This window comes from Nicotiana sylvestris, chromosome 11 (genome assembly GCF_000393655.2).
Source record: "Nicotiana sylvestris chromosome 11, ASM39365v2, whole genome shotgun sequence".
In the NCBI taxonomy this organism is placed as follows: domain Eukaryota; kingdom Viridiplantae; phylum Streptophyta; class Magnoliopsida; order Solanales; family Solanaceae; genus Nicotiana; species Nicotiana sylvestris.
Genome location: NC_091067.1, coordinates 3,609,501 through 3,681,589, shown reverse-complemented (window position 1 = coordinate 3,681,589; position 72,089 = coordinate 3,609,501). Strand labels below are relative to the sequence as shown.

The 72,089-nt window shown below is 36.9% G+C and overlaps 5 protein-coding genes across 6 annotated transcripts; 2 read left to right on the top strand and 3 right to left on the bottom strand.

Annotated features, from left to right (window-relative positions):
* The first annotated feature begins 1,775 nt into the window (after window positions 1-1,775).
* LOC138880672 (uncharacterized) lies at window positions 1,776-2,627 on the top strand. The gene has a single exon (XM_070160844.1). The coding sequence runs from the start codon at window positions 1,776-1,778 to the stop codon at window positions 2,625-2,627; it is 852 nt and encodes a 283-aa protein (XP_070016945.1).
* Window positions 2,628-21,621: 18,994 nt separating this feature from the next.
* LOC104229692 (VAN3-binding protein) lies at window positions 21,622-24,771 on the top strand. Of its 2 annotated transcripts, none has more exons than XM_070162698.1 (8): window positions 21,622-21,883; window positions 22,053-22,121; window positions 22,206-22,274; window positions 22,516-22,873; window positions 23,029-23,193; window positions 23,385-23,434; window positions 24,186-24,243; window positions 24,374-24,771. In XM_070162698.1, the coding sequence occupies exons 1-8, from the start codon at window positions 21,704-21,706 to the stop codon at window positions 24,589-24,591; spliced, it is 1,167 nt and encodes a 388-aa protein (XP_070018799.1). In that variant the 5' UTR covers window positions 21,622-21,703; the 3' UTR covers window positions 24,592-24,771. The 2 variants fall into 2 exon arrangements, with proteins under 2 accessions (XP_070018799.1, XP_009780678.1); XM_009782376.2 differs by having other exon boundaries at window positions 21,623-21,883; window positions 22,050-22,121.
* A 1,039-nt stretch (window positions 24,772-25,810) lies between these two features.
* Window positions 25,811-29,917, bottom strand: LOC104229693 (mannosyltransferase APTG1). The gene is made up of 9 exons (XM_009782378.2): window positions 29,502-29,917; window positions 29,297-29,414; window positions 28,073-28,177; window positions 27,611-27,897; window positions 27,144-27,425; window positions 26,848-27,049; window positions 26,527-26,678; window positions 26,261-26,423; window positions 25,811-26,167 (listed from the first exon to the last, which is right to left on the bottom strand). The coding sequence occupies exons 1-9, from the start codon at window positions 29,714-29,716 to the stop codon at window positions 26,084-26,086; spliced, it is 1,608 nt and encodes a 535-aa protein (XP_009780680.1). The 5' UTR covers window positions 29,717-29,917; the 3' UTR covers window positions 25,811-26,083.
* Window positions 29,918-31,209: 1,292 nt separating this feature from the next.
* On the bottom strand, window positions 31,210-35,839 carry LOC104229694 (GCN5-related N-acetyltransferase 7, chloroplastic). The gene is made up of 5 exons (XM_009782379.2): window positions 35,462-35,839; window positions 34,256-34,411; window positions 33,001-33,096; window positions 32,768-32,888; window positions 31,210-31,853 (listed from the first exon to the last, which is right to left on the bottom strand). Exons 1-5 carry the CDS (start codon window positions 35,777-35,779, stop codon window positions 31,690-31,692), a joined length of 855 nt encoding a protein of 284 aa, XP_009780681.1. The 5' UTR covers window positions 35,780-35,839; the 3' UTR covers window positions 31,210-31,689.
* An 11,645-nt stretch (window positions 35,840-47,484) lies between these two features.
* On the bottom strand, window positions 47,485-53,749 carry LOC104229695 (probable E3 ubiquitin-protein ligase XBOS32). Its single transcript, XM_009782380.2, has 10 exons — window positions 52,523-53,749; window positions 52,344-52,403; window positions 51,972-52,043; window positions 51,650-51,825; window positions 51,397-51,557; window positions 50,200-50,258; window positions 50,055-50,101; window positions 48,858-48,998; window positions 48,622-48,713; window positions 47,485-48,273 (listed from the first exon to the last, which is right to left on the bottom strand). Exons 1-10 carry the CDS (start codon window positions 52,739-52,741, stop codon window positions 47,759-47,761), a joined length of 1,542 nt encoding a protein of 513 aa, XP_009780682.1. The 5' UTR covers window positions 52,742-53,749; the 3' UTR covers window positions 47,485-47,758.
* Window positions 53,750-72,089: the final 18,340 nt, after the last annotated feature.

The window sequence follows — 72,089 nt, the reverse complement described above, 5'->3', positions numbered from 1 at the left end:
TTATTATTTTTACTTTATTATTCATGCTTCATTGCTCTTAGCTCACCTCGAACCCCCCCCCCAAGAAAATCGAGCTCGAGGTCCTTATTCCTCTAGCAACACTAGTTTGGTTCATCAATTTTTTTTACTTAAACCTAATATTACTTGTATATTCATTAGTATTGGAATAAATCACATATCTTTAAAACCACAAATCATATTTAATTGTTACTTTCATTTTTCGTGGTAAACAGTTTGGCGCCCACCGTGGGGCTAAAGATAATAGTGATTATTTTAGTGCTAATTTTCTGCTAACACATATTATTTTTCACACTTTTTCTTGTCAAAGATTCTTTGATTTCAGGCTTAAACATGTCTAGCACACATAATGCACCTATTCACGAGAACAAAGGTCTTGGAGAAAACAACGGTATAGGGTTCGGTGTACCACCCATAAACCCTGAGGGAGTGCCAAATATGGAGCCAGTTGAAATCAGTTCGCATAACGCTCTAAACATGGATGCAGGCACAGACCCCGTAAGGAATGCACACGGGGAAGCCCGGCCCGACGGCCAAAGAACACGAGGAATGAAAGAAGGAGGAGTCAGCCTCCAAGTGATATTCGAAATGTTGCAAGCCCAGTAAGTCGCTATCGCTCAACTTTAAAGTCAAAATAGAACTCCAAACACAACCGTACCAATGAACACGCGGTGTGTTGAACCAGTGCTGGAGAGGCCCGATGAAAGTGGCTCGGGGACTAACCCCACAATTATGAAATGCTCGAAGAGTTCTCCAAAAGGATTGAGATCGGAGAAAAGAATATTGAAGAAAACGACAAAAAGGTGGAGACATATAATTCAAGGGTCGATCAAATACCGGGAGCACCTCCAATTTTGAAAGGACTAAACTCGAAGAAGTTCGTGCAAAAACTATTCCCCCAGAGTGCGGCTCTGTAGCCCATCCCGAAGAAGTTTCGGATGCCAGATATCCCGAAATATAACAAAACCACTAATCCCAACGAGCACATCACCACATACACTTGTGGCATAAAAGGGAATGATTTGGAAGACGAAGAGATTGAATCTGCTTTGCTAAAATAGCTTGGGGAAACTCTGTCTAAAGGTGCCATGATTTGGTACCATAACCTACCCCTGAACTCTATCGATTCGTTTGCCATGTTGGCAGACTTATTTGTGAAGGCACATGTCAGTTCCATAAAAGTTGCAACAAGGAAGTCTGATGTATTCAAAATAAAGTAAAGGGAGAACGAGATGATGAGGGAATTTTATCCCGTTTTCAATCAGAATGAATAGAGTGACCACCAGTTTCTGATGACTGGGTTGTACAAGCCTTCACCTAGGGTCTAAATGAACGAAGTTCAATAGCTTCGAAGCAGCTGAAGCAGAACTTGGTCGAGTATCCCGCTGTGACTTGGGCGGATGCGCATAATAGGTACCAATCAAAAATTAGGGTCAAGGATGACCAGTTAGGAGCCCCATCGGGCTTAGTTTATCCAAGTAGGTTACTAGAAAGGGAGTCGGGAAATGCAGACAGATGGTCAAGATCGAATAAGGAAAGACTCAGCCATACGTCGAGGATCGAAGGAACATTTCAAGGCATAACATACCTCGGAATGATCAAAGAATGGATTGAGGTCAAAGTTCCCGGGGACTCATGAGCAAAATCGGGTTTGATAAGCACTTAGGACCGGTAGAGGCACCCCGATTATCGGAATACAACTTCAGCATCGATGCCTCAGGAATCGTCTCAGCCATTGGCAAAATTAGAGAAACTAGATGGCCCAAGCCCATACAGATCGATCCTTCTCAGAGGAACCCCAACTTGATGTGCAAATATCACGGTACTCATGGGCACATGCCGAAGATTGCAGGCAGCTTAGAGAAGAGGTAGCCTGGTTGTTCAACGAAGGGCATCTTCGTGAATTTCTCAGCAATCGAGCCAAGAACCATTTTCGAGAAAGAGATACAAATAGGAAGAATGAACTGGAAGAGCCTCAGCATGTCATTCACATGATCATTTGTGGAGTTGACGTCCCACGAGGACCTATATTCAAACGTACCAAAGTTCTCATCACAAGGGAGAAACGGACTCGGGATTACGTGCCCAAGGATGCACTCACATTCAGCGAGGAAGACATTGAGACCTTATCTCAGCCTCACAACGATGCATTGGTAATTTCTATCCGTTTAAATAAAATTCAAGTTAAACGTGTTCTCGTGGATCCAGGTAGCTCGACAAATATAATCAGATCAAGGGTCGTGGAGCAGCTCGGGTTGCTCGACCAAATCATACCTGCCTCTCGAGTCTTGAATGGATTCAACATGGCAAGAGAAATGACAAAAGGGAAAATTATCCTCCCAGTCAACGTGGTCAGAACCATACAAGACACCAAGTTCTATGCCATCGAAGGAGATATAAGGTATAATGTTTTACTTGAAAGGCCGTGGATCCATAGCATGAGGGCAGTGTCATCTACCCTTCATCAAATAATGAAGTTCCCAACAAAGGATAGCGTTAAAATAGTATATGGAGAGCAATATGCAGCTAAGGAGATGTCTGCAGTACATGACCTGGCACCGGTATCGATACCATCGGAGGAGTCAAAGGACAAACAGACTGCCAAATAGCAATTACAGCGCATGCCCTCGGTTGATCCCGAGAGATAGGCGATCGACGAACAGGTGATCAATGATGAAGAAGAAGATTTCCTCCCCTCCCCCCCCCGGAGCCTTCGTTTCCCCTGAGGAATCGGATGCGACAAAGTCTACGGTCGAAGAACTCGAGTAGGCTATATTGACCGAGCATCTTCTGGAACGAAAGGTATACCTGGGGATGGGGTTAACCCCCGAACTCAGGAAAAAATTCATTCAATTTCTTATCGATAACATTGACTGCTTTGCCTGGTCCTACTTAGACATGACAAGGATCCCACCTGAGATAACTACCCATCGACTAAGTGTCGATCCCAGATTTAATCCGGTGAAGCAAAAGAGGAGACCTCAGTTTGAGGTAAAACATGCATTCATCAAAGAAAGTATCAAAACTTCTCAAAAAAGGATCCATTAGGGAAGTAAAATATCCCTAATGGCTAGCTAACGTAGTGGTAGTCCCTAAAAAGGGGAATAAACTTAGAATATGTGTAGACTACAAGGATTTAAACAAAGCATGCCCTAAATATCCCTTCCCACTGCCGATTGATCGATGCTACGGCTGGCCACGAGATCCTTACCTTTCTCGACGCCTACTTCGGGTACAATTAGATTCAAATAAACCTGGAAGACTGGGAAAAGACTTCGTTCGTGACGAAGTATGGTACATATTGCTATAATGTAATGCCCTTCGGGCTAAAGAATGCAGGAGCCACGTATCAGCATCTAGTTAATAAAATGTTCGAACATCAAATAGGCAAATCTATGGAAGTTTATATTGATGACATGCTAGTTAAGTCCCTGCATACAAAGGACCATTTGACTCATTTGCAGGTGATGTTCGATATCCTAAGAAAGTACAGCATGAAGCTCAACTCTGAGAAATGTGCTTACAGAGTCGGTTCGGGCAAGTTCTTGGGCTTCATGGTGTCAAACATAGGGATAGAGATCAACCCCGATAAAATCAAACCCATCGAGGAGATCACCGGGGTGAACAATTTGAAAGCCGTACAAATGAGGTCATCAGATCGAAGCCATCATTTCTTTTCCCTACTCAAGAAGACGAACAACTTCGTATGGACTCCAAAATGCTAACAAGCCTTGGAAGAATTAAAATGGTATCTTTCAAGCCCACCCCTACTTCATACTCTGAAGGAGGATGAAGCACTCTACTTGTATCTAGCCGTGTCCGATGTAGCGGTAAGTGGCGTGTTGGTTCGAGAAAAGCAAGGTATATAATTTCCTGTCTATTATGTGAGTCGGACACTAGGAGATGTTGAAACCAGGTACCCCCATTTGGAAAAGTTAACTCTTGCATTAATAAGCACATCTAGGAAATTAAAACCATATTTTCACTGTCATCCTATGTCTGTGCTGACTACATACCCACTTTGAAATGTCTTGCATAAACCCAAATTATCAGGCAGGTTGGCCAAATGGGCCATCGAACTTGGAGGATATGATATCGAATATCAACCTCGAACGGCAATCAAGTCTTAAATTTTGGCAGACTTTGTGGATGATTTCGAGCCTGCCCTCGTACCCGAAGTAGAGAAGGAACTTTTGTTAAGAACGAATACGTCATCGGGGATATGGACCCTTTTCACAGACGGTGCCTCGAATGTGAAAGGATCCGGGCTCGGCATCATTTTAAAATTGCCTACGGGCAGTGTCATCAGGCAGTCTATCAAAACTTTTAAATTGACTAACAATGAGGCCGAGTATGAGGCCATAATTACAAGTCTCAAACTAGCCAAGGGCCTTGGAGCAGAGGTCATCGAGGCAAAGTGTGACTCCTTTTTGGTAGTAAATAAAGTAAACGGGAGCTTCGAGGTTCGAGACGATCGAATATAGAGGTACTTATACAAACTTCAAGTGACATTGCACCGCTTCAAGGAATGGACACTGGAGCATGTACCTCGAGAGCAGAATATTGAGGCCGATGCACTTGCAAACTTGGGGTCATCGGTTGCAAAAGATGATATCGTCCCGGGGACTGTCGTCCAACTATCTAAGTCGGTGGTCGAAGAAGGCCATGCAAAGATTAATTCAACAAGTTTAATGTGGGTTTGGAGGAATAAGTACATCGACTACCTGAAGCATGGGAAGCTCCTCGCGGACCCAAAAGATTCAAGAACACTTCGAGCCAAAGCAGCTCGATTCTCACTCGATGAAAATGGAACGTTGTACAGAACAACCTTCGATGGACCATTGGCAGTGTGATTGGGACCCGGGGACACCGATTATGTATTACTAGAAATCCACGAGGGCACTTGTGGGAACCATTCTGGTGCAGACTCTCTGGTTCACAAGGTGATTAGAGCAGGGAATTATTGGGATAGCATGGAAAAGGATACCAAGGAGTTCGTTCGAAAATGTGATAAATGTCAAAGATTTGAACCGATGATCCATCAACCCGGTGAACAACTCCATTTGGTCCTATCCCCATGGCCATTCATGAAATAGGGGATGGACATCATATGCCCCCTACCGATGGCGCCATGTAAAGCTAGATTTATTTTGTTTATGACTGGCTACTTCTCAAAATGTGTTGAAGTTCAGGCCTTCGAGAAGGTAAGAGAAAAAGAAGTCATCGACTTCATATGGGACCACATCATATGTCGATTCGAGATACCCGCCGAAATAGCATGTGACAATGGGAAACAGTTCATCGGTAGCAAAGTAATAAAAGTCCTTGAGGACCACAAAATCAAAAGGATTCTGTCAGCACCTTACCACCCAAGTGCAAATGGTCAGGCCGAGTCCACAAACAAAACCATCATTTGAAACTTAAATAAAAGGTTAGATGATGCAAATGGGAAATAGAGAGAAGTATTGCCCGAGGTGCTATGGGCATATCGAACGATGTCAAAGTTGAACATGGGGATACGCCGTTTTGTTTGGTATACGGATCCGAAGCATTGATCCAAGTCGAAGTCGGGGAACCTAACATCAGGTTTCAGCATGCCACCGAGGGCTCAAATCACAAAGCTATGAATACTTCTCTCGAACTACTCGATGAAAAATGAGAGGCCGCGTTAATTCGAATGGCCGCGCAAAAATAAAGGATCGAAAGGTATTACAATAGAAGGACGAACCTTCGATATTTCAGAGTCGGGGACTTAGTCCTGAGAAAAGTCACTCTTAACACTCGAGACCCAAACGAAGGGAAACTAGGTCCCAAATTGTGAAGGAACGTACCATGTCCTCGAAGTCATAGGGAAAGGATCCTACAAACTTAGCACAATGTAAGGCGAGCAACTACCAAACAATTGGAATGTATCGTTGCTTAAGCGATATTACTGCTGAGGTATGACATTCTCCCCTTTTTCCATTTGTATTTAAAATTAACTCCTTACAGATGTTCAATTGGAGATATCGAGGCACCTTTCGGCTTGAAGACCTTGGGTTTTAAAGCATGCGTTGCACTCTTTTTCCCTTAGATCGGGTTTTATCCTAAATGGGTTTTACCGGCAAGGTTTTTAACAAGGCAACACCTATATGCTACCTAAGGAACATACAACAAGTATTCAAGGCTTCTTTTAAATAAACCTCGAATACTAGGGGGTGTCACCCTCGGAGGTTATACTTTTGATAAAGATAGTTCAAGCCTAAGAGGGCCTTGATAAGAGAACTTTGTAATAGGCCAAACGGCCAAATGAACCGTGTTCATATAGAATAGTCGTGCCCTGACGGCAAAACATGTACGCATGTATCAACTATTTAAAGAAGCATTCTGGTTATATCAAAAATACTTTGTATCTCAAAGAAGTTTGCTATCATACGAGCTCTACACTTGCAATCCTACAGAAAGTGTCTCAAGGGCCAAAGCACCCCGAAGTACCCGGGGACTGTCATTGACAGTCAATACATCTGGGTCATCGAAAATTTAGACTCATAAGACCTCAAAGAGGCACCCCCTCAAAACAAAGGCCAAGGCTAATATACTTGGGGACAAACTCTTAGAACAAGTTCAGAAAGTTTTTCAGGAAACAAGTTCAAGTGACAAACCCGAAGGCTACGGCCATACTAAAGACTACGGTCACATAAAGTCTACGGCAAAATAATGCGATTCGTAGACGTCCAACTTCCGCTATAAAATTAAAGGCCTTCAAACATTGAAAAACTGTTAAGTCAGGCTACCCTCGGCAAAAGAAAAATATAAGGGGCTTCGATAAATTCATCCCCCGAAAAATCTAAGGGCTTCGATAAATTCAGCCCTCGAATAATCCAAAGGCTTCGGTAATGCCAGCCTTCGGAAAAACCTTAAGAGGTATTCGATCATGCCTACACAAACGAAATGACTAATAAGGTTCTGATACGTCGAGCCTTCGAAAAACCCAACGGGTACAAAAACACATGCTAAGACATAACTAAAATTTCACTAAGTCTTTTAGCCGAAATGAGGAAAAATGTTTATAGCCGTTTTAGAGGCCGAACTGGCCCCACCTAAAGAGCCTAAGGGCCAATCTAAAAGAGCCTAAGGCCCAACCTAAAAGATCCTAAGGGCCAACCTAAAAGAGTCTAAGGTCCAACCTAAAAGACCTTAAGGGCTAATATTTAAAGAGCATTAAGGCCGAAGCACACCATGCTCGAAGACCTTACCCAGCTCAGACTCAAAAGTCCCGAGCTAAAACTTAGCTCGAAGATTGAATCTTAAGTGGTAACTTGTTATCGATCGTTGATCAAAATACAAAGATTTGAGGGTCTACTCTACCTCGAATTTGATTCAACGCTCAGAGGTTAGAGCATAAAAAATTTAACAAACGTTAAAGAAAAATTAAGGGCAAACGATCAAGGAAACTTCTTTTTATATATACAAAAATATATTACATGGGGGTCCTACAAAGCAAAAAATTACAAAAAGATAGAAAAAATTCTACCTACTCCAGAGGAGCATTTCCCCCCGGACCTGTTATTTCCCCGGGACCAGCCTCTTCCCGGGGGTAACTTCTTCGGCAGCCCCCTCCTCTTCATCATCTTCGGCATCATCATCGTCGGAGGAGGAAAGGACAAATTTGGCATCAGCCTCATCTGCCTTAGCTTGCTTTATCTTCTTAGAAAGATCAAAGCCCTTAGCATGAATCTCCTCGGGGGTCTCCCTTCGAGATCGGTGTCGGACATAGTCATTGCTTCTTTTTTCTCGATCGGAAGCCTCCCTCAACTCCATATGAGCATCGGCAGCATCTTTCAAATAGATGGCCACCGTCCTGTCAGCCTTGGCCTGTATTACACTGGCTTCGGCCCTGACTTCCACCACTTCGGCCTTGACATTCGCAAAACCAGCCTCGAGCTTAGATTTTTTTCCAACTCATTTTATTGAGCGTTTCGAAGTTGAACCTCGAGGGCCGATACCTTAGCGAACGCATCATTTTTAGCCACAACGAGGGCGTCCATCTTCGCTTTCCATTCATTTCACTCGGCTTGAATTTGATTAACCTCGCCCGGGAGTTGCCCGATCATATCTAGCTTCTGCTGCAGCTGATACATTGAAGTATTAGCTTCCAAAGATGGGAGAGGTAGCCAATATTTTTTCAGAACAGAGGTTACCTGCAACTCACTCCTGTATTCACAAGCTTTGGTCAGCTCCGATCGGAGATGTTTCAGTTCTTCCTCCTTTTTGTCAAGGAGCAGCCTAAGTGTTTTCTCCTCATTCAAAGACCTATGACGATGCTTCTCCTACGCCTTCGGGATCTGCTTGGCTTTGGGTGTCCTCTCTCGTCAAGGACCTCTTCCTCTTGTTATCCTCCTTAGGCTTTGGAGCTGAGGATCCTGCTTCCTCCTCGGAAGGGGGCGGCCTTATCTCAAAGAACTCACTAATACCTATGATAGAAGAATTAGGTCACATGAAGAAAGATATTCTTAATGAGAAAAGAAACATTATGGCACGTACTGTGATGTTTCGCTTCCCACTTGCCCTTCGACAAGTCCCACCATTTGCGTTTGTCGTATGATGAAGTAGCAGCTAGTTTGCAAACCTACTCCTCGAGGTCAAGGATCGCATTAGGCATCCACGAAACCACTGCAGAGAGGGGAAAGGAGTAATTATGCAAAGTTTAGCAAAATTTATGGAAAATAATTATAAGAATTCCACTCACGCTCGAAATTCCATTTCTCGGGGAACGGCAGGAACTTCTCGGGAATAATATCGACGGTCTTCACCCGGAAGAACCGGCTCATCCAACCTTGATGTTTGCCTTCGTCGTTACTGGCAAAGAAGGACTTGGTTGATCGCTTTTGGAGTTTGATTAAACCTAAAAAAAATTGAGGTTAATATAATCGGATGAGGTGGCCAAGGGTGAACTCGAGCCCGGCCTTTTCACTGAAGAACCTCACCATTATTACGATCCTCCAAAAAGACGCATGAATTTGGCCCAGGGTTACTTGATATCTTCGGCAGAATTCGAGCACGAGCGGGTCGAGGGGACCCAACGTAAAGGGGTCTGTATATACGCTTAGGAACCCCTTTACGTAAGTTGTGGTGTCCTCCCCTCGAGAAGGTATTTGCAGAATGACCTCTTCTCCCCATTTATACTCCCTCCTCACAGCATCGAGAATACTTTCGTCAATTGACCTTATGTACCTCGATGCATGCTCTCGACGGCCGGCAACGTCGGGAGGGTTCTCGACTATAAAGTCCCTTTTTAAGGAAAATTTGCCCAGTACGATCTCATGAAGAGTTGGCGGTTTACCACCGGCCGGACGGGAAGTAGAAGTAAAGTTCCCTTCTTTCTGAGGAACAAAATTGGAAGTTTTTGTCATCGGTGCCTTAGGAAAAGAGGGAACAAAATGAGTGAACCGGTGAGGTTTTGAGCCGATGCGACGGAGGAACTAGAGGTGAAAAGGAAAAATATAGAAGATAATAAGTGTTGCAGGGTGGAAAAGTCCTTAATGAGAAGAGAAAACAAGTATATATAGTGGAAGACGGCGATAGTTCGTTAGTAGTGATGGCCGACCGGCTCTGGCGTGCATTTATTGCTTTTGGGAAAAAAAGTCGACGGGACACTTCGATCATTTCAACGCTTATGTCATAAGAGTGGTGCCATTATAAGTGACTTAGGGAATCCAAATTGTTTCTTATCATTTCATTCTAAGAAACGCAGGGACTATCTGTATACAGTCAAAATCAAGGAGCCCGATTTCGAAGTCTTAAATTGGATCATGAGTCTGAGTCCGGGCAAGTCGAAGCGGGGGTCGGACCTCGCTGAAGGACACGCACCTCGAGGGAGTAGATCGGAGGCCTGGCACAACCTATATCGAGGGGCAGTACAACCTCGAAGCCACTCAAGAAAGAGCGAGAATTTCTCAAGAACACGTGAATCGGGGTAAAAATTAAAGGATAAGAACGAAATGGTACAGGTCCATACTAGGTTGTTATACACCTGTACCAATAGAATTCTTTACCACAATTAGAAAATGTACTATATTGGGGTTTTCTCCTCCTATATAAAGGGGACCCCAATCATTTGTAAGACACATTATTCACTGCAATAGAATATTCTACTCTTCTTTTCTTGTTTACCGAGCTCAACAAGTGTTCTTCAACTTTATTTTTTTACTTTATTATTCATACTTCATTGCTCTTAGCTCACCTCGAGGTCCTTATTGCTCTAGCAACACTGGTTTGATTCATCAATTTTTCTTACTTAAACCTAATATTACTTGTATATTCAGTAGTATTGGAATAAATCACATATCTTTAAAACCACAAATCATATTTAATTGTTACTTTTATTTTTCGAGGTAAATAGAAATCAAGGAATAATAAGATAATATTATATAAAGCTTTGAATCGATTTAGTGTAAGTTTGCCAGAAAAGTCGTATCTTTTACAATGATAACAAAGCTCACTATTTATAGCTGCATCTAGAGAACAAGGTCCTAGGATCATGTCCTTATTTAATGTCAATTATGAGGCCATTGAAGAAGGTATGACGGTGAGCATAAATTACAAATTCTCTGTAACGTGTAGAGCTCTAAATATTGTGGAATATTCTCCATTAAATGCTACCCGACGGAGGGTATTTAATGCATCTTTACGAGTGTTATTCTTTCCGGTGACAAACAGTACTATTGCCTTCAGTTTTAACTATCCCCCGCCTTAGACTCCATGTGTCACTCTCTTAAGCTGCCACTTAGCATAACATATTGTTGCCATTGAAACTTTCTTCATAGTATGTTTTCCCTTGCTGCCTCGTTAAAAACCTTGCTGGAAAAATCCAATTGGGAAAAAAACAGGATGAAAGAAAAAAGAATGCAGCACATACTTTCAGTAAATGCAAAGTTTGTCAGCAATAATATCTTTTGAAGTGTATCACATTCTAGTTGCTTGGCAATTTTTCTCCATCCTGATTCTCCAACTCGTATGAACCTTTCCCGGTGATAGCTGAAACCTGGTAAGGGCCTTCCCAGGTTGGACCTAGCTTTCCTGCGTTGAGTTCCCAGGTGTTTTGAGTTACTTTCCTTATAACCAAGTTTCCCACTTTAAAATAACGGAGGTTGGCTCTTTGATTATAATATCTCTCCATTCTCTTCTTCTGGTCTACCATTCTTATATGTGCCAAGTCTCTGCGTTCATCGAGTAACTCCAAGTAGCTTCGTTGTTCGTCTCTTCGCTTGCCTGGAAATATCTTAAGGTAGGCTCTCCTACTTCCACCGAGATTAAGGCTTCTGCTCCGTACACAAGGGAAAAAAGAGTTTCCCCCGTGCTCGATTTGGCCGTCTTTCGGTACGCCCATAACACTCCAGGTAGTTCCTCGAAGCATTTACTTTTAACCGTTTCTAACTTTTTCTTCTGATTTTGTATAATCATTTTGTTCGTTGATTCCACTTGACCATTTGCTCTTGGATGATATGGTGAATATGTGATTCTCTTTACTTTCAAATCTTCAAGGAACTTTGTGATCTTTGCGCCAATAAATTGTGGCCCATTATTGTATGTTATCTCTTTTGGTATTCCAAACCTATAGATTACGTTTACCCACAAGAAATCCACCATTTCACGCTCGTCGATCTTCTAATAAGGACTTATTTCAACCCACTTAGAAAAATAGCTAGTTAAAATTAAAAGAAACATTACCTTACCGGGGGCCCGCGACAGTAGTTTGACGATGTCCCTTCCTAACTTCATGAATGGGCATGGAGACAAAACTGAGTGTAGTGGTTTTGCTGGTTAATGTACCAGCGGTGTATAGCATTGGCACTTATCGCATTTTTGCATGAAAGCTTTGGCATCTTGTTTCATTTGGGGCCAGTAATATCCTGCCCTTACTGGTTTTAGCACTAAAGAATCTACGCCCGAATGGTTTCCGCATATTCCTTCGTGGACTTCTTGCATAACGTAATTAGCTTCGGACGCTCCCAAACATCAGGCCAGCAGGCCTTGGAAAGATTTCCTGTATAGTTGGCATCCTTTGAAGCTATACCGTGATGCCTTGGAATCTTCGGGCAACTTCCCGTGCTCGAGATAATCGACAATCTCATTCCTCCAGTCCCGGACCAAATTAGTCATATTTACCTCATAGTAGCTATCTGCATCCAGGGTCGAGTGTATGAGTTATACTACTATCCCAGAATCTGATCCCTTCATTTTCATTAATGAACCGAGGTTAAACAATGCATCCACTTCTGCATTTTCTTCCCTCGCGATATGAGTAATCGACCACTCCCAAAATTGAGCCAGCAGAGCATGGACCTTCACTACGTATGGTAGTATGCCCTCCTCTTTGGTTTTGAAGATCCCATAGACCTGATTTACCACCAGCTGGAAATCGCACTTGATTTTTATGACCTTGGAATCTAGTCCCCGGGCCAGTTCGAGTCCTGCAATCAAAGCCTCACACTCTGCTTCATTGTTAGTTAAAGGGATCGTTCTGATGACTTGCCTTAGGGTTTCTCTCGAAGGTGTGGTTAATACAATGTCGAGCCCGGACTCCTTTACATTGGAGTTAGAGGCTCCATTCGTAAATAAGGTCCAAACTATTGATGTCGATTCTGACATCATTACTACCTCTTTAGTTTCTATAGGTAGCAATCTCAGGCTGAAATCGGCCACAAAGTCGGCCAAAACTTGTGACTTAATAGCAGTCCTTGGTTTATATTCTATGTCACACTCACTCATTTCGACGGCCCATTCGGCCAATCTACACAAGAGTTTGGGTTTGTAAAGGATGTTCCGCAGGGGAAAGGTGGTCACCACAACTATCAGATGACATTGGAAGTAAGGCCTCGTCTTCCGAGCGATGATTATGAGAGCCAAGGCCAATTACCCGGAATAAGCATCGAGGAAACTCATTAACTCATGCCCGACCGTCGCATCAATCATCCGATCGATGTTTGTCAATGGGAACGAGTCTTTTGGGCACGCCTTATTCAAGTCCTTATAATCTACACACATGCGAAATTTATTGTTCTTCTTCGGAACTACTACTACAATAGCTAGCCAGTCTGGATACTTTACCTCTTGGATAGAACCGATCTCAAGTAGGTGAGTTACCTCTTCTTTAACAAATTTAGTCCTAGCCTCCGCAATAGGGTGTTTCTTTTGTCTTACCGAAGGGATGTTGGGATCCAAGCTTAGCTTGTGCATGGCCACTTCCGTTAGGATACTTGTCATGTCCGCATTCGACCATGCAAAACAACCGGCATTATATTTAAGAAATTCAATAAAGCCAGACTTGAGATCGGGGTGCAGTCTTGTCCCCAAGTGGAATTTCCTTTCTAAGAACTTTTCAAACAAAGAAACTTGCTCGAGCTCTTCCGCTATGAATTTTGTTTCAACCGTCTCTTCTGGTACATGGAAATATCTCGGCACCTAATAAAATTCTGGCGCTTCTTCCCCCTGGCTAACTTCATTTTATTCAGGAGCGGGCACCGGTTCCTGTAGTTGCTATGCCGCATGCTCCTTCTCTTTGCTATTGGAAACCGGGATCGCATTCATCTCTCTTGCCGCCGATTGGTTGCCCATTATCTGTTTGATTTCTTCGGGTGTTGGGAATTTCAGCAGTTGATGATACGTTAATGGTACGGCTCTCAACTCGTGCAACCATGGTCTTCCTAGGATGATATTATATCCCATATCACCATCCACCACTTTAAAAAGAGTCATCTTCATCACTCATTTGGCGTTCGTGAACAGTAAGATCTCTCCTCAGGTCGTCACGCTTGCGAGGTTGAATCCGGCGAGGAGTTTTATCGAATGAATGATGCTTCCAGTGAGTTTAGCGTGCTCCAATACCCTCCATTGTATGATACTGGCCGAACTCTCTGGATCCACTAAAACGTTTGATTTTAAAATCTAGTACATTTAAATAAATTACCAAGGTGTCGTTGTGCGATAGCAACAATCCGTCTGCGCCCTCCTCCGTGAAAGTGATATCATCTTCGGCAACTTCCGTAGTCTCTTGCTATGGTTTATTGATACATTTGTCTTTTTTGTGCCGAGGAGGTGACCTCGTTGATCTTGTTCCCCCCAAAGATCATGTTGATCACCGAGCGTAGGGGATCTTATCCTGCTTTCGAAGGTTTCGCATTATCACAGCTGCGACTGTAGTTTTTCTTGGCCCGTTCACATAAGGATTCTCTAATATGCCCATTCTTCAATAGTATCACCACCTCTTTCCGCAGATGTCGGCACTCCCCAATCCGGTGGTCATTTATCCCGTGGTATTCACACTAGAAGTTGGGATTTCTCTAGCTGGGATCGGATCTCATCGGCTTCGGGAACTGCGCTGCTTTGATGTTTCTCACAGATGATACCAACTCCACTATAGTGACATTGAAAATGTATTCTGATAGACTGGGTTAGGAAGGATCCCGCGTACCTGACGCTTCTTTGTCCTGCAAATATATGTTGTTCCGACCATGATCAGTTCTTATGTTGGTAACGAACCTGTCTGCTGACCGGAAGCCTCTACCACGTCCTTCAGTCTGTTCATAGGGCAAAAATTGCCCCCTCGAAGATCGTCTATCTGTGTCAAAATCGTCTTTTGATTTTTCTTTATTCTTCTCCCGTCCTTTTGCCGATGACGGGAAGCCAACCTGATTATCTTCGATCCTTAACTTTGGCTCGTACCGGTTTGGACATCCGCCCAAGTTGTCACTTGGAATTCAAGCAAGCTTTCCTTCAGTTTCCGGGAAGCGTCTGAACTTCTCTAATTCAGACCCTTGGTGAATTCTTTAGCCGCCCATTCATCCAGGACAACCGGGAGCAACATCCTCTCCTTTTAGAATCGGGTGACAAACTCCCGCAGCAACTCGGATTCTCCTTGTACAATTCTGAATATATCGGCCTTTCTGGCCTGCACCTTTCTGGCCCTGACATGAGCCTTAATAAAAGAGTCCGCGAGCATCTCAAAGGAATTTATGGAATGCTTTTAAATCGCTTCGGCACGTCGGGCATTTTAAATCGCTTCGGGATTAATTTTGGTGCCACACTTAGATTGTACTGTACCTGAGTATATTTCTTTGAGTCTGGTCCTTTCAGCACCGATGTTGCACCGGAATTTGGTCCATGCTGGCATTCACTTCCCTCATAAACCATAATAGTTCGCTCTTGAACGAACTGTTCTCGTTGTTGGGGCCGAATCCGCTCTCTCCAGCCCCATCGGAGCCAACCTCGCCCCTCAGGGTGTTGTTGTCGACCCTCTGTGTTGCTTGATTTGAAGGAGGACGGGAAGGAACTAGGCCTCGTCTATTCGCATTATTGGAAGCCCCCGATAATGCTGTCACGCCCCAAACCTGGGGAGGTGTGGCTGGCACCTGGTGCCATACTGGCCCGAGCGAACCACTATGTAACTCTTTCTTTTCTGTAATTATCATGGGCCAACATGGCCACAACTCGTAATGTACAATTGTAAGTGGGCAAATGTTATATCAATAAACTATCGTTCATAAAATATGAATACATATGGGACGTCAAGGCCTCTGACATACTATACATAATAACCCTGTGTCTACAAAGCCTCTAAGATTATTTGACATCAAATGGGATAGGGTACCGGCTGACCTATAAGTATGTAGTAAAATTCTGATACGATGACTCATAGACTCAGCTGCACTCCAAATGAGATGGAATCTAACTGATCCTTTTACTGAATGTCATTCTCATCTACTATGAGGGCTCGTCAAACTGATTGTCTACACTTTCGGGCATGAAACGCAGCGTCCCCAGGCAAAAGAGACGTCAGTACGAATAATGTACTGAGTATGTAAGGCATGAAATAAGTATATAAAGGATATAAAAGAAACATTGAGTAAAGGACTCAACCTGTATATCTGGATAGATTTGTAAATTATGAAATATTTTTAGTGTCATGCATATGCGTACGAGTGTCATGTAATACATAGGTATGCACGTATATATCATCATCAAGTTTTTTAGGGTATCCCATCATATCATTTCGGCCAATACGGCACCGGGTGCCAGCGACGCTTCCCCAGGTTTGGGGCGTGACAAATGCCTATTTTAACTCCATCATAACCCTATCCTACTGTATGAGCTAGCCTAGAATGATCGCTTGTTGCTCTTGTAGGCCCCTTACTGCATCAACAACATGCTCCTCTTCAGCATCATCGGGATTAGCCCCCCGAACATGTCGTGGGTACCGTCTGTCGTGGACCGGTGAGGCATAGTTCTCCTTATTGTGGGTGTCACTGACTGAATCCTCGTGATGAGGCTGGTCTCCTTGAGCCTCGAGATTGTGCGTGTTGTTAACACCATTGTCTGCCATTGTTTGTGATTTTTGCTAAGACAAATAATCAAAACACGTTAGTAAAAGAGGTAAGGATCAACTTAATTACACGATTGTCTAGGCCCCATGGTGGGCGCCAAACTATTTACCCGTAAAATGTTACAATTGAATTTATACGTAGTTTCTAGACAATTTGAATTAATTCGATCCTGAAATAATAAAATAATTGAAGAAATACGCTATACTTAGCCTTGAAGCGAATATAAAATCGCGAAAATAGTAATTCTGGGAGTAGAGCTTCGGGATACAACAGTAATGAAATCAAGGAATAAGAAGATAAAATTGTATAAAGCTTTGAATTGATTATAATTTAAGTTTGCCAGAAAAGTCGTGTCCCTTATAATGATAACAGAGCTCACTATTTATAGTTACACATAGGGAACAAGGTCCTAGGATCATGCCCTTCTTTAATGTCAATCATGAGGGTCATTGAAGAAGGTGTAACGGTGAGCATAAATGACAAATTCTCTGTAACGAGCAGCACACTAAATACTGTGGAATATTCTTCATTAAATGCTACCGGCGAAGGGTATTTATTGCATCTTTACAAGTATCATTCTTCCTGTGACAAACGTAACAATTGCCTTCGGTTTTAACTATCCTCCGCCTTAAGTTCCACGTGTAACTCTCTTAAGCATCCACTTAGTATAATATAATTTACCCTATACAGATGTCTTGACTAATCAAAAAAGCACTTCAACAAACAGATTTGATCTTAACCGATTCAATTACTGCGCGGTTAATGTCATTCTTCAAGCTTGATCTTTGTCGCAGCTCACAATTTAGTTCTCAAAATATAGTTCCGGTTTGATACCCAACTTAGGTTATCAAGACATATAACTGTTAATATGTTGTTAGACGTTCTATTATATATTAAAATTGATGAATTATCTAAATATTAAATTTAAACTCATTGTAGACATGAAATTCATTTATTAATGTGTATATTTGACCTAATGGGGTTTTGCTAATTAAGGCTTTACGTGCATCCTAATCTTGAATTCTATGATTAAAAGTTCATTCCATTAATACTATTTAGGATTTTTTACTTTATAACTACTCCATCTTTACAATTTTCCTTTTAAAAAAATATATTGAAATAATAACTAGAAGTAATCATTGAAGAAATTTATAGAAGCTTCTTCATATATAGAGATATCTTAAATCTTAATCTTTGCTTAGATTTAATCCTTGCTTTGTGACTTTGTGCTAATCGTACTTGAAAGTAATAATTCTTAAAGAAAAAGATTTCTTCTCTTAATCTTAATTAATCATCAAAATTTCTTGCTTATTTATGTACATTAGTAATGGAAGACAAAAAGATTGTCGATAAGAGGGAACATTCATGCATGGCTACAAACATGATTTATTTGTTCACTATGTGGACCTCTTAATCACATATATTAGCATTAGATAGCTAATGTATACTCTTTCTGTCACATGAGCTCTAATCATCACACTTTAAACCCAACAAATCCCAAATATTCTTTAAGCAATTCTAAATATCACACGATAAAAGGAAACCTAGAGCAACGATAAAGTTATTTCGGTATGATCTATATGTTAGTGGTTCGAACCGTGAAATCAACCGTTGATGTTTGCGTCAGGGTAGGTTGCACTCAGAGGCGGAGCCAGAATTTGAAGCTTGTGGTTTCGGGATTCTAGTTCGTTTATGTTACTGGGTTCGAAATTAACAATTTATACATATTCAATAAATTTTTTAACATAAATACAGGTTTTGGACCAAAGTTACTGGGTTCGGCCGAACCCGTAAGTGCTATGCTAGCTCTGCCCTTAGCTGCACTGCCCTAAATTACACCCCAATGTGGTCAGAGGCGGAGCTAAGATTTGGACCTTATGGGTTCGAGATTATAATTATTTTAAGTTATTGGGTTCCAAATTAATAATTTATAAATATTCATTATATTAAAATTTTAAAATACAAATACAAGATTTGAACAAAAACTATTGGGTTCTGCCGAACCCGCAACCAACACTGTGGCTCTGCCCCTGAATATGGTGTAACCCTTCATCGAACCTGCATCAACGTGGGATACTTTGTACATCGGATTGACCTTTACAGGATAAAAAAAAAACTTAAATCCATTATTTTGAAAAAGGCATAGTGTAACCCCATTACAATTTTAAAAGGAATGTATAAATCTTCTTTATGATCTAAAAAGCTAATCGTGTTCTTTAAAAGTCTTCTTCTTGAATAATCTATTGTAATAACATAAAGGTTGCCCAAACAATACACATATAATGTACAATTTTTAAGCCAAAGTTGGTCCTACGCACCCTTGGTTATAATGTTTTAGAACATGATTAATAGTAGCTCTCACTAATCCTACACACGAGGTGGGCGGCTACTACTTCTTTCATTTGAGGGATTAATAGAAAATAAACTTGTTTCAATCTGAAAAAAAAAGGATGGAGCAATATGAAAAGATTAAAATGTGGCTACGATCTTGTAAAGAAATTACTAGCTATAGATAAAGCAATGGTGGAAGTTAGGAATTTCGTTAAAGATGTTCGGGAATATTCGTATAGAGTTAAATTTAATATATACATAATATAAGTTTTCGACAAAATAATGTTTAATTGAATATCCTAGATCATTGTTGATGCACATTGGGCCGTTTGTTTTTCATTATTTTGTTGTTGCTATTGTCTGTTTATTACTTCGTTTTCACTATTTATGAGCCGAGGGTCTATCGGAAACAATCTCTCTATCTTTCTACGGTAAAGATAAGGTGTACATGCACATTATCCTCCTCAGACCCCATTTATAGAATTATGCTGGGTATGTGTTTTTGTAATAAAAAGGCAGACTTAGAATTCTAACTTGTTGGTTTCTACCTTTAGGTTAATACTACTGAAATCATTATACTTCTGAAATTATGAGTTCAAAATCTAATATATTTTTAAGTTTTCATAATTTTTCACATTTATACTTTTATATATATATATATATATATATATATATATATATATATATATATATATATATATATATATATATTGTGCCAAAAATAATAGGTTCGGTTGAACTCCTAGCTGACATGCTCCATACACCACTTATACCGAATGGTTAAACCTAGGGGTGTACAAATCGAACCAGAAAACCACACCAAACTGAAAAGTCAAATCAAACTGATTAAAAAATCTGATTAGGTTTGGTATTGAGTGAAAAAATTCGTACTATACCGACATATAGATATATAATTTTTATATATACTTTTAAGACTTTTCATAGAATTTTCTTTAAAAAATATTTAGAAATATTTGCTATTCTCTTAGATGTAATATTTGTTAAATATAAAGTGCTATATTTTTATTAACTTTAAATAATGGATTGTATGATCACTTTCTTATCAAGTGTTAGTGAAATGCGTCAATCTCTTTGTTCTTCCATATTCATATGTCAAGATCTATTAAATTTTTATATCTTTTTCGAATTTGAAGTGGTATTTCAATAATTTAAAATTAAATCAAACATATAATTATATAGGTATCATATTAATTTTTATGTTTAATTTATTAAATGTAGTTAACCTTGAAAGTGTACACCAACGAATTAGACGACTCAAAAAATAACTATCACTAAGAAAATTCTCCCATAAGAATATGTTAACAGATCATATGTTTGTCAATTATTTTAATGTTTACAAAATATATATTTACTTATAAAAAATTTAACAAAGTAAGATTAAAATAATATTCATGTAACAAAAAAATCAAAAAAATCAAAAAAACCAACAAAACTGAACTAATCCAAATTGATATAGCTGATTTCGTTTGGTTTTGATAAAAACTGAACTACCCCGGTCCTGTACACTCCTAGAATTTAAACCAAAAAAACATTCCTTAACATATAATTGCATTAACACAACATTCCAATAATGTAATTCCAGAATAGAAAAATGCAAATGTATTTTCCAGATTTTTTGCAGTAGGTAATAAAAGTGGCCCTAAGACAGCTCTTTCTTGTGATCCTGCTAGGTATTTTGCCATCTTGAAAGTTATTGATCTTAGCTTGAACTTATGGTACAAATTTAAAGTAATAAAAACATAAGGGGCCTAATGTTTATCTTTTGTACATTCATTATCCTAACAAGCTTTCATGCTTCTATAGTGGTTAGCATGTGTTGATCCTCAATGGAAAATTTAGGGCATTTTCAAAAGAACATCTATTGATTTGGAAAACACCTTTTGGGTCCCTTTTATTCTATAAATATGATTATATCAATTAAATATTAAGAGGGGTTAGCTTTTTATAATCTTTCTATCTGTTACATCTCATCGAGGCAATTCTTTAGCATTTCTTCAAATACTTGGGAGGCCTTTACTGAGAGGACACAAAGAAGTCGGGCGCATCCAGGAGTGTGGTCTAACGGTCAATTAAACGGGTGAAAAACTATGGGACAAAAAATGCTATATAGTTTCTTTCGTTCTGCCTAAGCTTTGGTATAATAACAAAAATTCGAGTGTAATCTCACAAGTGAGGTCTAGGGAGGGTAGTGTATACGCAGATCTTATGTTACCTTGTGAAGGTAGATAGGTTGTTTCCGAGAAACCCTCGACTCAGAAAAAGCATAGTCACAACATAATGAAAAGAAATACATCAATGGAGAAGCCATGTAAAATGTAGTAACAAAACAGTAACAGCATGATAATAAGACAACCGGTAGTAATAGAGATCTGTGTATAAGAAAATACGAGAGTAATGATGATACTACATATATGAAAAGATTGCTTAAGCTTTGGTAGAAAGAATTATTTGGTAACCTGTGTTGGTGGGAGACATCAGGTGCATAGTGGAATAGTTGAGATACGGCAAACTATCCCGAACACCATCATTATCAAAATAGAAAAGTACATAGCTTTTTTCCAAGAACAGCCTTTGTGGTCCGGCCCTTCTCCGGAACCCGCACATAACAAGAGCTTAGTGCACTGGGCGGCCCTTTTTTCATATTCACACATGCATTTTAGGAATTAGATACCAAAATAAACTTTTTAAAAAAAAATGTTATATTAAAGAAGAGGGTGGATTGTTGTTAAAGGGGGTAAGCAAGCAAAGCTAATGATTCATGAAGGCTGGCTTTGTATTCATAATAAAGCTATGAATTGACACTTTATAGATGTTATATGGACCCTATGATGATAACCAACAAAATAGCTCAGAATAAGATGTGATTTTGACACTTTTTAGCTTTCAATATCTGCCTATTTATATCTCTAACTGAATTTAGCATTCTATCAAACTCACCTTACAACTTTAGAACAACTTTCAATCTTAAAAAGATGGATCTTGATTCAAATCCAACAATTTCACAAGCACATCCTGAGACAATGGACTTCCTTTCGCGCGCTTGGTGCAGCTTTGCAGTTCAAGCTTTCCAGCCAGAGATGCAAGATCAAGCTCTCATTCTCCACGAAAGCTCGATCAAGAATTCAATCATTGACAACAAACCTCCTCTTCCGGTAAGTTAATAACTCGACAACAACAACAACAACAACAACAACAACAATAACAACAAACCCAGTGTAATCTAAGTTAACAACTCGCAAATCATGTTTAACATGACACAATTACTACAAAACATTGAGGTTCATAGTTAGCATTAATATATCATGCTGGTGATCACAGAAGATGGAGAAGAGTATGAAGATGGATGATACAGATAAGTCAATACCGCCATGGAAATCCAACGATGTCAAGGTAAGAAATAGAATACAAAATATGTGCATTATCACCTCAGATTCTTTCGAGAAGGCTCATGACATGCTTTCATTTGTTCGTTAGTCGTGGATATGGATGCAGCAAGCAATGCATCCAGAGTTGAATTACAACAGCTATTTCCAGAAAAAATGGGTAAGTGCAGAAACATTCAATTATCAAAAGCTTTTGGATTTAAGCAACATGCACTGCAAAAAAGCCGGAATTAGCAAAATACTCCGTCACTAATCTGTCGCTAAATCGCTCGTAGCTAACAGAATTTCTTGATAAATTGTCGATAATCCGTCGCTAAGCTATAGAATTTGTCCGTCGCTAATTCCTATTTTTAGTAGTGATGGTGAAAATAAACTAAGTGAGGAGAGCTTGTTTCATGCAGATGCCATGGAAAATAGGGCCATTAAAGAATGTGTCAATCAAGAAATGGATCAAAGAAATTAAGCAGAGAAGGAAAGAAGAGAAGAGACTACAGAAGGCTGAAGTACATGCAGCGATATCAGTGGCAGGTGTTGCAGCTGCCTTAGCCGCCATCGCTGCTGAAAACATGAACCGTGATGAATCAGGAGGTACCAAGGAGTCGGCTGTGGCGTCCGCAGCTGCATTGGTTGCAGCACAATGTGCAAAAGTGGCAGAAGCTATGGGTGCAAAGAGGGACCAACTTACCGGTGTCATTGGCTCAGCTATGAGTGGCACAAATGCTAGCGACATTCTGACCCTTACAGCTGCAGCTACGACCTGTAATGGCTTCTCTCCACCTCTTAAAATACATAGTGTGCATAAATATAATGTGCATACCAACTAAGCTGTTACAAAACCTAACGTACCAATATCTAAACATAAAAAAAATGCAACTAAAACTCGCCTTTTTCTACTTGCACCGCTACTGTCTCAGCACTCAGAGGAGCAGAAACACTCAAAGCAAGAGCTGGCTTCAAGAATATTATAAATGGAAGCACACCAGTTCTCCCAATTGATAGCAACGACTACAACTTTAACTATGAGAAGTGCATATCAATTCTCTCCAAGGGGGCAGAGCTCTATATCGAGAAATCAGATGGTATGTCTATTTCTCTATAATTAATATTTACCACAAATGCTGTCAGGAGTTTGAACAGAAAATTGTTGCAGATGAGCATTAAGAGAGGGATCAATATACCGTATTTCCAGATTCAGATGCAAGAGTTATTCTTTGAATATTTTGTTGGATAATCAACTGATGCTTCTTTTGTGTTTTGCTACATTGAACAGGAAGATCCAAGCTAAGGTCGGTGTCTATTATCTTAAATGGTGAAGCCAAGGTGTGAACATAACTGAAATCCTTATATCTCTTCAGCTGATATTCACTTGTTACCTACCTACAACATAAGTTTGCTCCAATAACATAGCAGCGTCTTAATATCAAGGAAAATGACAGCGATTTCGAAAGGCAAAACTAAAGCAGCATTCTCTTCTCTGTTTTATTTCAATGATAACCCAAAAAAAGGAAGAGTGAGGTCACAGACAACATCTCAATACCATGTGTTCCAATCTGAGTTGCTCGGCCTCGGGTATGGGTGTCAATATGGGTGCAGATCTAGAGGTCGGATCCTTTATGATCTAAATTTTAAAATTCGGGGGCACGGATCCAGGTAAGAATACGGATGTGGGGATTCGGCTAAAAACAGTTCAAACATCTAAAAATAGAGTTATAAAAATACGTCAAAATTATGAAACATCATGTGGAAAACTTACAAAGCATTCCGAAAAGGAGAAAATATTGATCAAGAGGAGGATTGAGAAGGAGATAAAATGTAAGAGATTGATATAGAAATTTCTCTATTCCATTTCTTTAATTTCACCCTAGCTTTTGTTTAGATTTCAGAAATCATTGTATCTGTAATTCTGTTCCAAATTTCTCCGTCGATTTTAGTCAAAATACGCAAAACTGGTTGACTAGATCCACTACGAATCCCACACCCACATCGTGTCGACATGGATGCGGCACCGAAAGTGAAGAGTCCGAGTAACTTAGGTTCCAATACAAACCTAAATTCCTTACTCATGTTACAGGTTATCCTAAGAACAACAAAGGCAACTATGTTGAAGGCCTTCTCAAGACAAAAGGAAAGTATGTCTTTGTATGCGATACTGTTTCTTCACCTCAGCATTTCTTGCACTTCTCGCATTATATATCTGAACGCAATGCTTTCTATTATGCTAATTTACAAATTTATGAACAACTGCACTTCCGATTGTAGGTGTTGTATTAGACCTACATGTCGAGCTGTATAAGGATTCTAACGGAGCAGAAACAGATAGTTGCTATCTTATTGTGCTAACAACAAACAGGGGAATCATCAAGCTCGACATGATGGATGATCACCAGCGATACAGAATGTGGTCAATGGCTATTAACCAAATGCTGACGCTCTCTACTTCATTTCCAAAATACGAGCTTCAATTTTACAAAAGCTAAACTTAATAAAGATTTATGGCATCAGCACATTCGTTGTACGAGTTTTGTTGTGTAATTATAGGTTATATAGCATTCTAGCTTCTAAGTTGTCTGATCTGTTAATAGCTACATATTCGGGTTTTGTTTTTGGACTAGTTACGTGTTGGTTAATTATATTATTTGCTTCATGTTTTTCTTCGACCATAATCTTTTTACTTGATGAATTAATTCTTCTGCTTCCAATTATGTACCTAAACTCCTAAAGCTCCCCAAGTAATAATGTGGAGAAGACATTTCAGTCTCATAAGCAACACCTAAAACTGCACCCTCTCTGGAAATACGGTCAAAAACAGATGTTCAAAGTCTAAGCTATGGCACTCTTTTTGATGAATCACAGTGCTGGTCTTTCATGTTCAACATCAATTAAAGAATATCTGACCAGAATGGAACCAATAATAGCGTGAGAGACATTATGTAGACAGCGACAACAACCACAAAAAAATCCAGTATAGTCCCACAAGTGGGGTCTGGGAAGGGTAGTGTGTACGCAGACCTTACCCCTATCTTGAAGTTAGAGAGATTGTTTTCGATAGATCCTCGGCTCAAGGGAAGATGAAAAGAAAGCAGTAGTAAATAGCAGTAACAACAACAAGATAATAAGAAAACGAAGCGAAAAGAACAGCATGTAGTAATTGAAATCTAACAATAATAGACTACAGGACAAACACAAATAGTACTGGTATGGGAAGATTCAGCAGACAACATTGGCTAAATAGGAAGCATCCTACCAAGGAAAAGACAAGTTTAATATGGTTCTTTATTCAGAACCGATTCTGAAGTGCATTGAAATCCTCGTGATGAGTTATCAAAATGTCACTTGTCTCTGTTGGAAATCGTTTTGAACGGAGTATGGAATAATAGAGGAGGGCAATACCAATGAACATGGTTGAAATAAGGCAATCAGTGGACAAACTAAGCAGAACGGAGAGAAAGTAATGTTTCCAGACTAAAGCTGAGTCCCATTTGCTGAAATAGAGAAAGAAAAGAACACGAACAAACTAAACCGAAGAGGAAGTTGTAGCCGCCATAGTTCACATGAACTGATGTACTCACATCTATGCATCGGACCACACATTAAAAACATCATATCTTGATGCATCATACACAGTCAGACATATGAATAGATATAGCCATATACGTACTAGTGGGAATTAAAAAGTGGACACTGAAGCAAGAAAAGTCACTGAGTCAAAAATAATGTTTTTTTTTCTTCTTTCCATATATTTCCTTTAGCTTTTCTTACAAAACTTAAGTAACCAAACCACGTCTACAAAATTTTCTAAGTTTCCGCTAAATAGCAGAAACTCAAGGCCATCCCTCCAGGAACAAAAGAAAAAAATAATGGAAATATAAACCAGAAGGCAAATGATACTAGAAACCATTTACACCTAGAATAGTTAGAGAAAATTTAAACACCAACTTGTAGATTCTATTTTGCTCATCAAGGACAGAATCACTGGCCTTTCAATGCATACACAGCAACAGATGCCTGAAGTTCTCGATCCACCTTGAAGTGCGCATGGAAAAACCTTTTTATCTGTCAATCAGACAATCACACAAAAATGCTTAAATGAAAGAAAAAAGAAAATATAAACTGTTTAGAAGCAGAATGAGATGAAAGAAAAGCAACCTCTTGGAAATTATGCAAAGCTAGAAAGTCCTTTAGTAGTTTTTCCTGTGAGTCAAATAGCACAATGTGACTAGGTATAGACCAATTCTTAGCAAATTCTGTTGCGAAACCAGCTGGATTCAGCAGGAACTGGTCAGACTCGTCTAGAGCTCCCTTCTCTTCACTGTAGAAACGATTGGCATAAAGAAAAGTTCAACTTCGGTTAACCAAAACAAAAGAGGATCACCAGAGATATCCAGAGTAAATTGGCAATCTAGAGTACATACCTTGGTGTGCAATCCAAGAAACGCATAGGAAGGTTACGGTGAAGAGTTGAGTAGTAAGGTGTCGCGTGGCAGGGCGTCAAGAAAAGGATACTTTTCACTGTCCCGTTGTTCGCCTCTACAGAGAGGTAGTTCATTGCATCCTCTGTCCCTCTCTGTTTAAGCAAGAGGTTACAGATATGAAAAAACAAAATCATGGAAATAGGAATTTTCTGATGCCATAGTGCAAACAAAAGAAAAAGAAACAAACTACAGACATTCAAGCTTAAAAGAAAATTCTTACTTTTGACGTAGGTGAGAAAAAATGTCGGAACTTTGGCATACCTGATGAACCATACTCATGTAAAATGCCATCGGAATATTGCTAACTACTAGGAACAGGATGGCCAGTTGCAATTTCCCTGAGCTCCTGTCGTGAGTGCTTGGAGATCTTTTACCTCGGCCATTAGACTTATCACGTTCTCCAATCGTTGCCAACCAGTATCCAGAGAACATCAAAGCTATTGGAAGCACAGGGAGGACAAACCTGTGTGTTGGACCGTTCAGAAAACGACAAACACTTATTCGATCAACTATGCCTATGACATTATCGAATGCAAAGATATAATTTGAACAAGTACCTGAACTCTTTGTGACCCAACAAGCTGTAAATTGCCAAACACCAAGCGACTAGACCAGCTAGCTTCCACTGCTCAGACTTGAAAATGCCAGCAAGTGAAAATGGTAAGAATGTGAAGATCATAACTGTAAAACCCTGAGTGAAGTACCAATGCCACACGTGAGTTCCATAATAGTCTCCGCCAGAAGAGAGAAAATTGAACTTCAGAAAGTTCAGAGGCACAAGGACCCAAGTGCCGTATATCCAGCGGTCTACCAGAAAAGTAAATCCCAGAATTAATGTCCTGATTCCATGTGTTAAAAGTGGTAACGGATTTTGTCAGTATGTAATTTTACAGTACAAAGAGCAATAGATCAACCGCAAACACAAATATTAATATTAATCATAAAGAACAAGTTGAAGTTTAAAAATAGATATTACATATTTTAATGATGGGATGACATAGTTCTTAGAAGAAATGACACTTACCCAATAGGAATCACCTCAAGAAAAACAAATTTCAGCTTCTCACGTGCAACATACAACTCTAGGACACCGATATAAATCCATGTAATGGCACTTGTAGGTCGGATTGCACATGCTAGTGCAGCTACAGCTAAAGCCCATTTTCTAGACTCCCGAGAAATTTTGCTAGCAGATGGTCTAATGCAAGGCCAGTAGTACAGGCTCACAACGGTAAGAACAGTCTCCAGACTATTGGATAAAGTACGCGTGATACAGAAAAACATGAACCAGTTTGTCAACTGGGCAAAAAGCTGCAGATCGTTAAGTACTTCAGTGTCAAAAATATTGGACCGAAGCATCAGCAAGTAAACTATGAAACACCTATAAAAGCAAGAGCATTTGTGGATCTTTGAGTTAAAAAAAAATACACAAGATAACAAAAAGCAGGATCAAGAAGATGATATGTGTTACAAACGAAAAGGATACCGAGAATTTCGCAACACGGTCACCAAATAACTCTTGAGACAGCTTAAACAAATAGAGGTCCCCAATAGCTGAAAATGTTGACTGCAGCAGTCGTGGACTCCTTATCTGAAAAGAAAGGAGATTTTGTTAAGCATTGCAGGAAGAACGTCTGACTCATATAAGCAATTATCAATCATCAAACAAAATGTGCAAAAAGCAAAGAGCTAAAATCGCCGATCAAAAAGCAGCATATACTATATCTTACTTTTAATTGCACCATCTTGCAATTCAAATAAGGGAAATGGGTACTCAGTTAACAGAGTTCAGCTGTCTACAAAATGTACTCTGGAGAATATTGACAAAGGTGGAGAGGAACTTAAATTCAGTGAAAGTGTCTAATGGCGTCTTTACGATAGTACAATATTACATAAAGTATAGAATAATGTACGGAAAATGTTTCCTTTTCAAGAGAGTAGAACAAAAAATTTGGATAACCTAAATAGAAAGTAGGACAAGTAGAACTGAACAGAGTAAACGGGCAGTCCGGTGCACTAAGCTCCCGCTATGCGCGCAGTGGCAAATCTAGAGGGTAATGTGTGGGTTCCCGGGAACCCAATAGCTTTTGCACAGTCCTTTTATATGTATTAAAAAATTCATTAAAATATCTATAAATATTTGATTGTAAACCCAATTGATAACTTGAGATCGTTATAGGAACCCATAAACTTCAAAGTCTAGATCCGCTAATGTGCGGGGTCCGGGAAAGGGCCGGACCACAAGGGTCTATTTCTGCAAGAGGCTGTTTCCACGGCTTGGACCGGTGACCTCCTGGTCACATGGCAGCAACTTTACCAGTTACGCCAAGGCTCCCTTCCAGGACTTGAAAAGAGTAAAATATCAATAACCAATCTCAACATCTCCATTGACACCCTAAAATTTCTAGTTTCATAAATGGGAGAGCTTCTGCACTATAGTATCAGCTTTGTTATCAATTCCACTCTACAAAATGAACTTATAAACTAAAGACATATAGAAAACAGTTAGAATTTGTAACTCTATGTGAGTGTGAGTGTGAGTGTGTGTGTCTATATCCATTTATTTTGTCATATTAAGAGCCAACCAAAAAAACAATAATAAAAGTTAATTCTTTCAGAGCTGAACAATAAAAATTCAATCTTTCAGATTTAATTCACAATAATAAACTCCATAAAATTAAAAGAACCCAAAAAATAGTAAAATAATTACCATGAACCAAGGTTTGTCAAGATGAAAAAAGGAAAGAACTTTATACAACACAGCAAATATTACTGGATGGAAATAACTCCTTATACCCTTTTCCCATTCCCACGTCAAATGTCCATATCTGCAAAAATTTCATCTAAAAAATGGTTAAAATTTAAATAAAAAATAAATTCAAGAAACACAAAGAATTGGGAAAAAGAACACAAACCCAAATGTGATTTGATGTGCAACTTCAAGGGCTTGCCAGTGTTCATCTGGATTGAAATATGTTTGAACCAATAAAGCATTTATAAATCTAAAACATAAACAGAGGGTAAAAACTTTTTTTAATAAAGGGTGTGTGAATTTGTTGTTTTTATAAGGTTTTGAAACATTGATGTTGGTAATATTGGGTGAAATATTGAGATTTTTTCTCTGTTTCATAGTGAAAATTGGGATCGTTGAATTTCAAGATTTTGTTAAAAGAGGAGGGAGATTTGGGCAGTTTATTAAAAAGAAGATTTTAATTGGATTTCTGGTGTCAGCTTAGAAGAAAAACAAGAGAATTTTTAGGTGCTATTTTTAAAAAGCTGTTATTTTTACAAACTCAATAGAGAAGGTGGAACTTTTGGGTGTGTTGCAGCCGATGGGCTACTATTCACTTAATGAGATCTACGTTCAAGCTCTAAGTATGAAAAATCTTTTGTAAGGAACGCTTCCCTCGAATGGAATCCTACGCGGTGCGAATTCGGATATAGTCGGGCTTTAGTGCGGGTGTCAGACATCGGGTGGGAAACCAAAAAGTTATACTCCAATATTTTTTTTTTCCTCTTCAACTTTATGTTATGCTTATTGGTTATTACCAGAATATTTTTTATAAAGTGGGAAATTTTAGTAAAATCATAGATTGTCTATGTGTTACCTGTAATCATCCATGTATTATATATGATTGCCTAAGTGATTTCCGGTTGATTGCTTTTTCGTTAATACTAGGATCGGTTTTACAAAGTGGGAGATTCTCGTGAAACCACAGATCACCTATGTGTTACCAAATAATCGTCCATGTATCATCTATATCGCTTAAGTAATCTCCGATTGATCGCTTATAAATTATTATTATTATTATTATTATTATTATTATTATTAGGTGGAAGATCCTCATGATTGTATAAATCGCCTATGTATTGCCTAAAAATCATCCATGTGTATTATCTACGGTTGATCGCTTGTTAGTTATTACCACGATCCTTTTTTTATAAAATGAAAAATCCTCTTAAAATAATAGATCGCCTATGTGTTACCTAAAAACTGCCAATATATTATCTATAATAGCCTAAGTGATCTCGGGTTGATCGCTGCTTATTAATTATTATCAAGATCTTTTCTTGTGAAATTATAGATCGCCCAAGTATTATTCATATTCGCCTAAATGATCTCTGGTTGATAACTTATTAGTTATTACTAGGATCGAATTTTTATAAAGTGGGAGATCCTTATGAAATCATAGATCGTCTATGTGTTATCTTGAAATTGCTCATGTATTATTTCTGATCGATTAAGTAATCTCTGGTTAATCTCTTATTAGTTATTATCAGAATCACTTTTTAAAGTGGGGGATTTTCGTAAAATTATATTTCACTTCATGTTACCCAAAAAGTACTCACGTATTATCATATATCGCATGTATGCTAAGTGCTCCTTTAATTATCTGACTCTTTTCACATGAGGTTGGTAAACTATAAGTTATATAACACAAGAAATGAATAAACAAAATACATGAAATTTTTGTAAGGTTAATTTGTTCTATAGAAAGTTATAGCTAGTTATAATAGATCATTTCTTCTCAAAGGACTTTGTTAGACACTGAAGAAATAGTTAGCTTCATTTTATCAAAAGGACCATTGCTTGAAACAATAAAATATGCAAGATGCTAAATCTATAGTCAATTTAGTTGTTGCATATTTATAGTATGTATACAGGAAACAAGTAAAACATCTTACATTTTCAATATGATATGTAAAAAGATGGACACAAATGATACATGGAGAAATTAAAAAAAGGATCGCCTGATGCAACTGGACCACAAGGGTTTATCGTACGCAGACTTACCCTGCATTTCTGCACGAGGGTGTTTCCAGCTCGAACCCGTGAAGAAATTACTTGCAATAAAATCTACAAGAAATGATACAATTATAGGTACTTTCTAACACATGGCACAATCCCCTTCCCCACAAACTCCTCTAGCTTTTGATTCTTTCGGACGTTTTTGGACGAGGGATTCCAAGCACATCGTAAGCTAAACTGTTGCTGACAGATAACCAACACACGATGAATAGGGAAGGTATAACAATGCTATAGAATGACCCGATATTGAGGGTAGAAATGAGAATTTTGTGTATATTCTACATGGAAAGACCTTAAGAGCTGGAGAGATCTGTCCACAAAAGAAGCCTTCGAGGTCGATCTAAGAACCTTGCTTGCCATGCAGGTTCTTCGTTCTCGTATACAAAGCCACATTTCATGTACAACTTCTTCGCCGGCTCATTGTCAATGGCAACATGGACGTATAAATCACTTATTCCTGAAAAAAGATCGCAGGCAAGTAATGTTTTTAATCAACTAAAGTAGATAATTTCACTATGTAATTAATAAAACAGCGATGGCATTTACTGTAATACGACAAAAGCATACTACTTTCGTGTGAATCTAAAGGAAAGAAAGAACCAACAACAACATTAGCATACCCAGTATAATCCCACACGGTAGAGTCTGCGAAGGGTAGTGTGTACGCAAACCTTACCCCTACCTTGTGCAGATAGAGAGGCTATTTCCAATAGATCCTCGGCTCAGTAAAGCATAAGCACAAAGGAAAGAAAGAAGCAATTAGAAGAATATGAGGGGTTTAGTTCTTCGCATTTAGTATTCAAGAAATAGTGCATGCAGCAAAATGCTGCACTATCTCTCTAGATAGACCTGTTAGGAGCTCAAAAACTGCTAGAGAAAACAATTTTTTCTTGCATAATAATATGACCATACAAACTCAGGTCCAATTAACAATAGCTAAGATCTGTTCATCAAAATTGAGCAAAAGGACAGCTTAGTGCACAAAGCATCCCGCGTTTACGAAGGATTCAGGGAAGGGCCGCACCCCAAGGGGGTGTGATATAGGCAGTCATCTAAGTATTAGTGGTTGATTCCACGGCTAGAACCCATAACCTATACGTCCCACGGAGATAACTTTACCATTGCTCCAAGGCTCCTCTTCCTCATCAAAATTGAGCACTTGCAGTCTTGCACTATCGGACACTTCATATTGGACCTTTTTTTTAAAGTTAATCCGCCTTGGGTGGAGAGGGGTTTGCCATTTACCCCTTCCATGTATATTAATAACCAAAAAATAAGACGTATAGTGCAAACAACATAATACTTTCCTCCTCAACACACACACACACATAAATGATAAAGCATAGTGATATTTAAAGCAAGAGTAAATACCCATGTCTTTAGCAACCATCTTTGCTTTAGAAATAAGAGCACAGCCCAGGCCATTTCTTTGCATTTCTTTAGCAACGCATACATTACTCACGTACCCCCTAGCAAAATCAGCTCCAATTCCCTGTTTGGATGCAGTAGAACGATAAGATAACTTATACAAAGAGTCCTTGCAAAGATCAACAAGTACTATAAATGCAGACAACACGACACATTTACGTACAATATGATGATACCTTTGGTTTCATTCCTGTGATTTCATCAGGAAGTCTGATGCACTGGTTAATATCCAGTGTCCCAACGACAACTAGTTCCACATTATCTTGAGAAAACTGCAAATAATGGAAACTTGAAAAAATTAAATAACAACGAATAAAGTACGATTGGACTCGACTCTTAATACAGATGCAGGCAACAATGTATGGTAGATTAGTACGCCTGTGAATCCAAAGATTTATTCCCAAGATTTAGTGAATAAGAACTGGAATGATCTAAGTGCGACATGATTGATGAACCTGAAAACTAAAATGACGAAGAGTGAGGTAATAATATCCAGACCTTAAGATAGACGAGTCCTACTAATATCTGGTTATCTCTAATACTCGTTTCAACAATCAATCAAACAAAGAACTATGCCTCAATCCGAAACTAGATGAATATGCTATAGGAATCCTCAAAACATTCATTACAATCCATTTGAACCCATTTCATTTCAAATGTCCGGACGAATTCAATGTTTAGAGAATTCATCATAATTTGACTATTGTTCATGCTGGCTATCAACCAAGCAAGACCCGGTCCTTAGTCTGGGCTTGGGACCGGCTATGTGAAACTCACATATTCAAGATTGTTCCTGCGATCAAGTGCCATTAGACCTTGTTGATCGGGCAATAACTAGCAATCTCAGTTCTACATCTCAGCACAAAAACTGTTGGATCTCACAACTCTTCGCATCATACCAAATCCCTTAGGGCCTTGGCGACAACTCCACCTCTCCATCCACTATGAGTCTAGAGAGTAACCACCTTAAAGCTTCAAAATACCTGGATTCCCAGCCAACGACACCATTACGTACCATTGAGCGTATCAAGACTATCATTAGTGGAGGATAATATCAACATCTGTTTTATCTTAAGTTGGATTTCTTGTAAGCTACAGTATCTTTTCAAGAACAAGAACAGTTCTCTACTTAAATAGTGTAAACACTGGAGTGGAAAAGAGTTCAAGATTTACGAGAAAACTTACAAGATGAACCACTTACAATTGAAACATTCAAGTTTAAAGTGAATAGCTTCTTATATCCTCCTGGTGATTATTCACTTAATCTTGTTTTCCTTTTCTGGGAAATAACGCGTCATTTTCTTTGTAAGGAAAAAAGAAGCCTCATCGAAGGACTAGTTTCATACACTAGTTTCTATAAGCAATCAAAGTACTTTCCTAAAAAGGTTAAAACAGGAAGAATTGAAGAAACCAAAATGTAAAGATTCTTACTTTACAAGAAGTACTCAAATCATATGCAACATTTGAGACTTTTGAAAATGGAAGGGTAGCATTGACGCAAGAAACTCTTCCAAAGCCGACTCTTTTCCCAGCGATACGTTCCGTCAATGCTTCAAACTCACGTTCAGTCAGGTACTTTGTATGATCCTAATAGAACTTGATAAAGAGGATATAACAATCAGTATTTTACTTTAATAGCATCAGCTCTATATTCAAAAGATCAAAAAATTTAGAACATAACTTGTAAAGGATGAAAACCACCTTATCTTAGTTGTCAAAAAAGACACACTACAACATGCTAGTCAAACAAAGATAACATTTTTCTTTAACTGGAACTAACATTGCCACACACAAAAAATAGACAAATAGGAATTCTTGGATTTAAAAAAAGAGAAACCCAATAATCTGTTCACATCAATTACAATAAAACTCAAATATATTAATATATAATTTAAATTCAAAAAAGGAACTTTTCTTTTTTGGATGAAGAAAAAAAAAGAGAATAAATTATAATACTAAACATAAAGGTTGATTTTTTATATTCTTGGCAAGATAAATTCACAAGCTCTGGCTGTAGCCGAGGGTATATCAGAAACAGCCTCTCTACTCCTCGGGGTAGGGATAAAAACTGCGTACACACTACTCCCCCAGACCCCAGTAGTGATATTTTACTGGGTCGTTGTTGTTGTTGTCACATAAATTACAATAAATTCCAAATTTTACTAACATCAGAGAAAACTAAATATAAAAATCCACCTTTTTTTCTTGGACGAAGGTAAAAAGAGATATAACTATTTACTGCGAGAAAATGTTTAAATATACCCCTCGTTATACTTTGGATCCAAATATATTCATGCCGTAATACTATTGGTTCAAATATACTACTCCTCCGTTAAGTTTATTCAAAGTAGACATACAATCCTACGTGACTATGACATTTGATTAGGTCGATGCCACACCTCAGTGCCCCAAACCCATTTTACCCCTCCCTTCTGGGTTTTTTTTCCGCCACTAAAATTTCCTTCCCCTCCACCTCCGCCACCGTTGCCACCACCATGAACAATATTGCACTATATCCATAAATTCTTACACCAATCACAATAAAATTCAACAAACTATGTCTATATATACTAACAATAAATAACTAAATTCAGCTACAGGAGAAAAAAAAAAAAAAGTGGACCAAGAGCAACTCACTTCTGTGTTGAGAGTATCATGCTGGAAATCATAGAAAGTTCTAACACGAAGACAAGAAGCAGCCCATAATTCATTTTCAGACTTAGCTTCAGATATACTTAAAATAGATTTATCAATCAAGATTGGCTGTGGGGTTGGTGGAGAAATTTGTTGGTTTTGTTGGGAAAGTTGTTGAGAAGAACAAATAACAAAAGAACGAAGAGGAGTACTACTGTTATAGCCATAAGTACTAGAGATGTTGGTGTTGTGTAATTTGGAGCTAAGGTAAAGAGAAGAAGCTTGTGGTGAGTATGAAAATGGTGTAATGAGGATTGCCATTTTTTCTGTTTGCTTTGTTTTGGTCCAAGCTTTTTCTAGCTTAATTTTGGTTTTTTTTTTTTTTTTTTTTTTTTGGGTCTTGTTGGACTCTGTTTTCAATGATTCTAAAGAGAATTTCATTTGTAATTGGAAAATCAAAAATTATTATTTTTTCTCCTAAAAAGTAAATATTCACAAAGAGGGAATACAATTGCACAGTTTAAAATTTAGAAATGGTGGGAGGAAAATTAAAAAAATCCTAGTTAAGTATTTCTATTTTTCAAATAAAACAATGACTTCACAAAATAGGGGATACAAAATACACGAAATACACAAATATGTTGTAGCATGCAAACCAATCCAACCATATAATATTCAATATCATAATTCGACCTTATTCTAGCATATCATTCCACCCTTATTTCACCTGTTGCGGCGTGCAACCCGATCCTACTGTACAATAAGTATCAATATCATAACAACAAACATAATATGTTGCAGTGTGCAACCCGACCTCACCTTATAATATCAATATCACAATTCACTCTTATTTCACCACAATAATCCACCCTTATTTCACCTGTTGCGGCGTGCAACCCGATCCCACCGTACAATAACAATATCACAATTCACCCTTATTTTACCACAATAATCCACTCTTATTTCACCTGTTGCGGCGTACAACCCGATCTCACCGTACAATAACAATATCACAATATAAATATTCTCCCTTATTCCACCACCTCCTTTATTTCACCTGTTGCGGCGTGCAACCCGATCCCCGTACAATAATTTAAATCAATAACTCAATTCACAAGAATTTTTACAACCAAAGGTATGAGTACATGGCAACAAGGAAACCACGAAAAATCAAAGGAATACAACAACCTTTACAAAATAACAAGACAATAATGAAAGAAATGACTACAACCAAAGCATATAAAGGCCAAATAACAAGGAAGATGTAAATAAGTGCTAACAACATCCCATAAAGTATTTGAGAGTAGTCTAACAACAATATAATAATTTGGGTGTAAAGTTCAGTTACTTTAATATGATAAAAATAGATTTGTGACTTTTGTATTATATTTAATATGATAAAAATAATTGTTATGATTTTAATATTATAGTAGATAAAATTCAGTAATCATATGTGAAAGTAACAGGTGAAGTGCACAAATACCCATTTTTAAGACCCTTATTTAAAGAATAGCCGAATATTATAAAGTTCATAAAAATTAATCGTCTCATAATCAATATTCAAACTTTAGACTTTGGTAAAAAGTTTCAATTATGGGTTAGAACTAGGCTTATGGTCAGAAGTTTGAAAGCAAATCAAAGTCAAATTTTCGGTGTGAAGTTGTGGTTTTGGTTGTTAAAATAACATAATACAATTTTTTTTATAATTTTACTATAATTTTGTAAATATAATGTATATCATGTCTTCTTCTTCGAGTTTCAATCTGAAATTCAGCCAAAATCAAGTCTAATCTTCACCGAAACACTCTCAAAATTGAAATATAAACTCCAAACCATATTCTCAATTGTTTGCAACAACACCCAATCCAAACAAATAATAATTGTTCTAAACCCTAATTCGAATGCAAAACTTCAAAGCTTTTTAATGGTTATCAATGGTGAAATTGCTGTTCTCTTTTCCTTTGTTTTATATTACTGAAATCAGGGATTGAGATATAGAGAGACGTAGAGAGAATTCCCAATTCTTTGCAACAACACTCAATTCAAACAAATAATTTTTTTTTGGGTGAATTCTCTAAGAAACACCCAAATCAAACGTAAGAATATCGGCGCCTTTGCCGTTTTTAGGGCTATTCTTTGAAGTTATTTTCTTCTTCATTGAAAATCAAGCTAAGTACAGACGTTAATGGAGGTAATTTTTTGAAAAGAAGAGAGTAAAAATTTAGAATGCTTATGGAAGAAGAGAGGAACTAGGCGTTAATGAAGGGATTCTGAATTTTGTGAAAGAGAAAATCGTGGGTGAGTGCAAAATACGTGGGGGAGGGGGTGGGATGTGGAGAGAGAAACGTTAAAGTTATTTTAGTACACTAATTATTATCATTAATTCTCTTAAAATGTACATAAATAGTAATTGAGTATATAAAATGTAATTATAGTAAACCTTAAATAAGAATAATAATATAATTTTATATAATGTATAGGAATGTAAAAATCTCTTTTTCTTTTCAGAACAACTCTTCTAAAAATAAAGTCAAACACATCAAAAAAATTCTTTTGACAGCAAAACTAGCACCAATTCTTTCAAGATTAAATCTAAAATTAACACTCAAGAGTATGATTTAATGATCAAAGTATATGCAATCTTTTTAGACCAGGGTGACGAATAACACTAGTTGATTTTCTCCTATTTTTTATAAACTTTAATTGAATTACTGAGTATGAGTTCATGTAGAATATAGCAGATATATATAATAAAACATTATAGATGCCGAACTAGCTGGTCTGTACATCTCCATTATTAAATAAATTAAATTTAAAACCAAACTAGATGGGTTAAACAAATGTTTAAACCAAGAAATACTTCTTTTCTTTTCTTTTCTTTTCTTTTCTTTTCTTTTTTCCTTTTTTTTTTCTTCTTTTTTATTTTATATGCTTCATTAATAACCAGGACCTATGATAGGGTCTGATAGTTTATAGTACTTACCCTTTTTTTATTACAGATTGGTACAGTATAGTTTTGGACTAATTTGTCAGGCTAATATCCTAGTAGTGGAATAATTGCTTTCTTTTTCAAATTCCAATTTCCAAGTTCCTACTTTTTAATCACTTTATATCTACAATAATTGTCAGGCTAAAAACTGCATCAACATATTTCCCAATATAAAACACTCAGAAAAAGAAACGAGACGTGCATTTTTTGCGGAATGAAAACTCACTTACACTCTTGTCTGATCTTAATATAATCCTTAGCAAAATCAGCTTTTACTTACAAAAAATTCACAAGATCTTCTTTGGCAGTCTAGATTCATTCATTCCTTGGATATTGTGTTAACACTAGGGTCGTTTGGTAGGATATATTAAGGAAAATAACCACAGAACGATCTGGTGCAGTGGATGGAGTTACTTTTTCCTTAATTAAAGGTCTCGGGTTTGAGTTAGCTATAGAAAAATTCTTGGTGGGGAACGCTTCCTCCCGAATGGGACCTACGCATCGCGAATCCAGATATAATCGGATTCCAATGCGGATACCGAACACCGGATAAAAAAATATATATATTTATTAGTTTTGGTGTTATTAATCTCTTGTTTGTTAGTGTTTTATACATCCTATTCAGTACTTCCTCTGTCCCAAATTAGTTGTCATATTTCGCTTCTTGAGATTCAATTTGACTAATCATCTAAAATAAATTAGATTATATTAATTTAATTTTTTGAAATTAAAACTTTGATATTCAAAAATTGTACGAAAAGTACTGTAAATTGCAATTCTTCTCACGTCAATATAATAAAAATATTTAAAAATATTGGTCAATGTTCAGATTGTTTGATTCTCGAGAAGAAAAATATGATAACGAATTTGGGACTGATGATGTACTATTCTTATAAATAATAGATCATGGCATTAGCAATATCATAATTGTTACTACATGAATAGGTATGTATAAAAATAAAATTGTCCTTTCAAAACCTTGAATACACCAACCAATTAATTAAACAATCAATAAGAAATAATTTCAATATAACTAATCTTAACATTATTAATCTCAATATTATTAATACATTATATTCAGTACTAGCCTTATACACCTATTTAGACGAGTCCTAAAGCTTGAGAGTGAGGTACAATAGTAATTCTCATTAGAATTCGATGGTTATCGCTTTCTTAGATAATTACACTATCATTTGTTAAGTTGGTTAATTCTATAATTTTAAAATATAAAAATAGATAGTAAATCGTTTCAACAATTATTGTACAAGACACATGTTCATTAAAATTATGCATAACCTAATATGTTTGCTCAATTCATCTATAAATTCGACAAAATATTTCCCTAGAGATTTTTCTTATTTTGTCCACCTATTTGACGTTGACTGATTATGATGAGTTGCTACTATAACGACTTGAATGCGATTTCTGTAATTCATAAATGACTACTGTTACGTACTTCTGGATTTAGAATAAAATTTACTAGTCAAATATGAAATAGCTACTGAAAATGACAACACAAACATAAATACTTCTCTAACTGTACTTTAAAATGGTCGAATGTGCAGGAACCAAAACGTCCTAAATTTTCCATTTTTCTTATTTAAAAAAAAAAAGGTAATGTAACTTGAAAAAACAAAATACATATGAAAAAATAATAAAGAACTAAAATACCTATAGTGCATGTATACCTACCATGCGCTATAGCCTCCGGCTAAACGTCCCAGGCTAACGAATGTCTGGTCAACTTTAAAAGGATATAGCGCATGCTTACCATGCGTTATGGCCTCAGGTCAAACGTCTCAGTCTAGCGAAATGTCTGGTCAACTTTGAAAGGATATAACGCATGCCAATTATGCGTTATAGCCTCAAGTCAAACGTCTCAGTCTGGTCAACTTTGACGGGATATAACGCATGGTTACCATGCGCTATATATTATGTCCACCCTCGTAAGTACACCGTAGGTAGTGAGCCTGTTGGCCTATCTTCTTTAACTTCATTTTAGATTAGTTATGTCTAATGCTTCACAAAGTTCAATTCTTTTAATATAACGTTATATTTGCCACTGTGGAGATTACTGTAAGTTGAGGATTTTAACGACTGATAAAAACCTCGGCCGAAGATTTTGAGGTTGCAAACTTTCAAAAGTATATATGTTTGAAAAATGCCAGCATTGGAGGAACTCATATAACAAATATTATTATATAGTTTATGAACACAATACTATATATTTCACATAAATAACACATTAATATATGTTTGAGAAATGCTAGCATTGGAGGAATTGCCACCACAACTTAAATTGTCATCTCTAATATTTAGTGGACATTTATTTAAGGGGTGTCTTTTGGTCGAAAATCGACCATTATATTAATTCTCAAATATGCAAAATAAAAAAATATTATAATTAATTCAAAACACACGTAAGAACTTTGTCCATATACAAACAACACATTGAAACGTACACTTCACAAGGAATTACTTGAAATACACATAAAAAAATACATGCATGCAAATGAATTTTCTTAGACAATTCAAAGGAGTTGCGTAGTAAGGATGGTCAACAGTAGAATTAATTAGTGTAGTAGTACTACTTTTACTATTGTGAGATACTATAGTAGAACCTATAGTATAGTCTTATTCATGGGATCCTCTCTTAAATGAGTTGTAGGCGTTTTGGACATGAAAGTTGTAATTTATGAAGAGGAAAAAAAATACTCCCTCGGTGAGGTAGTTTGACTCGGTACGAAATTTAAGGAAAAAAAATTAAAACTTATGGTCATAAAATCTTAAGGGGCTAAAAGTTTTTTGGTGTTATAAAAGCTTCTCATTAAGGATAAAATGGAAAGTATAAAGTTGGATTATTTTCAAATTTAGAAATGTGTCATTTATTTTGAAACAGACCAAAAAAGAAAATACCTCATCTAATTTGAAACAAAGGGAGTAGTATTTGGAGTTAAGTTGAAAAATAATATTTGGGTTTAAAATTATGTTTGGACATATATTTCATTTGAAAAAAAAATTGCAATTATGTGATGGAAAAACAGCTTTTCTCAGAAAAAATGAAAATGTGGTTTGACCATCCAGTGCTCGGTACTTATATTGGCGTCCAGATTAATCTGGATTCACCGTTGCACAACGCTCATTAAAAGTGAAAACTCTCTACTAGGTTTTCTCTCCCTAGAATCAGAGGCGGATCCAGGATTTAGCTTTTGTAGGTTCAACTTTTAAGATTTTTAGCATTGAACTTGTTATATTTCTAAAGTTATGGATTGAGACCTAAAATTTATTGCATTTTTAATAAATTTATGCTCCGCAGCAAAAGTAATCGATTCAGATGAATCCAATGGCATACTCTCCCCTACCGGCAGCTCAAACCCAAAATGATTAAATGTGAAGAAATTCTATCTATACCACCACGATCATAAGTGAAAAATCCCTTATTATTTCTTGTATCGAACGGGAGCCTAACACTTTATATTGATTGCAACAAACAAAAGTTATGATAGCGTGGTAAGTATTATTTCATTCTTAATAAAAAGCCTCGATTTCAAGTTCTAGGTATGAAATCGTCTTTGTTAGTAAGCACTTTATCCCAATATGAAACTTTTAGACGGGAATTTGAATTTTGTCGGACCCCTACGCGAATACCGAACGACGAATACCAAGCTAGCTTCTCACTCTTTTGATGAGTAAAATAGGGAAAATCCGAGTCCCCGTAGCAAATTAGCATTGGGCTAACTTTTGCTGCTTTCTTCTTATTCTCTGCTGACTTCTCTCTATTCATATTTAGCGTAAGTTAGAAGGTAAAAGATGTGTTGACAGAAACTCAGAAATACTGCACTCTACTTACAACTGATAGCTTCTGCCTCGTTTTGTCACTTTTTATTTACTTTCTTGCACTCATGAGTTTTTCTGCACTTTCTGAGGACCCCCAACCCCACCAAAACAACCCCACCCCACCCCCAAATCCATATTTACTTCATTCACGTGGATCAAGGGCAAGAAACCAGTATTTGGTTTGCCAGGATAAATTCTTTGTAAATTTGCTTTTAAAAAAAATAGAAATTAGCGACATATAAATTCTGTAACGAAAAATTTGTCGTTAATCTTATTTAACGAGGGATTAATGACAGATTATCAAGAAATTATATTAGCTATGCCCATTTATCGGCAAATTAGCGACGAAGTGCATAACTACTTTTATATATATATGAGGGTATAGTGTAAATAATATTTGTATTATTAGTACAGTTTAATCACATTATTATTTTATTTTTCAAGTTTAAAATCGCAACTAAAAGCCATCAAGTCGATTCAAGTGTAACCGTTATAATAACCGACTCCATAAAATAATTACTGCGAAGGAAGGAGAGCAAAGGACATTCCTGTGTATAAAGTATTCCGTATTAATTTATGCAGGAAGAAATGCACCTCAAGGGGGTGTGATATAAGTAGCTTCAAGATACAAGAATCAGTGGTTGATTACCCGGCTTAGAACAAAACAAGAGAAATAAACAACACTGATAGAACAAAAATCTTGCAGGGAATTGACGATATAAATAATGTAGTTACTCAATCAGACAACTTATTAGGTGATTATAAGTAAATCTCTAGGATATGTGCTCCCTCCGTTCGAATTTATGTGAAACTGTTTGACTAGGCACGGGGTTTAAGAAAAAATGAATACTTTTGGAATCTGTAGTCTTAAACAAGTCAAAAAGGGGCCCAGAGTATTTGTGTGGGTATAAAAGCTTCTCATTAAGGGTAGAATTGTACGTTTAAGCTAAATTATTATCACATTTAGAAAGAGATCATTCTTTTTAGAACGGACCAAAAAAAAATAGTTTCACATAAACTACAACAGAGGGAGTAATTGGTAACTCGATAAGTATGATAATTAATTTACTATAACAAATTAAATTATGCTGATTGCGTAAAAAATATGAACATTGTAGCGCGTATAACTTAAATCCTAATACATAGCAATTGTAGTTATTTTCTTGATCCTAGTTACCAACAAGGGTTGTGGTGGAGTGATAAGTACTTCTTCGTCCTTTATCAAAGATCTCGAGTTCGAAACCTAGGTATGAAATCGTCTTTGTTAAGGAGCGCTTTACCTTTAATGTGGGACTTCCCAAGGCGAATCTAAATTTAGTCGGAACAACAGATAGAAAACCAAAAAAGAAAGATCCTAGTTGCATGCATGTGGTTTGCCTCTAGTAAACGAAGAAGGGATTATCAGAATCTCATTTTACTTCATATCAGTCTTCTCATTGACAAACAAATATTGTACTTTTATTTTTCCTTCTCTATATATAAACACCATCTATCTCTTCATATCTATCAATCTTATCCCATTTCTATCACTTCACAATATACCATTCAGGTCCAAATAACACAATGTATTCTAACTTCCTCCTACTAGTAATTTATCCACCTTGTTTGGAACAAGAAAAGTATTCATGTTTTTTGAAAAGTTTCAAGATAGATGATTTTCCGATAACCAAACGACTATAGGTCTTTACTGGTGCTATCTTCGCTGAGCTTGTGTTCTAATTTTCTTTGTTGTCTCGTCTTGTGTTTCTTTTCTTTTTCTTGACCTTGCAAGGCTTTTGAACTGCTTTATCTGCTTTATTTTCTTTTTTTGTAATCTTTATGCAGTTCAAATCTCCCACCTTTTCTTTCTTTAGCTATTCCTCCTGAGCTTGAACCCAGAAGTCGTCCGCAACCCTTATGATATATGAAGAAGAAAATATAACGAGTTTTACGTGTTGTATAACTATTATAGAAGAATGATTATATGAGAGATTGAGCTTGTTCATCTTCTCATTTTGTATTTTTTTCCCCTTCTTAGCTTATGGTCTGGTTAATGCTTCTACTAGTTTCAAGAACTTGATCTTAATCAATGTATTGCAATTTGTTAATAAATATTATGACTGTTTTTCTTGGTTTTTAATTTTGAATTTCAAATTTCAATCAGCTGAACAAGTCAGAAGGGGAAAAAAAAGGAAGCAATAATTACACATAAAACAAGTCAAATAATGATGTTGGCAAATCCAGATATAGCAATTCTGCCAATTTGAGGCAGTACAATTTTATTTTTATTTTTAGCATTTACTTCCTCCGATCTATAATAGGTACCAATTTATCTTTTTATTTTGGTTCAAATAAGTGTCCATTTATATAATCAAGAAAAAATTCAATTTATTTTTCCAAAATTAACTTTATGTACGTATTCCTAAAAAGTAATTTACTTCTCACATTAAATTATGCTGCAATATTTAATTAAGGGTAGTTTAATCATATTAATTATTTTTATTTAGAATTTAGTATTTCCTTAATAGGTATGCCCAAGGTAAATTGGTCACTTATTATGGACCGGAGGGAGTAAGAACTTGAAAATTATTGAGATTTTTACATGCTTGGTCCTTTTTTAAAAATTATTATCATAAATGATAGTAGACTTTGTTTATTCCAAAAACAATACTTTTTTTTTTTTTACTTTTTTAGCACTTTCATTTTGATAACTCCATTAACTAAGGGATCCCTCTACATTAATACACTTTTTACTACATTTTCTTTTCTCTCACTCTTCTATAACTTCTTTTTTCTCTTCCATAAATAACACTTACCCAAATATATTAAAGATTCTGAAAGAAGAATATCTCAAAAATAATCTCTCTACACAATGAGAACTTTAGTATTTCTTTCTTTTTTGAGTTTTAAACTTTTTTTTGTATAATTTTATTTTAAACTTTTTTCTATACAATTTTATTTTAACTAAAAATATACATTTAATATATTTCAAGTATATTATATTGTGATAATTTATAATGTAAATATTCCATCAATATGTCATATATATATATACCACATATATATATATATATATTCCACATATATAACTTATATATACATCATACTACATTATTATATTGATATTATTCAAAGTATATTGCTAGCATATACCTTACATAAAATCTAATCTAAAATATTAGTATGCCACTAATATGTATATAGAAGAAAAAAAATATGTCACATATACTATTTATATACGGATAATACAAATATGCATGTTATATTAGTGCAAAATATAAATGGCATATTTATAATATTTCTTTAAATATAAATAAGTGTATAAATAACATATGCATATATACATAATTTTTCCTAAAAAAACACATGATTTATAATATACCATAAACATACATTATAATTTTTTTCACGAAATATATGTATTTTATTCCATCGGAATATACAAATATATAATTTTGCTAGGATTAAGTTGAATAAAAAGGTCCATGTGTAAAAAGGAAAAAAAATTACTATGGAATGGATCGATGATATATAATTAAATATAAAGACATATATAAACAACATATGCATATATATATATATATGAATTTTCCTATATATATATATATGAATTTTCCTATAAAATATATGATTTATAATGTATATACACCACAAACATATTATAATTTTTTCGTAAATATATGTATTTTATTTTGTTAGAATATAAAGATGTATAATTTGCTACATTACATTATATAAAAAGGTCCATGTATGGAAAGGAAAAATCTGTTATGGAATGGATTGGTTTCTAAAAAAAATATAAAACATGGTATAGAATGGAGAGAAAAAATAGGAAAATATATTAAATTCTAGGACTGCCTTTTTAAACAGCTTGATTCTTGCCGATTTGAATTGAATTAAATCTGCTATATGTATAAATATCTAACTGCCATAATTATTAATCATTAATTAATGCTAATCTTTTGTATTATATTTTTAATAGTGTGCTCGGGAACAAGCTAAGTATTATTTTACATCTAAAGTAATACGTAAATATTTTGTGTTCTTTGAAGTATAGGCAAAATTTTAGAAATAATACATTTATTTTCGTGTCTTCCAGCTACTTTATAGCATACTTTAATTTCACATTTTTGTGATGTTAAAGTAAGACTATCAATTGAATAGGCCAGCTTGAAATTTGTGATCAAAATTATATTATAGTGGAAAAAGAAACTTAAAATAACCAAGTGAATTTGATCACACTAACATGATAATTCCGGTGCTAGTTAGAGATTTTCCTTGGGAGGTATTAGAATGAAATTATCATTCAAGAAGAAAATGATTTCAGTATTTACGTTCATATTTAAGTATTTTCCTCGACTTTTCATCTTTAGCCAAGGGTCTACGAAAATAACCTATTTGTTTTCAGAGGGTAGGGTTAATTGCGTATATCCTACCTTCTCCAGGTCCCACTTGTGAAAATCCACTAAGTTCGTTGTTGTTTCTTGAATTTTCACTAACACTCAAAGTGACAACAATTCTTACTTGCTCAAGGGTCTCGATTTCGAGCACGAGAATGGAATTCCTTTTGGTAGAGATCAGTGGCGGAGCCACTTTGTAGAAAGGGGTGTCATTTAGGTAAAAATATAAATTATATGTATATATATATTATATATTGACTCCCCTTAATTTTCTTGTATGTTTATTTTTATACATTTTGACACCTCTTAACGAAAATTCTGGCTCTGCCACTAGTAGAGAACGTTAAAACTCATCCTATAGTGAACTTTATACAACAATAATCCGGATCAATCGAACTAGTAGATTCTGGACATCGAATGGTTAAACCTAAAAAATAAAAAAAATCTCTTGCCCATCTTCATGAAAACACACTTAACTAGAAAACGACATTGTTAATACTACTACTACTACAACAACAACAACAATAACAACCCAGTAAAATCTCATAAGTGGGATATGGGGAGGGTAAAGTGTATGCAAACCTTACCCCTACCCCAGAGGGGTAGAGAGGCTGTTTCTAAAAGACCCTCGACTCGAGAAGAAGAAAAATAAACAATAGACAGTAGATCAGTGACAGCAATTGAAGATAAAAAAATAATAACAGCATCGTAAGAAATAGAAAAATAGATAGAAAACGACATTGTTAATCACAACAAAATTTCAACAAAAAAGAATCAATAAGAACTATTTTTAAAAAACTCAAAAAGAATTAAAAAAAATATAAATTGGTCAAACAGGAGAACTTCAATAAATACCAGCCCAGGATTTTTTTTCCTTTTCACTTATATAACATATATATGTTACTTATTTACAAGCCAAACTTCATATAGATGAAATATTTCAATTACATTTAGTGGACATAAGGTATACAAACAAAAGCTCATTTGAAAAGAAAAAAAAAAAGGGGGGGGGGGGGGAACAAAAAAAGGAAAAAATAAAAGAAAGAGATAAAAACCTGTAAATTAAGTTTGAAATAAATAGTTGAATAGGCAACTTCAGCAGCTGCTTCCAGTTTCTACAGATTGGCTGAAGGAACACAACCATCTTCTAGCTTCAACGTTTGACGTTGATCGCCTAAAGCCGGATCTTGAACATCGAGTCAGATGTTCTCGTTCAGCGGTTATTGGAACTAAAGATGGACTCGTATCCGGGGTTCCCATACAAAGGCCGGGGCTGAACTTCAAGGCCGGGAACTTTTGGCAGCTTAATGAGCGGAAGGAAGAGCCAAGAGGGGAGAATCGAGAGCAATATAAATCCGGCTTGCAAAATGGCGTTTCCAATGTAGTTGGTTCTTGTCCATCAGCTGTACATGTACAGAACGGCAATGATAGGCTTGTTCTCGCTGCTTCCTTGATGATTGGCATTGTATCCGCCAGCTTAACAAATGAAACGATGCCATGTCGGCATAAAGGGCAGGGAATCGAGCCCGGAGGACCATGTGCCGCAGTTGAGGTGCTGCTGGTGGAACATAGGTACAATGCACAGCGCGTGCAGAACTCGTGAAAACAACCTGTAGAATATAGCAGCATAAGATACTGCAGCAACTAGACTGACATATTGGTTACAACAATGCTAAAAAAGGGCAGCTCAGTGCACTAAGCTCCCGCTATGCGCGGAGTCCGGGGAAGGGCCGGACCACAAGGGTCTATTGTACGCAGCCTTACCCTGCATTTTTGCAAGAGGCTGTTTCCTCCCGTTTCATTTCATATGGCGGAGTTTGACTGAACATGGAGTTTTAAGAAAGAAAAGAGTCTTTTGGCACGTACCAAATGTACCCTTAGAACTTGTGATCTTAAACATGTCGTGATATTTCTATGACTATAAGAGCATGTTATTAAGCGTAAAATGAAAGACATACCCTCTGCAGCGACTGCACACTTCCTTTCCAGACAAACAACACAAGGATCTAAACAAGTTGATGGCAAATCATTTGTTCTCCATCCACATTCTCTGCAGAAAACAATAAACGAGAGAAGTTATTTTCAGCATTCTTACTAGAAAGGAAAATAAGATGAAATGTGCCATTGTTAGTGTCATATATAATTGATGCATGTGCATCAGCGAGTCCGACCAATATTGCTAAACCTAACTCACCTAGCAATCTTCACTATACTCATAAGAGGGAGGCATAAGAACGGTGAAGGAAGAGGACGTGGTTGCCTTTCTGGACGAGCACTTAAAATTTCCTCGAGCCCATCTCTATGCCATGATCGAGCAACCATCAATGGGGTCCACCTTAAAGCATGTAAAGGAAAATATCCAAGTTAGACGAATTATCTAAGGCATGATAGAATTACTAAAAGAGTTGCCATACGAGAATACGACAATATTTATCTGTTTCAATAACTCAGCGCCCAAACAAGATTGCATTTCTTAAGCTCTCCATTGATTTACAATGTTAATATCTTTTCCTTTCGTCTTTGGCTATTCTGGAATACAAGATGTCTTTAAAGGGAACAAGGTTCATTTATTATCTGGTCAGTATTTCGGAGAATTCATAGTCACAAGCTTATCTAGGATATGTGGTTGTATCTACTTGTATATCATCAAATAGTAGGGCAACCCGGTGCTCTAAGCTCCCGCTATGTGCGGGGTTCGGGTAGGGGCCAGACCACAAGGATCTATTATACGCAGCCTTACCATGCATTTCTGGAAGAGGCTGTTTCCACGGTATATCATCAAATAGTATTGCTAGGAAAAAGTTTATCACATCTAGTCGTAAAAAAACCACATGACGGTGAAATAATAAAAATTGGGAGAGAGGTACATGGTCTCACTCTAGCCCATTCCAAATTCTATTTCTGCAAAACTACACAAGAATGAAAAAGATAACCAAATCAAACTGACACTAAACCTCAAAGTTCAGAAAGACATGAATACAATAGGGATCTTTTAGTTGCTGAATGACAAATCAAATTGCTATTTGATTTGTCATTCAGCAACTAAACGAAATCTATCAGTATCTGGAGATTCATAACAACTACTGTAGTCACATCCACTTCTTGCATGAAAAGAATGCAAAGAACGCTATTTCGCAAAGATCACCAGCATCGCAGCCTTAAACTGAACATAATATGCTTGAGAAAACATAGACAAACTTGCGTACTTCTCTAAAAGAGCGAAGCAAAATAAGTGATAATATCCTCAACGACTCATGAGCTGAAACAAATATGGCGGAAGATTCCAGAATGCAGAATAGTCCATTAGAATTAACACGGAGAACAAGTATGCACAAGTAAAGAGAGTTCTAGTAAATTTCAAAGATGTTAAAATGATGTAAAGATATCATACCCATTCGCATTTTCTGCGTTGAGACTCGCACCCCTGGCAATTAAAAGCTGAAAGTTGGGATACAAAATGATAAATCACAACTTCAGAACTTGCACCAAGTATACCAGCAAACTAAAAAAGAAAAGCATAAAGAAGAGAAACACACCTGACAACACTGAGCATTCCCGCCACATGCAGCATAATGAAGTGGTGTACTTCCTGCACCTGCAAGGTAAAGAATTACCTTTTAGAAAAGAGAGAAAAAAAAAATGATATCAACTCTGCTTCTTGATCATGGCGTGAAGCCTCCTCTAAATTGTAGGCGCAATTGCACTCAAAGTCTAGTTGAGAATATTTCAGTCGACATTCTCAAAGACTAGTTGAGCACCTGTAACTGCACTCTTTATCTGCACTAATGATTTTTATTTTTGGAAACCTTTTTCTCCCTTACTAACGAACTATACAGAAAACATGTCGCAATGAGATAACGTCCGACCTAGAACTAAATGATAGCATCTAGTCTGTTTGTGCAATATAGAATTTCTTTTACATAGTTTTTCTTTTGATAACCGTGGTGTCCGGTCCAGGTTTCACGCACCTCGACTAATTCCCCAGGATACCTGCTACCTCCCACCAGCAACACATAACAGGCAGTTCTATGCACCAAGACTTGGATAGATGGGAAGAAATCACATAGTTTTCTTTTATAATGGTACTGGACATGCATGTAAAGGAATAGGGTATAGTGTACATAAAACCAGCCAAGAAAACAACAACAATAAACCCAGTGTAATTCCACATAGTGGGGTTGGGGAGGGTAGTGTGTACGCAGACCTTACCCCTACCTCGTGGAGATAGAGAGGTTGTTTCCAATAGCCAGCCAAGAAAACAAAAAAAAAGAAAATCAGTAGAATCTTGTCTAAGTAAATTATCAAAAAGTAGGTAACACAAGTAGAACAAATCCAGAAGAAAACAAAAAAGTTTAGAAAGTATAAGTGACTTCAAACACTTCTTCAGACAACCTGAACCAGGCAGTACCTCAGATAGGAATCGGCGAAAAATAGAATACAACTTGACATAGTTCTTGATACAAAAAACCAAAAAAAAAATAAAATAGAAAAACTGGGTTTAGGTTCCGGTTATCTTGTATCTGCATCTCTAGTACTTCGTTCTGAAAGCTATCAAGTAATATATGAATTTGATGAGCTAAGGTCTCTCGGTCCCCCCCCCCCCTTAAGAAACAAAAATCTTTTTTTTTTCTTTTTTGGGGATTTGGGGTTTGAGGGGGGGGGGGTGTAATAGGGCATTCAAGAGATCAATTTGGTATAAGAGATACTAGACAGAACTCGGAAAGTTGTCTCACCTATCAAATCAATTGTAGTCCCGTCTTCCACAGTAACCTTAGTGACAGAAGCCCCTAAGTCCAAGAGTAGCTGCAGACTTTCAACATGGCCGTTCAGTGCTGCCATATGAAGGGCGGTAATCCCACCATCGGCAGGTCTATTGATCACCTCATGCAGTGCACTGGAGAAAGCAGAACGAACTTCAGGTTATTACATTTAATAGAAGCAGGAGATGACCAGAAATCAAATGAAAAGTTTAAATAAGGGATATACAAGTCATCAAATTCTTGTATTGAGTCCTCATTTCTCGATCTCTTTCTCATGACATTACAGAAATTAGGAATGCTAGGAATATAATCAGCAAGGAGAAGCCGTATACATCGGGAATGTCCATTCAGAGAAGCTAAATGAAGCGCCGTGCCTCCATTGAGATAATCAGCCCTATGAATCTAAGATCCAATACAAACTGTAAGCTTTTGATGAATCTTGACACACTGCCGCTACTCTAGAAAAATAGTAAAAAGTTGAAATTTCACAAGGCAAGAACATTCTTAATACTTCAAAGCGAATATACCGCAACAATAAACTGTCATACATTGGCTTTGAAAAGAATGAGGCTCTGAACAACTTCCCAGTGACCATACTGACAGGCTTGCATCAGTGCTGTCTGTTAACCATATGACAAAATACTAGTTTCAATCAACTAACAAGAATTAAGTATAAGATACAAAATAAAAAAGGGGAGCCTTGGCGTAACTAGTAAAGTTGCTGCCATGTGACCGGGAGGTCACGGGTTCAAGCCGTGGAAACAACCTCTTACAGATGCAGGGTAAGGCTGCGTACAATAGACCCTTGTGGTCCGGCCCTTCCTGGATACAGCGCAAAGCGGGACTTAGTGCACCGGGCTGCCCTTCTTTTCTTTTTTTTTTTAAGTATAAAATACAAAATAAAGGGGAATAAGATCTACCTGCCCCCGGTAGTTTCTGAGATTGATGTCAACTCCAGACTCAAGCAAGAGAGTAACAATCTGATACGACAACGAACACTCAAATGATTGATTTGCAGACAAATTCACTAAGTGTTGACTTAAACTATGTCACCATCAATTCTTAAAAAAACAACTCAATTTTTAACTTCATATCCTACCTCGTGATGTCCTTGGGCGGCAGAGTAATGGAGGGGTGAATTTCGAACACCAAAAGTGGAATACCTCACTAACCGAGGATTATACTCCAGTAAAGCCTTGGCTTCCTGAAGATCACCATCTCTAGCAGCAGAAACCAATCGCTCGCCTGATGCAGAACATCCGAATGAATTCCCAACAAGGCTCAAAAATCGCATAGTTTTCGGATATCGTTCGGGCATGATGTTAGCAGTAGATAAGGACCATCTGTACCTTGTAACTCCAACTAAATCCTAAAACTGGGATTTTGGTCTCTGTATTTACACAATGATCCTTAAAACTATCCGAATCATCATCGTCATAATCATCATATAAAGAAATTCCTTCCTTTCTAACAAACTATAACAACCTCACAACCAAACTTTCTTTACACATAATTTCAAACTCAATTTGTCTGAAAAATCAGAATCTCAATCTTATAATAAAATCCAATGAACCCCTTTTTAACACCTCAAACCAATATGCTTTCTGACTTGATCAATCGACCAATTAAATATACAACTTTTTTTCTATATATACAAAATATGATAGGTACAATCTTGACAGTGACCAATTTCTACAATATTATTGATAAAAATCAAGACTTTGTCACCTTGAGGTAAAAAAGGGAAATACCTGAGCTGGCTGAAACCATAAAAATCAAATCTTTAACCACTTAAAACAACAATCAAGTTATTATCTTTTCACCTTTTGTTGATCCAAAATGTCACAAATTCAAGATTCTCAAATGCCCCACATCACAAATTTGCTGCATAATCTAAGAAACTCCAAATTTTCCAGGAAAATACCAAGATTGAAACTTTTCACCAAGAATGGCCACAGATCACAATAATTTTGCAGAAATAACCAAATGGGAACATAAAGAACCTCAAATTCCTTGATGGGGTTCACCAAAAATACAATCTTTGGCAAATACCAAGATTGAAACTTTTCACCAAGAATGACCACAGATCACAATAATTTGCAGAAATAACCAAATGGGAACATAAAGAACCTCAAATTCCTTGATGGGGTTCACAAAAAAATACAATCTTTAGCAAATACCCATGTCCAAATTTTCACCATAGGAACAAATATCTTCAAAATAAGAGACTCTCAAATGGGGAATTTTGCAGAAATGACCAAATGGGAAAGTTGAGAGCCTCAAGTTCCCAAATGGGGTTCACGTAAATGACATTATTTTGATGTTTCACAAATACCAAGAAAGTCAGAAAGACAATGATCTACCAAGAATCTCTCCTTTTTTTTTATTTTTTATTTTTATATAATTTTGGATAAAAAAATAAAGTTTTAACGCCCAATGTGCTGAAATGTAAGTAATAGTAAGGGGTCGTTTGGTTGGTAAAGGAATAACTACAAAAAGATAGTTGGCCCAATTAAACGAGTCCGAAACTGAAATAGTGTCATTTTTGGCACAAAATACGTTTTTACTGTTTTAAAAAAAAGTTACATTTCTACATAAAATGCAGTATTATAATACTTTAACGGCAAACTTTCCGTTAAAGTAAAATGCAGCATTATACTGCATTTTACTTTAACGGAAAGTTTGCCGTTAAAGTTAAATGCAGTATTATCCTGCGTTTTATTAAAAAATTAATTTTTTTATAAGAAAACGCATTACAATACTGCATTTTCCTTAAACGCAGTATTGTACTGTGTTTCCCTATAAAATTTGGGCCCACCTTAATAAAGTTCAGCAGGACTGCAGAGAATATTTATTTTTTTAGTGTAAAATGTAATATAATACTGCGTTTTACATTGAAAGTATTTTTATACTGCATTTTACACTAATTTTTGGGCCCACCAATAAGTGTTCTGCGGATAACTGAAATAACAATAATTCAAATACATAAAACGTGGTATTGTACTGCGTTTTACATAAAAAAAAATTGTACCCCAAGCTCGGGCTTGCCTTATTTAAAGTCGTTTGAATTTTATGAAAATCCATTCAAAACTTTCTTTCAAACTTCCGTTCATACTTCTCTCTTCTTCTTATCAATCATTTTTTTATAATGTTTGAAGAGCCAAAAATAAGAGTTTTATTATACTGGGGGGGGTGAGGTTGTACTGGAGAATAACTCTGTGAGGTATAGCTCACCTCCACAGTGTAATATTAAATTGTCGCTTACAATGGAGTACGATAAATTGGTATCATTGTTACGTAAAAAATGAATGTGAGGAAACGTTCGGTTAACCTTAAAGTAACCGGTAGATTTCCGTATTTAGTGACTCTGCAGGGGTTTGCTTATTATTCTGAGTTTAACATCGAAGATGATGAAACTCTTAGAGATTTTTTGCGGATTCCGGATGAATACAGAGAATTTATTGTAATAAAGTTATTGAAAATGTACGTCAAGGTTGAAGACGTTCCCAATAATGAGGGCATGCATAGTAGGGATAACCCCCAGTCATCAGGTGATTTTTCTGGAGCAGTTTTTGCCAGACAGATTGCTGATGAAAAAGCTTGCCTTGATTTAAACTTGTCACCACCGGTGAATGAGCAACCACAAAATAATTTTTCGACTTTATATAATCCACAGACGACTAGTAAACTTCAATTTTTCTATGATTTAGCGATGTTTATTTTATGTTTTAATTGAATTTGTATTAACAATCATATTTTTCATAGGGGGTACCATCCGGATATGAATTTTACAAGTTATGACCCCGTCCCTAGTTGGAATATGCGTAGTTCTGGCGTATTGGACCATGGTGGTTCATTCGGGAGTCATCACCAACAAGAAAATATCCATCATGAAACGTCAAGACAGTACAACTTGCAAGTAAAGTGATATAGCTATATGTAAAGTATTTATCTAGTTGGGTAGCTTATCATTGTGTTCTTTTTGTGCAGTGAAAACGAGCATCTTGATGTTCCTGACCTCACACAGCTGCCCATAGACGACGTACTGACTCGTGATTTGGCAGATACGCAGAGTCAGGAAGATGGTAGTGATTATGACAACAATGCGGATGAGTCTGGAGATGACACACTCTTCCCTGATGAGGGTGATGACGAGGAGGAAGTGGATGTTGAACCTGAGCTGACGAGGGAGCATGCTCTTCCACCTCCCGATAGACCAAGAGTGTACGAGTCCCACGTGCCATTTCACGAGCGGAATATTCCCTACCTTGATAATTTTCCAAGTATGCCGGACATGGATGCCCTCACAAGGGATGATGACAAAATTCGGTCACCGATGTGGGATGAGTCTAGACCAACGGTGCTGGCAAAGGGCATGTATTTCCCCGATAAAGCTCGCCTAATTAGGGCTGTAAAAATCTACAGTGTAAGAGAGTGCCGTGAGACGACGGTAAGTGAGTCAACTATGGAGGTATACAAGGTTGTATGCCGTAGAGACTTTACGGATTGTCACTAGATGTTGCGTGTCAGCAAGAAGAAATCAGGTTTGTAGAAAGTGGGTAAATTTATTAGTACCCACAGATGTGAAATGGACACATACAATGAGAATCACTTCAACCTGGATGTGGACTTGATTTCTCTAGTCTTGATTCCATATTTGGAAATGTCCATTAGGTTCAAGATTAAAGAGTGTATTACAGTCGTCCACCGGGAGTATGGTTGTACTATAACCAAAAGAAAGGCATATCTCGGTCGCAAACGTGCCTTTAAACTTATTTATGGCGACTGGGATAAGTCTTTTTCATCTCTGCCCGGGTACATGGCCGCACTGCAACACTTTAACCTCGGGACTGTTGTTGAATGGAGGTGTGAGCGAAGTCCGGATAGACCCCAATATATTTTCAACTATGTGTTCTGGTCATTTAAACCAGCAATTGATGGTTTTGTGCATTGTCGTCCTGTAATTTCCATAGACAGTACTCATGTCTATGGAAAGTATGATATTAAGCTTTTGATTGCAGTTGCAGTAGATGTCAACGGATAAATATTTCCACTTGTTTTGGCCATTTGTGCCAACGAAAGCGAAGAGACGTGGACGCTTTTTTTGAACCACTTGAAGAGCACGTTGTCAAACAACGTTCAAGTATTTGTCTAATATCTGATCGACATGGTGGTATTTTAAGTTCTGTACGGCACTTGCCTAAATGGCAGGAACCCTATTCATACCACCTTTACTGTGTGAGGCACCTGAAGGCCAATTTCCAAAAGAAATATCCTAACAAGGCCTTGCATGACTTAATGTGGATGGTTGTAACTGAGCACCAGCAGTGCAAATTTATGAGGCGCATGGAAGCGATACGACAGTTAGATCCACGAGCCTATAATTGGCTGATGGGACATGAGCTTCACATGTGGACATTGCATGTTGATGGCGGCAGACGATGGGGAGACTTGACTACAAATGTGTCGGAGTCGTTCAACGGCTTGTTGAAGTCTGCCCGTGGATTTCCTGTCACTGTCATGGTCCATATATATATATATATATATATATATATATATATATATATATATATATATATATATATATATATATCTCATGACATTCAAACAGAGTGCGGAGAGGTTAGCTGAAAGGCATGGAGTTGCGTCAGCATTGATGGACAAGGGTGTTCAATTTATGCCAATACCCATGAGAATATTTGAAAGGTATAGGAGTCGAGCACATTGGCATTCATTTTTACAGTACGATCACGATCGGGGTGTTTTTGAAGTTAAGACCGCTATCCGTGGACACCATGGGAATAATCTACAGACGGTGAATGAAGCTAGAAGGTTGTGTTCATGTGGGAAATGGACCATCTACCACATGTTGAGAGAACATGCCTTGAAGTGCTTTCAACAAGTTGGTTTTGGGGCAACCAACTATATCGATAGGCAATACAGTGTTACTGCATATATAGACACGTATAGTGGGCAGTTGCAGCCATTAGGTGATGAGCATTATTGGCCGCCGGAACCTTCTAAGATGGTGTGTAACAAGGACTATTTGTGCAAGCTGCAAGTGCAAAAGAGAACGCGTATACGGAACCAAATGGATGTTGGTGACACCGTTTATGCGCGTAAATATGGCATATACTCGCAAACAGGACACGACTATCGTAAATGTCCTTCAGGTGATGTGCGTGGTGGTGGTAATCCAGCTACTGGTGCAAGTTCGTCGAATGTACCCAACTATCAATAATACCCCTAGTCTTTTGTTTTCGTTTTGTTATTTGTAATACATGTCTGTACTTGTGTATGTTGCAATATCTATCAAATAAAATTATGCTCCACAATCTTGTTACATCTTATTTTTTAACATGACCTTTTGATATGGTTGTTCAAATAAGTTGTTTCGTTGCAGAAAAACTTTAATATGTAAAGCGTGGTACAATACTACGTTTTATCAGTTGTCTTGTCGTTCTGAAAATAGCTGAAAAGACTGCGAAAAAGTTGTTTTATTTCAGAAAAACTTTAATATGTAAAGCGTTGTATAATACTACGTTTTATGTAAAATCTTGCTGTAAATAATGGGCGCATTCTAGTTATTTGTTGCGCTTAACAATAACCAATAGCAAATATTTCCATAAAACCAAAGTTTCTCTTTAAGAAATGTCTGAACAACCCCTTTATATCCCAAGGTGCTATTGCAGAAAAAATGCAGTATGTACGATTGATGGGAAGAAGGTGGACGCCGCTAATGGGCGTGTATGAACAAGTTTTATAGGCAACCCGACGAGCCTACATGTGATTTTGAGGTATGAACGGATGAACCATGTAAGCAGGAATACTACAAAGGCAGAATTTATGATCTTCATAATTTGTATACGAGGCAATGGGAAAGAGAGTACCGATCTAACCAAGAAATTGAGGAGTTTTAGGCGAAACTCAAGGAGGTGGAAGAAGAAGAAAAAAAGCTGGAAGACCAACTCAAGTGGTTGGAGCAGAAAGTACTAGCCGGTCGTGACTAAACAGTGGCTTGTACGTGTTGAGCGTAGTAGTGTATCTTTATATTTCCCTTGTCAAGTGTTTTCATTACTTGTACTATTTGTTTTTGTTATGTGTATCTTTAGGTTTATTTGTGTTGTCATGTTAAAATAAAATTATTGAAGTCTTTTCTGTTACAATAAAAATGTTGTTAAAATAGAATAGTTGCAATTATTTACATAATGTAGTATTTTCTTCATAGAATTGCTAGATATTCAACTTATTGATGTTACTAAAAAAGAACAATCTAAAAATTAAAAAAAAACTATATATAAAGCGTGGTATAGTACTACGTTTTGTGAGTTGTCTTGTCGTTCTCAAAAAAGCTGAAACGAAAAAAGCTGAAATGACTGCAGAAAAAGTTGAAAACCATGTGAAAAAGTTGTTTTGGTTTCAGAAAAATTTAATATGCAAAGCATGGTATAATACTACGTTTTGTGTGTATGTAAAGCGTGGTATAGTACTACGTTTTGTGAGTTGTCTTGTCGTTCTCAAAAAAGCTGAAACGAAAAAAGCTCAAATGACTGCAGAAAAAGCTGTTTTGTTGCAGAAAAATTTAATATGTAAAGCGTTGTATAATACTACATTTTGTGAGTTGTCTTGTCGTTCTGAAAAAGCTATTTTGTTTCAGAAAAAAGTTAATATAAGCGTGGTATAATACAACATTTTGTGTGTATGTAAGCGTGGTATAATACTATGTTTTATATGAAATCTTGCCTATAAATAATGAGTGCATTCTAGTTATTTTTGGCACTTAACAACAACCGATAGTAAATATTTGCATAAAACCAAAGTTTCTCTTTAAGAAATGTCTCAACAACCCCTTTATGTCCCAAGGTGCGAATGCGGAAACAAATGCATGATGTACGATTGTTGGGAAGAAGCTGGACGCCGCTACTGGGCGTGTATGAAAAAGTTTTATAGGCAACCCGACGTACCTATATGCAATTTTGAGATATGGATTGATGAACCTTGTAAGTGGGAATACTACAAAGACAAGTTGTATCATCTTCATAATGTGTGTACGGGGCAGTGGGACAAAGAGCGCCAATCCAAGCAAGAAATTGCGGAGTTGAAGGTGAAACTCAAGGAGGTGGAAGAAGAGAAAAAAATCTGGAAGACCAGCTCAAGTGGTTGGAGCAGAGAATACTAGGCGGTCGTGACTAAACAATGGCATGTACGTGTTGATTGCAGTAATGTATCTTTATGTTTCTCTTGTCAAGTGTTTTCATTACTTATATTGTTTGTATTGTGTTAGGTCTGATATGTTTGTGTTTGTGTTGTACTATTAAACTAAAATTGTTGTTCAACCGCAGTTAAAATAAAATTGTTGTTAAAATAGAATTGTTATCATTATATACATAATGTAATATTTACACAAAGTACAAACATAATAAATCAATGAGTCCTGCAGCCTGTGTGTTTCAGTGCTGCTGATGGCCTGAGTCGCATCCCCTGTCGCCCGGGTACACTATCGGGATCATCATTATCAAGTTGCCTCTTTATGTGAGGATGCGCAGAAGCGTCGACAGTACAACTTTCAGGATTGGTAAAAGCCGCCAGCAACCTACAAAACAAGTACTAAGCTTAGCATGTGAAAATGTATATTAGTATTGTACGTGTTAAGTCAAAAACATTATCTCACCGTGGTCTCATCAGCCTCCTGAGTATATGCATCTGTGGTGTCCTCATCAGCGCATACAGTGGCCTCCGTAATGGGCTGGGATGAAGCCTTAATAAGAAAATTAAAAATTAATTAATGGCAATTCATTAAGGAAAAGAAACCAAATTGAAATTTTATAGTAATAAAAACATACCTGCGCTTGTGGTAGATCCGGATCAACCGCCGGGGATGAGGCATAACTCAACCTGTGCCCGCCATCCACGTCCCGGGTCGGCCGATCCTCAGCTGTAGTAGATGGGCCTGAAAAGAACTGGTCTACATCTCCGTCGAATATACCCGTGATCAATAATGCATCTAACGGGGTGACCTGCGATGCTGGCAGAGATAACTGAAGGTTGTACGATGGCATGCTGCTGGAAGGCTCATCTAGCTGAGGGAAATAACCCGGCTGATCATCTCCAAGATCCTCATTATGTGCCTCAACAGGTGGGTCGACAGGTGCCTCAACGCCCCATTGCTGGGGACTACCTCATCGCCGTCCCTCGCAGCCTCGTGGGGCACCCCTGTTTGGCGGGACAACCCTGCCTCGTGGGGCACCCCTCCCTCGTGCCCTACCCCTGCCTCGTGGGACAGCCTTACCTCGATGGTACTCCTCTGGCGCCGCATACTCAGCCTCGTGATCCAACCTCGCGCCATCTCTCGCTTGATACAGGGTCCGATGAGCCAGCTGTTCCACCCGCCGGCCATACTCAACGACTGCAGCACTGTCGCCATGCTGCTGCATCTCCTGTCCCAACTGGTAGAACATGTGATGCCCAATAGCCTGCGCAACATTTAAAATATTAATTAAATAACGCTATATCACAACTATAAGATATTAATAAGCCACAAAAACATACCAGTGCCTCGTGCCTCCCTGCGTATGGTCTGTACTGATCGCCAAGTACATGAATGGGGTTCCCGATCATCAGTCGTGTGTGACGACGGTACCATGACGTATGCAGTTCAATAGTGGCCTGCTGGATATGTGAAGGTGGTGACGGAATACGGTACTCTCGCTGGTCCTAAATATGGACCTGCTGCTCTAGCCATCCTACAAATGCATCGTCCACCCTGTCACGGTCATCCCACTGATAATGTGTAGACACCCATACAGGCTTCCCCGGTATAGGCTGGGGACGATGAAACTGGCGAAGCACACGTTCTGTGGCATGATGCTCAACCACATCGAAGAATATCATCGGGACGAAAGTGCTCCAAAGTAGTCGGTCGACTGAGCAATAATCGGGCAGCTGAGCTAGCAACTTGTCGCTGTATAGCGTCCAGATGAAGTATCAAATAATAACATAAAAGTGAGTATGCGCAACACAAGTGAATTTATAACAAGTAAGTTTAGGTACATATTTACCTGTCCGGCCACCAACATATCTAACACATCCCTGACAAGGGGGAGATTATGATGAGCATCAGTCCCTCGGTAGTTCCCACGCCGGAGAACCCACCTCGTAGCTAGAGGGAGAAACGGAGGTGCTACACCCGGCTCTAGTGGTGGTAGAGGTGGTTGCAACGGCAGGATCCACTGCCAGGCCCAAATCTAAGATAAAAGGTTGACGTAAAATTTAAGAGTCATTTTGACCATATAGAATTCGGAGTAATGAACAGAGTATTCGAAAATGTTGTCACCTGTAAAAGCGGCAAAAATCCACATATGTCCACCTGGCTGCCCATGATCGCCCGGCACATACTCCTGTACAGGTATGCTAGAATAGCAGCACCCCAGTTGGGGGTAACTCATCTAGCTGGTGCAGATGATGCAGAAAGCGCATACTCACTAGATTTCCCGAAGTGTTCGGGAACAAGACACCCCAAAAAAAGGAGCAGCGCCAACCTCGTGTACCGCTCAATATGGATAGCCTCTGTCTCACCGGTAATGTCTGGGTGCAATACCTCTATATGCTCTCTGATAGCTGTCATAGAAACACGACTGCCCCCTCTAAGTGCAGCCTCACCCTGTGGTCTGTAACCAGTATACTGCCCCATCAAATCCAAATACTGGGGACGCGTCATAGCTATCATGTACTGGGGCAGTGCAACAGCCAGTCCATCTACACGCAGCCCATACAAAACCTGAACATCCTCAAGCGTGATGGTGGCCTCTCCAGTGGGAAAGTGAAAAATGTGTGTCTCCGGTCACCACCGCTCTATCAACGCCGTGATGAGAGACCAATCGAGCTGCATCCACCCAATCCGAAAAATCGTAAGGAAGCTTGTAGCCTCTAGGCGCTCGACTACGCGGGGATGGAAATGTCTCTGCCTTAAGAAGTCCCACAAATTGTTAGGCCTCCTGGCGCGGAGAGTCTGATCCAATATATGTCCCTCTCGTATATAGGAGGACCTATGGTCGCCCTGCATCACTAATATCTGATCCTCGGCTGGTCCAGAATTCACAAGCGGCAAGTCCATGTCGTCTACTGTAATTTAAACAATATTAGTTGTGTGTTTGTGTTATAATAAATTAAATAATTAATTATTTAATTGGACTGAGTAATTATCTATAGGTTCCAGGCTCGATATTTGAGGCCCGGTAGCACCAAGTTATCCTTGATTATTATGTGTGTCAATTTCAACATTTTTAGAATTTTGTTAGTTTAATAAATTAAATAATTAATTATTTAATTGGACTGAGTAATTATCTATGGGTTCCAGGCTCGATATTTGAGACCCGGTTGCACCAAGTTATCCTTAATTATTATGTGTCAATTTCAACATTTTTAGAAATTTGTTAGTTTAATAAATTAAATAATTAATTATTTAATTGGACTGAGTAATTATCTATGAGTTCCAAGCTCGATATTTGAGGCCCAGTAGCACCAAGTTATCCTTAATTATTATGTGTGTCAATTTCAATAAGTTTAAAATTTTGTTAGTTTAATAAATTAAATAATTAATTATTGAATTGGACTGAGTAATTATCTATGGGTTCCAGGCTCAATATTTGAGTTAATTTGACAACATATATTAATTTGTTAGTTTTGTAAGTTTATTTTTATAAATTAAATAATTAATTTTGTAAAGTGTAATTGGATAGAGTTTGTAATTAGTACATACTTAAACTTCAGAGACTCTACGCTAAAAGGCTCTATATTTTAGTACGCTAAAAGGCTCTATATTTTACTACGCTAAAAGGCCACTATTACATATAAAAACAACAAACATAACATACATATGAACAACAAACTAAATAAATAATATTTATTTATTATTTAAGCAAATAAAAACATAACATTAACAATAAAAATTATTTATCAAGTTTTAACTATTTTTTGTCCCAAGGCTAATAATTCAATCCGGGTAAAAGTAACATACAAATTTAAACACAAACATAACACAAATCAACGTGGAAACACATTCAACAAAACAAATATGCATATGCTCTTCGAGTTTCGACATAAACAAAATCGAAATACCTCGATTTAAGTTTTTTGAAATAGATCCAAATCGAATTTTTGAACCCGAAAGAAGGAATCCAAGGCTTGTGTTGTGTGCGGGACCTACACTCTTCGCTTTTTGTGTGACGGGTGGGGCCCAAGATTTTTTTTTAATTCGGAGGGAGAGGGGACCAGCAGTGGTGGGGATTGCTTTTTTAAAAATTGAGGTTCTGTCGTGATCGTGGGGAAGAAGAAAGGGCCCTATATTTTATTATAGGAAAACGCATTACAATACTGCGTTTTCCTTAAACGCCGTATTGTAATGCGTTTTCCTATAATAAAATATAGGGATTTAATTAAACGCAGTATAATATAGGGGCCCTATATTTTTTTATAGGGAAACGCAGTACAATACTGTGTTTAAGAAAAACGCAGTATTGTAATGCGTTTTCCTATAAAAAAAATTAATTTTTTAATAAAACGCAATATAATACTGTGTTTAACTTTAATGGCTAACTTTCTGTTAAAGTAAAACACAGTATTATATTGTGTCTTATGTAGAAATGTAACTTTTTTTTTAATAGTAGAAACATATTTTGTGCCAAAAATGGCACTATTTCAGTTTCGAATTTTGGCACTTTAACTCAACCTTGTTTCATTTTGGCCCTCCAACCCCATTTTTTTTGTTCCACTTTGACACAAAAGCTGACTAGATTCCATGGATTTGCCTCATCCTTGTAGACGCGTGAGAGCCATTTTTTAAGCCAAATTTCATACTCCCGGCGTAGAGGCGGATCCAGAATTTAAATCCAATGGATTCAATTTTAATGTTTTTAACATTGAACCCATTATATTTTAAAAGTTATAGGTTTATATCTAGTTTTTTTACAATTTTAATGAATTTTTACATAAAAATTTTTACTTCGCATCGAAAGTTATGGGTTCAATTGAACCAGTAGTTATTACTGAAAATATATATATACAAAATATTTTTTCAACGCGAGGGGGGGGGGCTGCATTTTTACTTGGGATAAAAGTTTTTGTGTCAAAGTGGAACAAAAGAACCCATTATATTTTTAAATGTTATGTGTTTATATCTATTTTTTTATAATTTTAATGAATTTTTACTCCGCGTCGAAAGTTATGGGTTCAGTTGAACCCGTAGTTATTACTGAAAATATATCAAAAAATATTTTTTCCCGGGATGTGGGCAGAAAAAACGAAAAAAATAATAATTTCAAATTACAAAAAAGAGTAAAAAAAAAATTGCGGGGGGTTGGGGGACAGTGGGGTGGGGTGAGGGTAGCAGCTGGGTATTTGCACGCGCTACAGTTTTACCTGGAAATTTTTTTTTTGTGTCAAACTGGAACCAAAGAATTGGGGTTGGAAGTCTAAATGGAACAAGACTAAGTTAAAATGCCAAAATGAAAAATTGGGCCAAGTTTAATGTTCTGTATATGTATTTGGCCTATTTTCTTCCTTTCAATTTATGTGATCTATTTGTTTTTAAGTCTGTGTAAAAATTCTTTTTTATATATTTAAGAATAATTTATCTTTATATAATAATTTATAACCATACAAAATATAAGTACCTCATTTTACACCATAAAGTTCAATTTTTTTTTTGTTTCTTAAATTCCTTGTCAAGTCAAATAGGTTCACGTGAGTTGAAACGGAAGGAGTATATTATTTGAGTGACGTTATAAATAATGTTTAATTAGTTAAAAATTATATATTAGTTTATGCAAGATAAACATGAATAAAAATATATGTTTTAGTAATATATTAATTAATATATTTAAAGATAAAATTATCCTTTTTAGACTAAATAATTCATGTAAAAACATTTATTCATTATTAATCACTACATAACAATACGTTCATTATTTGTAGTCACATAATAATTTATATATTACTTATCACCATATGAATAATTTTTGTATTATTATTTTTACATATCTTATTTCTAAACAAAAGGATCCCTTATAAGTACATGTTGAGTTTATTTTTTAGAAGTATATTTTGAGTAGTAAAAATTTGATTAAAAGTGGGGACAAGCAAATATGTGGAAGACCTCAAACTCAAAACCAAAAACATGCCTGCAACAAAGGCGTGTACTTCATCATTGGTTTGTTTGGATTAATGGAAGTTAATATTTAATTAATTTATCTTTGCTTTTTTGTCAAAACAATTTATCTATCTATCTATCTATCTCTATATATATATATATATATATATATATTTGATAGAGGAGACCTAGGAAAGAGACTAATTGGTGAGTGTAAGATATTACACATTTAACCTATAAGAGTATAAGGGTCGTATGCTTGGCAAACAAGTTATCTAGAGACTATATTGATGGAATTATAATACAGAAATTAAATACTGACGAGATTATTTAATGGAATATATTTTTATTACTAAACATTAATTTATTGGATTAAAAATTGAATATATGGGGTATATAAAACATATATTTGGTGTATATTAGATAGTTGGAGAAGGACATCCTTATCATTGTATTATTTTATTCCGAGATTATTATCTCAACCTCAATGTGATATAGAATAATATTGTAATTGTGGTATAAATTAATACTAGGGTTGTCAATCTCCAATTTAAAAATTCACCAAATATGGGATAAAATAATCTCACATTTCCCGAATTATTATCTCTTATTTCACTAATCAATGAACATTAAGGTATTATTTTCCATTTCAATTTATATTATGCAGTTTGACTAATCACAAAGTATAATTTGTAATCTTAAATGTGTTATAATATTGGCACGACAATAAAACTAATCATTAATGATAAATATGAAGTTTGAAGTCCAGTGTTTCAAAATATAAAAATATATTATTTTTTAACAGATTGATAAATGAAAATAATGTGAGATAACTTGATACAAATGAGTAACAATTTTAGAGTAATCTACTATTGAGCGAGCATTAGTGTAACGATCCGACCGGTCGTTTTGAGCTCTAGTGTATCGTTCGGCAGTTTGAGGCTATGAACAACTTTACTTCAGGTATTATAACTTATACGTGTGGTCGAAATTTAATTTCGGAAAGTTCGGAGTTGATTTGGAGAAAAATTCTCATTTCGGAAGCTTTAAGTTGAAAGAATTAATTAAGATTGAATTTTTGAGTAAACGACCCCGGAATCAGGATTTGAAGGGTCCAGCATGTTCGTATGATGATTTTGGACTCGGGCGTATGTTCGGATTGGGTTTTGGATGACCTGAGGGCGTTTCGACGCCTAATAGTGAAAGTCGGCAATTTGAGCAAATTCCATAAGCTTGGGTTGAAGTGGATTTTTCCATTCTAGGCGTACGTTTGGGATTACGAGCCTAGGAAAATCTCTGTATAATGATTTTGGACTTAGGAGCGCGTCCGAAAGTAGACTCGGAGGTCCGTAGGTCGTTTAGGAGTCATTTGGCGAAAAGTTAAAACTTGAAGTTTTTGGAAAGTTTGACCGAGGGTAGACTATTTGATATCGGGTTCGGATTTCAGTTCCGAAAGTTGGAGTAGGTCCGTAATGTCAATTTAGACTTGCACACAAAATTTGACGTCATTCCGAGTTGATTTGATAGGAATCAGACGCGCGAAAGTGTTTTAGAAGTTCTTAGAGTTCATGAGTAAATTCATGCGTCTTGGCGTCCAATTCGTGGTTTTTTATGTTATTTCGGTGTTCCAATAGCGAGAGCACGTTTGTATGATGTTGTTAGACTTGTGTGAGTATTCGGTGTGGAGCCTTGAGAGCTCGTGTGAGTTTCGGACGTGTGAGAGGAGTTGAAAGCACACCAGATTTTCTGGTGTTCTTGGCACAGTTGGAGGTCTCACAAATGTGAGAAATTGTTTGCAAATGCGAACCTCGCATTTGCGATGAAAGCTTCGCAATTGCGATGAATCCCGATCCAGGCAGTGTTCGCATTTGCGATCCTAGTAGACGTCGTATTTGCGACTTTGTGGTCGCATTTGCGATCCCAACAGCTGAAGCCCAGGCTTCGCATTTGCGATCCTCGCATTTTCGAACCTGGTGTCGCAAATGCAACATCATAGGGCTATGTCCAGCTCTTTTAATGCGGGATTTAGGCCATTATTTAATTTCACTTCATCCTCTTAATCGATTTTTGGAGCTTTTGGAAGAAGGTTTTCATCTAACACTTTGAGGTAAGTAATTTCTACACAACATGAGTTAAATACATAGATTATGGGCAGATTAACATGTAAAAATTAGGAAATATCAAGTGTTTAGGTGAAAACCTAGGGTTTTGATAAAAACAAGATCTAACCACGAAATTTATTATGGAATGGAGTAAAAATCATATATTCTTGATCCTTTGGGTAGCAACTTTCTTCGAGAATTTCCGGAATCCGAGCACATGGGCCCGAGGATGAATTTTAGGAACCTTGCATTTAAGGTTGGGAAATTAGTTTAATAATTATAATATGAACTCTTGAGTATGTATTGACTAGTTCTTACCCCATTTGAATAGTTTTTGGATCGTTTGGCTTCGATTTGGAGGTGTGAGCGCGTTCTTGGTTTGGGATAAAGGCTTTGAGATGAGGTGAGCCTCTTTTCTAACCTTGTAAGAGGGAATTGTCCCCATAGGTGAATTAATTGGATACATGCTTTTATTTGTGGGAGCTACGTATGCACGAGGTGACGAGAGACAGTGCGTAGCTACTATTATGCTTAAGTCCGGGTAGTCTAGGACCTAAAAGCATGCTTTACTTTCAATATTTGAAATCTTGTTGTCAATTTAAAAATGCTTAAAACACATCGAACGTGTAAATGAATTTCTAAAAGACTAGACATCGTTTCTTGATTTTTTAAAAAGAAATTGCCTTTTTCTTGGATAATTGCTCCTTGATGAATTCTTGATGGACTGTTTGAATGTGTTTATATATTGTGCAATGGCCTTAACGCTTCGGTAAATTAAATAGATGCATCTATGATTCGCGTCATTCGACCCTCTGGCAGTGCACAGTTTATATATTATTGGATCAGGTCGTACGACCTCGGCATGGTTTGTGCATGCTTGTATTGCTTGACTTGCAAATCTATAAATGATGATATTGCCTCCCTGTCCTAAGATAAATGTATAAATGGCGAAAACAAATTTAAAAATTTCCTATTAATAGAAGAATTATTTACTTGCCTCATGCTATTGAATTAAAGTCATTATTATGAAAATCTCCAATTTTCTATACTATTGGTATTATTATTATTGGACCCCTAGTAAGTGTCAAAGTCGACCTCTCGTCTCTATTTTTTCGAGATTCGGGATACTTACTGCAGGGCCGACTCAAGAACAATGGGGGCATAAAGCCAAAGTTTATTAAGAGGCCTTTTTTAACCAATATTAAGAGGCTTACTTTAAAAAAAATCATATTAAGTAACATGATTCATATTTATAGTTGACATATTTAAATTCTGATAAAATAATGAAAATCAATACACTACTATAGATGAAGATACACAAATAAATTTCAAATTTGAAGAAAAAGATAGTAGCAAGTTAGAATAATCGAACCCGATTCTAAATGTTAATAATTTTATACCAAATCAAATTTTAATATTTTTAATTTGTTTGCTGCAATGCTTGAGAATTAGAGAAAGAACGAGAAACGCAATTTTAATCTTTTCAATGCCTTTCGTTCGTGTTTTTTAGAAAATAGAAAATTAAATGATGGCGAAGGAGAATTTAAAATACAAGATTTTTAATGAGAAAGGAAAAAAATATAACATTAATTAGAATATAAATTAATCATCAGTCACCATCAATCTTATACTTTTTTACCATGAATATTAAATATTTTCTAATATAATTATCATAGATTAACCTATTTTTACTATTAATTAAAAAAAGTGGGGCCTTAGAAGCTTAGGGGCTAAAGCCTTGCCTCAGCCGCTTGGCCCTTGAACCGACACTGACTTACTGAGTAAACGTTGTTTTTTTGTACTCATACTACACTTGTTGTGCATTTTTGCTGCACAGGCACATGTATCTCTAGTGACCTAGTGGACGTAGCAGCATGGTTGATACGGAGACTTAGGTGAGCGGCACTTCTCGAGACGACTCGCAGCTAGCAGAGTCTCTTTTAGATTACTGTATTTACTTTCTGTCCAATTTGTATTCCGAATGGTTGTTGTATTACATTGTTCCCTAGGGGTAGCTCATGCACTTGTGACACCGGGTTCTGGGATGATTACGAGATTATTCAATATTAAGTTTGTTTAAGACTTCATGCTTATTTTTGTGAATTTCATTAATTATTGTTTAATGTATAAAGAAAATGATTTCGACAAATACTAAAATGAGAATTTAATTATCTTCTTGGTGTTGGCTTTCTTGACAGTGTGTCCGGCGCCATCACGACCCTTAGTGAGTTTTGGGTCGTGACAACATGGTATCAGAGTTCTAGGTCCCTTAGGTTTCTCGAGTCATGAGCAAGTCTAGTAGAGTTTTGTGGATCGGTACGGAGACGTCTGTACTTATCTTCGAGAGGCTACATGGCTGTAAGAGCACTTCCCTTCTTGATTCCTCATCGTGTGGTTTGATTCCTTTGAGGCTTATGCCTTCATTTCCTTTCCATTCAATCTTACGCGACGTGAAGCGCTTGTTATAAATCGGGAATTGAGGAATTGTAATGCTACTGCAGATTTGGTGCGGGATGTTTCTCCCTGTGTAGTTGTTTGGGCTATTGTCATCACCTTGCAGAAGGTTGTTCTGTCATTTCAGCATAGTATCAGTATTACCTAAGGCTTTGAGATTTGGCATCGATGTTATGACGATTCCTGCGTTGATATCGCCCAGTATTAATGTGATAGTTTACCAATATGTTGGGGCAGTGAATGACCTGAAAGGAGGCCTACTCAGTGCATGATTTAGAGATTCGGTACTTTATTCCCGGCGGAGGAAAGGCAACCGGACTATAATTGTTCAGGTTTGGGTTGATGGAGTAATGAGACTTGGTATTTTATAGCATGGTAGAATTTCATCTGTGATATGGTGTCATCGCCATTGATTGAATATGTTAAGTTCGCTGGTATTTTGATCTTCTACAATTCTCCTTTAGGGCAGGATACATTGAGTTAGTATGGGAGAAGTGGTTGTCAGAGATCGCGGGGTGCGGTAGTTCAGGATTGAGTCGATGTTTCTAATGTCAATGGCTCGAGAGAAGATGATCTTCAGAAAGGTTTAAAGTTAGTAGCGGTCTATTGGTTAAATGCTACTGAGATAGATTTGATCTAAGGCATCAACGGAGAAGCAAAGGATGAGGAAGAACATGTGGGAAGTGTCATGCAGTTGTTAAACTTCTAGAAGGCCAGGTGTAAGAAGCGGAAGTCGAGTAAAGTGAGTTTGCCCACAGTGGGAGAGCGACAAAATAACATATGGGTTCAGTGGTAGGATAACTACACACCTTGAGGAAAAGTTTAGAGTGATTTGGAAATTTTAGTGGACGGTGATTGGGTCCACGGGCTTAAATTTAAAATATTGACTATTATACGGTGGAAGATTGGATGCAACAGAAAGAGAGTTGCTTGATACGAAGAAGGATGCAATATAACTTTGAACTGGAAGATATTGTCGCACATTTAGTTGATCTCCACGAGGAGTGAATGGATTTGTGCAGCTGGAGGATGAGCACGGGTCCATGATGGGTTATTGGTGTCATAGTGATTGTACTTCATCATTGGTTTGTTTGGATAAATGGAAGTCAATATTTGGTTATTTTATTTTTGCTTTTTAGTCTAAACAATTTATATATTTATTTATTTATATTTGATGGAGGAGGCCTAGGAAAGAGACTAATTGGTGAGTGTAAGATATTACACATTTAACCTATAAGAGTATAAGGGTCGTTTGCTTGGCAAACAAGTTATCTTAGGACTATATCGATGAAATTCTAATACGGGAATAAATACTGACGAGATTATTTAATGGAGTATATTTTTATTACTAAACATTAATTTATTGGATTAAAAATTGAATATATGGGGTATATAAAACATATATTTGGTGTATATTAGATAGTTGGAGAAGCACATCCTTATCATTGTATTATTTTATTCTAAGATTATTATTTCACCCACAATGTGAGATAGAATAATATTGTAATTATTGTATAAATTAATGCCAGAATTGTTAATCTCAAATTTAAAAATTTACCAAATATGGGATAAAATAATATCACATTTCCCGAATTATTATCTCTTATTTCACTAATCAATGAACATTAAGGTACTATTTTTCATTTCAATTTATATTATGCAGTTTGACTAATCACAAAGTTTAATTTGTAATCTTAAATGTGTTATAATATTGGCACGACAATAAAACTAATCAGTAATGATAAATATGAAGTTTGAAGTTCAGTGTTTCTAAATATAAAAATATATTATTTTTTTACAGATTGATATATGAAATTAATGTGAGATAACTTGATACAAATGAGTAACAATTTTAGAGTAATCTACTATTGAGCGAGCATTAGTGTAACGACCCGACCAGTTGTTTTAAGCGCTAGTGCATCATTCGGCAGTTTGAGGCTATCATCAACTTCACTTCAGGTACT

Bases quoted from the DNA above. Each gene is read 5' to 3' on its own strand.
- LOC138880672 (XM_070160844.1), top strand. From the start codon at position 1,776: ATGGCCCAAGCCCATACAGATCGATCCTTCTCAGAGGAACCCCAACTT.
- LOC104229692 (XM_009782376.2), top strand. From the start codon at position 21,704: ATGGATCTTGATTCAAATCCAACAATTTCACAAGCACATCCTGAGACA. The intron at 22,275-22,515 runs GTAAGTGCAGAA...TGTTTCATGCAG, and splicing joins GCTATTTCCAGAAAAAATGG to ATGCCATGGAAAATAGGGCC. The intron at 23,435-24,185 runs GTGTGAACATAA...CTCATGTTACAG, and splicing joins TCTTAAATGGTGAAGCCAAG to GTTATCCTAAGAACAACAAA.
- LOC104229693 (XM_009782378.2), bottom strand. From the start codon at position 29,716: ATGAAACAGAGAAAAAATCTCAATATTTCACCCAATATTACCAACATC. The intron at 28,178-29,296 runs GTAATTATTTTA...CTTTCTTTTCAG, and splicing joins TTGACAAACCTTGGTTCATG to ATAAGGAGTCCACGACTGCT. The intron at 27,898-28,072 runs GTATCCTTTTCG...AACGATCTGCAG, and splicing joins ACCGTGTTGCGAAATTCTCG to CTTTTTGCCCAGTTGACAAA.
- LOC104229694 (XM_009782379.2), bottom strand. From the start codon at position 35,779: ATGGCAATCCTCATTACACCATTTTCATACTCACCACAAGCTTCTTCT. The intron at 32,889-33,000 runs GTATCATCATAT...GCATCCAAACAG, and splicing joins TCACAGGAATGAAACCAAAG to GGAATTGGAGCTGATTTTGC. The intron at 31,854-32,767 runs GTATTTACTCTT...ATCTTTTTTCAG, and splicing joins GATGGTTGCTAAAGACATGG to GAATAAGTGATTTATACGTC.
- LOC104229695 (XM_009782380.2), bottom strand. From the start codon at position 52,741: ATGCCCGAACGATATCCGAAAACTATGCGATTTTTGAGCCTTGTTGGG. The intron at 48,714-48,857 runs GTGAGTTAGGTT...TGTTTTCTGCAG, and splicing joins AGTATAGTGAAGATTGCTAG to AGAATGTGGATGGAGAACAA. The intron at 48,274-48,621 runs GTATGTCTTTCA...TATATTCTACAG, and splicing joins GTGTGCAGTCGCTGCAGAGG to GTTGTTTTCACGAGTTCTGC.